Below are 62992 nucleotides of genomic sequence, written 5' to 3'. Positions count from 1 at the left end.
TGGGAAAGAAACAATCATTGTAAGAACAACAAAATGACAGGAATTCCTGAGTACCTAAGGACACATTCTAAGTGTAAATTATTTTCATTCTCCAATGAAAAGACACAGATTGGTGGACTGGATTTAAAACCAGGATTGAGCTATTTGTTGCTAACAAGAAATGTACATCATTGGAAAAGACAACAAAGACTGAAACAAAAGGACAGAAATTTATTTTCTATGCAAATGCAACCCAAAAGCAATCAGGAGTAGCTATGCTTCCATGCAACAACTCAGTCTTCAAATCAAAGTTAGGATAGACAAAGAAAATCATGTCATATCAATGAAGGGAACAATGCTTCAGAAAGATATAACAATTATAAAGACACATGCACCAAATCTCAGTGCAAAAAGCTCCATAATGAAAACACTACAGGACAAAAAAAAGGATAACACCCACAAAATAATAGTGGGTGACTTGGATTACTAACTTTTAATAATACATAGGTCAACCAGACAAAATATTAATAAGGAAACTTCACAATTAAAAGAGACTTTTGGTCAAATGGACTTATTCATATCTACAGAATATTCTATGTAACTGCATGTGGGTCAAGGACCTTAATACAAGGCCTGAAACTTGGAAACAACTACAGAGTATATAGGAAATAAACTGGAATATATATGCAAGGGCAATCATTTCCTAAATAGGATTCTAATTGCTCATCACCAAAGTGAAAGAATGAACAAATGGGGCTGCATCAGACTGAAAACCTTCTGCCCCACAAAAGAAAGTCACAAGATTTAAGAAACTGCCCATAGAATGGGAGAAAAATCTTGGCTAGTTATTCATGTGATAAGGGACAAATAGCCAAACTCTACAATGAGCTCAACATACTCAACTCTCCATAGAATCAACATCCCAACAAAGAAATGGAGAAATGAATTCAATAGAGGATTTTCAAAGAAAGAGGTACAAATGACTAATAAATACATGAAGAAGTATACAACTTTTTTGACTATAAAAGAAATGTAAATGAAATCTACACTAGGATTTCATGTCACCCTAGTTAGAATGGCTATATTCAAGAGCAAAAGCAACAAATGATGATGAATATGTGGTCAAACAGGAACCCTTGTACAGTGTTGGTGGGAATAAAAATTAGTACAACCATTATGGAAAGAAGTATGGAGATATTCCTCACCTTGTACAAAAATTTATTCCAAGTGGATGACTGACCTTAATGTAAGACCTGAGGCTGTCAATCTGCTAGATGAAGACATAGGTAAACCCAATGAAAAATATAAGCACATGTAATGCTTTTATGAACAGGACCACAATAGTTCAGGGAATGCATTGAAAAATAAGGTTGCATCAAATGAAAAAATATGTGCATAGCAAAGAAAGTATTATCAGAATCAAGAAACAGCATACAGAATGAGAGAAAACATTATTAGCTTCTAATCTGACAGAAGCTGAATATCCTGTATGTATAAGAACCACCAAAAATTAAACAGAAAAGAATAAACATTCTAATTAATAGGGAAGTGGATTGAACAGATAATTCTCTAAGGATGAAGTACAAATGGCTAATAAACACATGAATAAATCTTCAATATCCTTAGCCACAAAGGAAATGCAAATCAACGTGATATTGAAATTCAATATCTACCCAGTTAGAATGGCTATCATCAAGAAAACAATCAATAAAAAATGCTGGATTGTATTCAAGGGAAAAGAGATCCTTATACACTGTTGGTGGGAGTATAAATTAGTGCAGTCATTATGGAAGTCAATGTGGAGGTATCTCAAAAACACTAAAAACCACAGGATCCTGCTACACATATTTTAGGCATATATCTGAATGAATGGAAGTCAGCAAACTATCAAGTTATCTGCACATCCAAGTTTATAACAGCATTATTCATAATAGCCAAAGTATGGAATAAGTCTAGGTGACCATCTACTGATGACTGGCTAAAGAAAATGTGCTATATATACACAATATAGTATTATTGAATCATGATGGTGAATGAAATCATGTCATTTGAAAGAAAATGGATGGAACTAGAGATCACCATGTTAAATGAAATACCTTAAACTGAGAAAGACAAATATTACATGTTCTCTCTTATGTGAACTCCAGACCTTAACAATGAATGACAGGAGTATACAATGAGGATTGTTTGGGGTGGAAACTGTCAGGAAGGGGGCAAAGGAAGAGGGTAATGGGTGAATGAATATGATTTAAGTACTTTATATACACACATACATGTAGAATAATGTAACCTGTAAAAACTATTCAAAAAGAGGTGGGGTTGGAGAGGGCATGATGACAAAGAGTAAAAGGAGGGGGGTATTTGTTCAAATTACCTTATATGCATGTATGGAAATATCACAATGAAACATCTTTATTCAATTAACATATGTTAAAAGAAAAAAATAACTACTAGGAAATTAAAAAGATAAGAAAATTAATGAAACATCATAAACATAAATTTTACAAGAAAACAGTAAATAAGTGCTTTAAACTCTGTGAAATAACTGAACTGTTTAGTAAGAGAAATGTAAGTTAGGCAAATGATATGTTGTACACATTAAATTTTTAGGGTGAATGTGGAATACAGGGCATGATTATAAGGTGAAGATAAAATACTTCAACCATTTAGGAAATCTCATCAGAAATACTTGAAGGCGAAAATTTTTCTGTCATGTCCAATAACTCTAGTTTAAGGATACAACTATTTTTTTTAGCTTCAGCATACCTAGAGGAGAGTATTGAAACAAATTTATTCACATTAACAGAAAAATAAATATCCATATCTTATCACTGGAAATATTCCTTACTTTTTTTTCACAATATATAACTTCAAATCTGAAAGCTTTGGAAATGAAAAATATCTACTAAACACCATGCCATGATTGATTCTGAAATACAAGGATGGAAGCAACAGCAAGACATGGAATTCACTTATTAAATTTCAACTTCAAAAATATAAAAGGAGGCACATTTATGTAATAAATTATACAGGGTTTTCTAGAAGAGAGACAAGAATGCATTAGAGTCCTGTGAAAATAACAGTTTCTACAGTAAAACATAATAAAACACTAGAAACCAAATACTAGCTGTTGCAATCCATTTGTTTCTGCACAGTTTTACTGCCTTCTTCTTTCCTATTTTTCCACCTTTCTCTGTGCATTATAGAAAAACATATGATTACACAGAAGAGTGACTCAGATAATCCAGGAAATCTCCCCCATTCAATTCTCTTTCCTCAAACAAGTAGCATTCATACATTTATTGAATAAGTTAATAGAAAGTTAGTGGCACAGGATCTATCTGGGCATATCTTGAGGGCCACCATGTGATCCACAATAGAAATTCAGGCTGGTTTATCCATGTAAGAGGTACTAATCATTGACCTAAGGAAGGGAACACATTTTAATGTCTCTGGCATTATGTCCAGCTACAACACTAGAATTTTGGTATGTCCTTCTCCAGAGACCTGAAGTAGAAAAGTCCTAGGAAGTGACCACCTCAAGAAGGACTGACTGATGAAGGCCTAACCACTTCCGGGTATCACTGAAATGAAATGTAATTCTCATTTATTAGCAAATGCTATTATTTGATTGTCATTTTCTTATTTGAACTAAATACATCTTCAGTGATAAGTTTCAACTATCTCAATCACAACAAACCACTATCTAACTATGTCAATTGAATACATAATGACAATGAATATGGGGATACACTTTTTTGCTCAGATGGATATGGATTATGAGTAAGAGATGTCAGGAATTATTTCACAGGATATAAATGACCACCATGTTTGCCTCACAGCAGGACTGTGAGGCAATTCTAGGATGCAATTCATATGGTCCCAACAACTCAACAAGGTGGAAGACATGATCTAGATAGGATCACAGTTGCATGTAAATACATTGGTAGCCCAATGTGTATGTTTCTAAGAATGCACCACAATAAAATTTGATAATGACAAAGCCTCTGTGTTTAGAGAATTGAAATCAGGTATCAGGCCTCTCTGAACTAGACAAAAAATAAAAGCAGGTTTCAAAGCACACCTCACCTGGTCATTATGTTATCTCATCATCTTAGAAAAGTGTAGTGACAGAAGAGTGAATTATTTAGGTTCACCAGGAGTCTAGTCATTGTGACTTACTCTAAAAACACAAGTTCAAAGCAAATTTTACATGATATAAGTGAGAGTGCCCTACTGATTAGTTTTCTCAAGGCTCTCTTCATGTCCCTGTTCCTCACACTGTAGATAAAGGGGTTCAGCATTTGGGGGACCACAGAATACATCACTGAAGCCACTTCAGTTTTTCTGGGTGAGTCACTAACTGCAGAGCTAATGTACACCCCAAAACATGTTCCATAAAACAAGGATACAATAGACAAGTGAGACCCACAGGTGGAAAAGGCTTTATACTTCCCTTCTGAAGATGGCCTTCTGAAAACAAACGACAATATATGAGTAAAAGAGAAGATAATTCCAGAGAGCACCACTGCCAAATATGAACATTGAAACAAATATCAGGATATTATTTATGAGGGTGTCAGAACAGGCAAGCTTGATAACCTGAGCTCAGAAGTGGAGGATTTCTAGGTGTGTGCAAAAGGACAGCCTCAACACTATCAGAGTCTGGAACAGACCATCAAATATGCCAATAGATAGAGAGATTAGAACCAGCATGACACAAAGACAGGGTTTCATGATGACTGTGAACCTCAGAGGATGACAAATAGCCACATAGCAGTCATAGGCCATTGCTGTGAAGAGAAAATTTTCAAAGGGGAGAAAAACTGCAACAAAGCAAACCTATGCAAGTCAGCCTGCGTAAATGATGCTTTGATCCTGTGCTTGAATGTTCACCAGCATCTTTGGAATTGTGCTTGTGCTTATACAAATGTCATTAAAGGACAGATTGGAGAGAAAGAAGTACATGGGAGTGTGGAGATGAGCGTCAGGACAGCCAGAATGATGAGCAGATTTCCCAGGATGGTGAGCAGGTATATGGACAAGAACACATTGAAGATGAGGGGTTTCAATTCTGGTTCATCCATCAGTTCCTGAAGAAAGAGTTCTGGAACAGCTGTTTGGTTTCTGGGTTCCGTGTTTTGATGAATAGGTCAGGAAAATGGAATGGAAAGATAATAAAATCTATGCCAGAAGATGCAACAATACATAGAAAGATGTTAGAAATGCAAATTCTTGGTTCCCAGTCCATACTTATACTGATACACTCTGAAGATGAGGACACCTGTGTTGGATTCAACAAGCCCTCTTCCTGCCTGTGGTGTGTGTTGAATTTGGAGAGCTAGTTCACAAAAAGAGAAACTTTCTCATAGTAACAATGAATTCAGGTGAATATTTAGATATTCTCTGCTATTTTCTGCTTTCATCACTCTTCCTTTGCCCTGTACTCCATTTATTAAAATAATTTTTATTGAGCATTTACTCTGTTTATTCACTGTGCTAAGTGGTAAGAATAAGTGCTGAAAAATTTAATCAGAATTATTCCATATCACTAAAAAAAGATGAGAATGATCTTTTAAAAATCTGACTTTGAAGTAACAGTAACCTAACTTTGGCTTGTGTCGTAATCATTTGAAGATGTTTCCAAATTGCAGTTGCATTAACTTTGCCTATCATCCCACTTACTCGTGTGTAATCAAAGGTAATCTGCAGTTATATGATGAATGTGTGATGCACCATGAGTACCTGGCAAAAACTGGGTTTGAGTTCAAATATCTTATAGGACAGAAGAAGTATCCTTAAATGGTCAAAAATAGTTTATAATTTAAAAATCCAGTATTTCTTTCTGAACCACAAACTCTTATCTTTCCCTTACTGAAAAACTATGTCCATTTCTTTCTATGACTTTATTTTCAGCAGATGGACCTGAGCAAAGATTAGAAAATGTTGTCTCTATTTTTGAAACACATAAGATTATTCCATGGAAATGCAAGATTAGGCATTTAAAAAATTAATTTTAAATTTAATCTTAATTTAAAAAATTAATCTTAATCTTAAAATTAATCTTAATTCAAAAATTAATCTTAACTCTGACTGTAGGATTTTCTGTCTAATTTATACAAAGGGGAGAATATGTAGGGCTCAGTGGAAAGAATGTATAATGGAACCCATCAAATACTGTTTCAAAATGGGATGGAGGAGAGAGCAGGATTAAGTTATAATAGAATGGTGAACTTGTTCAAAGTTCAGTGTATACATCTCTGAATCATCACAATGAAACCCATATGTTAATGTATGCGAACAAAAAATTTAGAAAATAAGGTGCTAACACTGCTCATAACCCAATGACATTAGATAATATTATATGAAAGTGTGTTGGCTCTTGGGGATATACCCAAAAGACTGTGACACAGGTTACACACCTGTGTCACCCATGTTTATTGCAGCACTATTCACAATAGCCAAGTTATGGAATCAGCCAAGATGCCCCACCACTGATGAATGGATTAAGAAAATGTGGTATCTATACACAATGGAATTTTATGCAGCCATGAAGTAGAATGAAATGTTATCATTTGCTGGTAAATGGATGGAATTGGAGAACATCATTCTGAGTGAGGGTAGCCTGGCCCAAAAGACCAAAAATCGTATGTTCACCCTCATATGCAGACATTAGATCAAAGGCAAACACAACAAGGGGATTGGACTTTGAGCACATGATAAAAGTGAGAGCACACAAGGGAGGGGTGAGGATAGGTAAGACACCTAAAAAATTAGTTAGCATTTGTTGTCCTTAACACAGAGAAACTAAAGCAGATACCTTAAAAGCAACTGAGGCCAATAGGAAAAGGGGACTAGGAACTAGAGAAAAGGTTAGATCAAAAAGAATTAACCTAGAAGGTAACACACATGTACAGGAAATTAATGTGAGTCAACTCCCTGTATAGCTATCCTTATCTCAACCAGGAACACTTGTTCCTTCCTATTATTGCCTACACTCTCTCTTCAACAAAATTAGAGATAAGGGCAAAATAGTTTATGCTGGGTATTGAGGGGTTGGGGGGAGAGGGAGGGGGAGGACTGGGTGGTAAGTGAGGGGGTGGGGGCAGGGGGGAGAAATGACCCAAGCCTTGTATGCACATATGAATAATAAAACAATAAAAAATGTGTGTTGGGATTACTTATAAATGTACATTTCAAAATCTACACAACCTCTTAATACAGAAATACTACTTATATAGGAAGGAAGAAAGGAGATAAAATGGAATTACATAAAATGCTAACATTTTATATAATACTAATAATACTAACATTAATTAATTCTGAATTATATAGATTGAAATAAGTTTTCTGCCTATAGGATTCTCTATCTCATCTCACAGTGTTATTCCCCTAAGTTGATTTCTGCACATCTTTTTTTAAAAAAATTACCTAATTGATGAAATACATAGACATCTTTGAAAACAAAAATGATTTCCTAATACAAACAGAAAATCACAAGAAAGTACACATTAAAGTTACTTTAAAGCAATTAGGGCCCTGCTAGGACCATACATGGAGACCAAGGGTCTCTGTCTTTATGGGAAGACAGAGGGGCAATGACCACATTTAACATTTGAGGTAATGTGGACTCATGCACCATGAATGTCACCCTAATTCCAATTCATGCTTTGAGAAGAGAAAATCATCAACTGTTAGAGAATCCTGTTGGTACAACGGGAAGTACGTGATGAATGTGTCCATTATGCTGTATACTCTGACTATATAAAAATTTCTTTCTGTTATGCTCTGAAAAAGATTTAAATTAATGTTGACAATGCTTCTTAATGAGAAATGAATATAACAATATTCATTTGTTAGCCCAGTGTTCACAATCTGAAACCCTCATACTGACATATTCTATTAGGTTCACTTTTTACTGTCCTGAAGCATTACAAGTAGAACTATTAATTCCTTAGAGAGAAATAATGTGTCATGTTAATTAAGGAAAGAGGAAGGAAATAGAACATCCCTAACATGATACAAAGGTCGTGGAAGTATTTAAGTGTTGAATTTACCTTTTGGATTGATGATCAATCAGAACAACAGGGAAAGAAATAACAATGATATGAATGTTCACTTGATATGGGTACATAATGAAATACATAGGCGCTTAAGTGACTTAAAAGTAAATGAATTAAAATATTTGAATCACACCTGACCTCACTTTCACAATATTAATGGAGAAAATTCATTTACCTGGTTGGCTTCAAGGGAAATGATGTCCAATATCTCAGTTGGCATTGAAGATGGAAGATGTGTCTTCAGGAATTGCAGGAAGGCAAACTGAGACATTGGACTCCTGGTCATGAAGGACCATCTCAGAGAGGAGGTTCAGGTGTTTCTCTCTGACGGGAGCAAGGCTATTGAATGAAATGGTCCCAGTCTGACACCTACAGCCTCAATACTTTAGGTCTCTATATCCAAAGCTCCTCATTACTATCATTCTGGTCCCAGCAGAGCATATCCCTAAAGATCAACTTTGAGGAAGTGAAGAGTTCAGAGGGCTTGCTTCTAGACTCCTGAGGCTGTGTTTGCATCATTAAGTCACCTCCAGTTTTCTGCTCAAGTTCATTTTATAGGCCTTTCTCACAGAACTAAAACACATGGAACTTCTCTAATAAATGCCTTTTCAGTTGCAAAAAGAAACATCCCCATTTAATCAACATCCATTATTAGAAAGACTGATTCAATTTTACTTGTGAAATGTGTCCTATATGTTGGTAGAAATGAACTTTATGCATGTTAGATAAGATATCCTGTTAGCTTTCTCTTACTTTCTATAGAAAATATCTGAGATAAATCAAAAAGAGGCAAGGTTTATTTTTTTCAGTTTCAGAAGTTTCATTTTATGCCCCATGACCTAACTTCTTTCCAAAGTGCATGACTACCTACAGCTTACAGAACATATGAATAGCAATACAGAGTGGTAAATCAAAAACAAACTACATCATCAAAGGCCCATCAAAATCCCTATGTTATTCTTCACAAAAGAAGAAACATCAATACCAAAATTCACATGGAAGCATACCACACCAAATAATAAAACTAATCCTGAGCAAAAGGAGCAATGCTGGAATTACCAAAATACCAGACTTCAAATTATACTGCAGACCCATAGTAACAAAGACAGCATGGTACTAGCAAAAAATAGGTATGAAAATGAATAAAACAGAATAGAGTATCCAAAACAAAAAAATTGCACAGGTACAGCCATCTGATGTATTAAATGTATCATTACATGAATTCACCTCCTCTACCATTCTCCTACATTCCCCTTGGTGTTTGTCATGATCTTTCTCTTTTGTTTCTAATTTTCTTTATTTGAGTCTTTTCCCTCCTCATTTTAGTCAATTTGCTGAGTGTTTCTTAATCCTTACTTTTATTGTCAAATAATCAGCTTATTTTTTCATTGATTCTACAATTTTTTGGTCTCTATTTCATTGATTCAACCCTGAGTTTTATTATTTCTCTCTTCTGCTACATTTGTGTTTAAGTTGTTCTTGTTTTTTGTGGGAATCGACATGCAGCTTTAGGTCCTTTGAGATCTTTTTGTGTTTTAATATGTGCCTTTATGGTTATAAACTTTCTGCTTTGCACTGCCTTTGCTGTTTCCCCATAGCTACTCCTGTCTGATTGGGGGGACCATTAGCTCACTGAATCATTTTCCACCCTTTCATCCTAGGCCAATTTTTGTTTCTGAATGTAAGGTGGGTTTCTTGTGAATTAAAAGTCTTTGAGTCTTCATTTTTAACCCAGTTTGCCAATCAATGTCTTTGCATGAGGGAGTTGGAGGCCAGTAATATTTAGTGTTAATATTGAAAGGTATGTGGTGATTTCTCTCATGTTTGTTTTTTGTTTAGGGGTTGTGTGTGTACAATTAATTCTATGCTACTCTTGAATTATTTGTGTGCTCTTCTATTGAGATTTAACAATTCCCATCATTTCATTACTACATTTATTTTCTTTTACCATTTTTATATTTACTTACATACGTGTACATTATTTGAGCCACCTGTGCCCTCTCCCCAACTCCCAGCTTTAGGGAAAAACATGTTCCACCTTCTTCTCTGATTTTGTTGGAGAAAAGACATAAGAAATAACAAGGACATAATGTTTTTGCTTGTTTGAGATTTTTTTTAAAAAAAGCTATATGGAGAGATTCCTAGCATTGTTTCCATGCACATGTGAATTACTGTATTTATTTTCATCTTCAGTATAGTATTCCTTTGAAAATCTTATGAAGTGCTGGTTTGGTTGTCATGCATTGTTTTACTTTGTTATCACAGAAGGATTTTATTTCTCCTTCAATTTTCAATGGTAGCTTTGCTGTGTAAGTATCCTAGGATTGAAATAGTTTTTTTGGTGCTCACAATACTTCTCCCCATGATCTTTCTTATTTTAAGGTTTCTTTTGAAAAATCTTTTGTTATCTTGATGAGTTTACCTTTATGTGTTGTTTGATTTTTCCCTTTTAGAGCCATCAGTACTCTTTCCTTGTTCTCTGTACTAATTGTTTTGACAATAATATGCCGTTGAGAGGTTCTATTTTGCTCATGTGTTTTTGGTGTCCTGGAGACCTCCACTACCTGAATGGGCATCTGTTTCTCAAGATTTGGACGTTTTCTGCTTTTATTTTGTTGAAGATATTTCTTGTGCTTTTAACTTGCACCTATTCTCCTTCAATCCCTTTGATTTGAAGGTTTGGTCTTTTGATGGTGTTATAGAATTCTTGTACAATCATTTCATTCTTCTTCAGTCTTTTCTCTAAGTATTCTTTTGCTTTTCTTTAATATATATATTTTTTCTTTAAAGGCTAAAATTCTGTTTTCCCTTTGTACTAGTCTGCTTTAGTGGCTTTCTTATGTAATTTTTATTTACCTTAAGGAACTTTTTGCTTCCAGGGTTTCTTTTTGACTTTGGTTTAAGAATTTCCATATCTTTGTCAAGCTCCTTTTTCTCCTGTCACACTACCTATTTGATTTACATCTTTTTAAAAAAATAATTTCTTTGGTTTCTTTTTGGTGTTTGTTGAAATCCTCTGTGAGTTCATTTAGTTTATGCTATGCCTTCTTGAGTTTTTTAATCAATGTTTTCTTTGGATTCATTGAGTTGTTTTTGTATATCCTCTTTTAACTCCCTTTTTAAGCTCATTAAACATTCTTATCATCAATCACCTGACATCAGTAACTAAATGTTCATCCCCTTCACTGATTATCCAATCCTTTAGTGTGTTGTTGTTAAACTTTTGGGGAGTCATATTCCCCTGCCTTATTCCCCCCATGTTTTAGTTTTGAGATTTGCTCATGTGTTGTTTTTTGTTAAGTTAGGGGTGTTAATCCCTTATCATTTTTTCCTTGACTTAATTTCCATGCTCTGGGAACTTATTTGTTATATAGGTTTTTGTAACATTCTGTTCACTGGTCTGGAGGGATAACATACCAATTATACATCATGGATTCAATGCTAAACCAGTTATTTGTAATATATATAAAATCCTTGGCAATATTTTGTATGAAGAGCAAGTATTGGGGATATCAAGGTTGTTCATGTAGACATTGATACTATAAATGATAAGGAATAGAAAATGAGATGGGTTGGTGGTGCATGGGGGAGAAGAGGTATGAGGTGTGGGGCCTATGAAGTAGTAAGGCCCTAATGTTTGTAACAATGTAGTTCATGCATTGTGGGTAAGGGTGCTATGCCAGGGATTGCAGAGGGAAATGAAGGATGGGAATAGCATGTAAAGTTGTTATATTACACTACTCAGTGCATGGTTAGTGGGGAGAAGAAAGGGACAGTGAGGGGAAAAATGGGGGATAGAAGAAAAGAAGGAGATGGATATAGGAAAATAAAGAAGAGAAGGAAAAATAAGTCAAATAAGAGAGGGCTAAGCCAATTAAAATTTCAACCGAATGGATAAAAGAGATAAATTAAAAATTATACACACACACACACACACGCACACACACACACACATGCATATGTATTCCAAATTTCTTCTTTGTTATGGAGAAGAGTGTTTTACCTCTGTGTTCAGTCACTGCACTGGGCACTTCCCTCATATTTCTAATCTGGATTCCATCCCTTCTTAGGGTTGGTAGCCTGGACTGCATGGCAAGTGATGTTGCCCCTCTCTACTGGATAGGTTTGAGGGACTTCTACTCAGGGTGTTTAAGCCTATGCTCCTCTTGGCGGTTGAGAAGTCAGTGTCAGCTTGTTTGAGTAAGTGGGTTTTCCTAACTGGCCCTACAAGGAGCTGTGTTGTAAGCATTGGCAAGCCCTTCTCCACACAGGCAAAGACGGGGAGCTGGAATTCAGCTTTTTGGCTGAAGACTTCTCTCTGGGAAGTTTGCTAGTTTCAGCTCACTACCAGTTTCTTGAAGGTGACCAAATGTGTTATTTTCCCCAGGCTCTGGCTAGATCATCCCTCTGATACACAGGATGGATCAACCCAGCACCTTATAGAGAAAGTCACAGCTAGGTCATCCACTCCACCAGGAAGAGCTGGAATTTTCCCTCCATTAATTAGCCAGTAGCTTTGTTCATGAGAGGGGCAATCTGCTTATAAGGTGCCCTAGACTTTGTGATTTCCTGCACAGAAGATGGTGCAGCACACTGACCTTAGAGGGTAGTAGTTTCTGTAGGTGGTATTTGGGGTCAGAAGCCTGGGTTTCAGGCAGGCAGCTGATAGAGGTTCCATATCCACAAATTTAGGTGGGTCCAGGAGAACCTGCTTTCAGAACCTTTTCTGCATTTCTCTGAATTGAGTGTTTGCTATTTGGAGAAAGGAACAAAAGAATAAAAAAGGAGGAAACCATTATTCAGTGGACCTTCATGGCAGTCAGCACCCATAGTGCCTAGGCATCTGGGGCTTTTATGTGCTATAAAAAGATAATTTAAAGGTTAGTTGTTGTAGATTAGTTTGCCTATGAATTGGCATTATTTTACTTGGTGAAGAAGCCTGGTTACCTGACCCTTGAGGACCACCTGAGCAAAAAAGTTAGCAAGACCCTATCTCAATGAAACAAATCAGACATTGTGGTTCTTGCTTATATTCCTAGGTACTTGGAAGGTGAAAGAAGGAATATTATAGTCCAGGCACAAACTTGGCAAAGAGAAAGTCCTTATCTCAAAAGTAAATAAAAGCAAAAAGGGCTGGGGCCTTTACTCAAGTGGTAGAGGAGTTGACGAGTCAGTGAAAAGACCTGATTCAAACACTGGCACAGTTAGAAGGAGGAGGAAGAGGATTACATGGAGAAGAAAGCATATGTGCAAAAGTGGTTTAGACTTAAGCCTCTAGAACTGTGGGAAGATTATGTTTCTAAGCCATATAGTTGGTGGTACTAAGTTACAGGAGCCATAGCAACTATTATACTCAACAAATCCCCTGCCCAACATCACCACAAGGATACAGATGTCAGAATATTTTCCAAATGCCATCACGTTTCAGAAGGATCATGTTTCTGCTCTTAAGGAAATGAGCCCTGTCCTTTTGGAGAGCCAGAAACCAGCACGTACAATGCTGGCTGTGTTTCAGAGCAAAGAAACATTAGACTGTTACAAGAGAATGACACACAGATTACAGAGTCATGGGATGCCTCTGTGTATAATTTTATCCTTAACCATTACTGTTCAGAATTTTGGGAAAAAAAATAAATTTCTTTTTCTAAGACGGTATTCATTTATATGAGCCATAGTAACTATTATTCTCACCTAATTCCCTGCCCAACCCCACCACAAAAATATATGTAAGTGTCAGAATATTTTGTAATTGTCATGATGTCTGAGAAAGGGCAGGTTTCTGCTCTTAAGGAAATGAACTCTGTACTTGTGGAGAGTATGAAGCCAGCAGTTAAAGTGCTGGATATTTGTATAGTTCCGAAGTTCCATGAGTATGTTACAAGAGAATTAGAGGTATTGGACACTTGTTTCTCATCATTTTAATGCATGTCCTCTATTCACTGCTTCCCAGAATGAAAGTCTAGTAAGAGTCAGTAATGATTCTCTAAACAAATTTTAATTGCCCAGTTTCTATAGAAGCTGAGCATGAAATGGTTGTTCTAATTTTAGCGAATTTGTGTGGTGCACACTCTGAATAATCTAAAATGAGAAGATATACAGGTGAGGCTGGAATTTTAACAAAGCTATTGTCTCATGTAAACAATATTATGGTCATGAGACTTTCATTTTAAATTAAGTGCTAATGTGAAGCAAAGAAGAGTGTATTCATAGCCTACAATGGTATTACTGAGACCTGTTACTGGTAATCCATATACTCAGACAATTACAGCATCCACCATATTCAAGGTCATCATCTGTAAAATTTTCATAACTAGATGACATGAGTAGTTTGAGATGATTATGTGATATTTGAAATTGATGAGTGAAATCACCTTTAATCTACATAATGGCTGGTGGAGTGGCTTAAGTGGTAAGAGCACCTGCCTAACAAACATGAGTCCTTCAGTTCAAACCCTAGTGCCACCAAAAATACATCCAAGTAACAAAAAGAAATTCTAACATTATTCTCAATCAGGAAGACTGTAATCTTTATTACAAGGAATCCTGAGATAAGGAATACTCCAAAATGGAGAGTTGAGATTTTTCCATATCTCCATGGGTTCCCTTTTGGTGGAACTCATTGTCTTCAGTTCTACAGGTGATTGAAGCAATCACATGATGCTGGAAACAGCAGCCAGAGGGTCCATTGTCATTTCGCTCTTTCCACAGATTGTCCTGACAATATCTCTGTGGGTGGACTGACTTATGGACCTCAAAATATGTCCAGGTCCTGTTTCATTCTCCTATGGTTTACACTTTAGGGAAAATGTCTGAATGATGCTTGTTGGGAGGATAGGGGGATTGAAAGAACAGCAGCTTTGCCTGGTTCATCTGGATGGACTGTAAATGTAATACATTTGTTACGAGACAGTACAAAGGAGAGAGAACACAAAGAGATAAAATGTAACCATTAATCACGTACAGATATGTTAGCCATTGAGGCACAAGGTGGACTGATCCTGGCAATGTTTGATTCCTAGTACTTGATAATTGTTGCCCTCTAAAACTGTCATTTTTGTAGGATACTACTCTGTTTTTATCTTCAATGTAGATATATCTATATGACTAACATAACTATGTTTCTTTTATCCTGCTTAAAGACCAAATTTAAGAATGCCGGTCTTGTTATTCTTATGATTTTGTTCTTGGTGATACGGGATCTGACCTCAGAGCCTCACATTTGCTAGGCAGGTGCTCTGCCACGTAAGCCACTACAACAGCCCCTTATTCTTACCATTGTAGTGAGGCTCAGTCATGGAGTTGGGTGTATCAGTTATTTTTCCAGTACTGTGTATATTTATAGGGTTTATGCTGATATAAAATTGCATATATGAGAATTTCTGAAACTGATGAAATTTTGGTAGATATTTTTCTGGTAATGTGACTAAAGCTATTTTGGTGTTCTAGTCCATGTCTTCTGAAGGACAGAGAAGATATCTTTACTCTCTGGGTGGAATTATTGTCTTTAATTTAGTAGCTTATTATGTTTGAATATTTCCAAAGAATTTCCATAAGTGGTTGTAAAACTTTACCTTCCCATTAAATATTCTTTGTCCCCCAAATCATTTCTAAAATATGTTTATTTACTGTGAGAAACAAATATTCATAAAATAGCATTTCATGAATTTTCATTACACTTTTTGTGAGATTGTGAGTCATTTTGCATGATTGATTCCATTTATTTTTCTTTTGTGATCTGTAAATTGATGAGGTTTTCATTAAGTTTCTTATTTGTTTTCAAAAATGATTCATAATAGTTTTAAATGAAACTGTAAGATTGGATCTATTATATTTAAAATTTATTTTAGGAGTATGTCATCTTTTTTGTGTGTGTTATCATATTTACTAATTTACTCAAGTGTTTACCTTTAACATGGTTCAATGTGTCGACATTTTCTCTCTTTTGTCTATATTCCTTTGATCTTGTTACTGAAATTTTGACTTGCCTTGATAAGAAAGTTACACTGTTTTGTTTAACAATTGAGTTTGAAACCAAATGAAATTTCCTTTTGCTTTTGATGTGAGACAAGAATTAAATTCATTTTTATTTTTAATGCCAATTCAGAAAAAGAACTGTTCACTTATAATTTTATGTTTTTCTGGACTAATATTCTGATTGATAGCATGGTTGTATTTTCCCTTATACTGATTTCATATGTTGTCATGACTAAGGACTTCAATTGATTAAAACTATTTTTGTTAATAATCAAGCTCTGAATATTCTTTTAGTAGAAACCAGAAATGTACCTGGTATACAAGTTAAACTTCAATTTTCTGTAATAATATTCATATCCAAGAACATAATTTCAATATTCAAACTGAGGGAAAGAGACCTTAAAGATGTAAACATAGAAAGATATAAATCTTAATGGTGACATTAATTGTGCAAATTAAAAATGGGCGGATTCTGTAAGGTAAGCAAAGCATTTTATCTTCAATGTTTAAACCAAATTCATCCAGGGAAATTAAAACAGTAATAACTACATTAACATGTTAAATTATAGACAATATAGAAAGATGAAATTCAAGCTATCACAAATTCAAAATGTGTGTGCAGTGTAAAGACAATTGAAGTTGTCTTGACTACACATTCTCTTGTTTTCCTGTATTTGTTATGAGCATGGCTTATAAACAAATGATGTATTTCTGTAAAGTCCTGGTATACACAAAGCAAAAATCTACCACAGACAAACCAAAAATAAATAATAAAAATCAAAATACTATACCAATTTACTTGAGTATTATAAAAAATTATGATAGAGGAAGAAAGAAAGGAACTTCAGAGAACCTAGGAAACAAGTTGCATAATGTCTGCAGTAAGTCTCTATTTACCAAAAATCACTGTATGCCTAAATAGACTAAATTACACAATTAAAAACACAGAAATAAAGTGACTAAATAGTTAGAAAAACAGGACCAAATGATACCTTGCATAAAATAAACTCAATTCATTTCTATGGACACACATAGACTGAAAGCAGAGAGATGCAGTAAGAAGTCAAAAGAAAGTCAGACTCACTATACAATACCAGATAAAACAGATGAAATCACAACAGTAAAATAAAGAAGGATGGTCATCATACAATGATAAAACAGTTAATATAACAAGAGGAAATGACAATTCTAAATGTATATGCACTTAATATTAAGCACAAATATATAAAACAAGAGTTAATAGACCTAAGCCAGAGGGATGTTGCATGCCTATATTTTGAACACATGGGAAGCTGATACAGGAGCACTGTGAGTTCAAGGTCAGTCTGGACTATATAGTGAGTTTGAAGTGAGATTGGACTATGGATTAGTAAGAACTCTAAGCTATACTAGTGAAATCGGTTTAGAAATTCAATCCAATCTCCATCAAAATTCTAATTTAATTCTACACAGAAATAGGAAAATCAATTCTAAAATTCATATGGAAGCCCCAAAGATCCTGAAGCTCACAATATCTGACTTCAAACAATATTACAGAGAAATAGTAGAAAAAAAGTATGGTAAGGGGGCAAAAGTAGAGAAATGGAATACAACAGAAGAAACAGAAATAAGCTAATATTGTTAAAAACATCTCAGAATTGACAAAAGGAACAAAAGCATATATTGAGAAAAAGACAGACTTTTAATCAAATTATGCTGGGCACACTGAATATCCTCATATAAAGGATTCCAAACAGACTTCTGTCTTTCACCCTGTACAAAAATTAGCTTCAAGGAGTACCACAGAATTTATGCAAGACCTGAAACTTCAAAACTACTACAGGAAAATACTGGAAGATAAAGGCATAGTCAATGACATTCTGAATAAGACTCCAGGAGTTCAGGAAATAAGAATGAAGATTGACAAATGATACTGCAACAAATACAAAGCTTCTGAATGTCAAAGGAAACATACTTTAATGAAGAGACAGCCTGTAGAACAGGAGAAGATATTTGCCAGCTATTCTTCTGAGAAGGGATTAATAACCAGGACATATAAAGAGTCCAAAAAAAGTAAAGACCAAAGGAAATAATAATCCAATTAACAGATGGTCAAACAAATTGAAGAAACAATTCCTTTTAACATATCAAAAGTTTTAATTGTTCTTAATCAATAAAATTCAGTAGTGTTGTTATAATATAATAGCAAATTAACTGAAGTTAAATTAAAAAGCAATGCTATTTACAATAGGTATAAAAGAAAATACCTAAGCATAAATTTAACCAGAAATGAAATGTCTGCAGTTAAAATAACTATATATTAATAAAAGAAATTAAAAATTGCACAAAACAGAGGGAAGACATCTCTTCTTTATGGATTGGAAGAATCAATGGTGTTAAAATCTTCATACTACTCCAAGTAATTTACAGAGTCAGTGCAATTCTTATCAAAATACAAATGGAATTCTTCAGAGAACTAGATAAAAACAATTCTAGGGGATCACCGGTTTCAGTTTCTGGGTCCCCCTGCATTCTCCAATATGCAGTCTTTCTCTTCTCTTTTCTCCAACTAAATTCTCTACAGATAAAATCTTTCTGACCTCTAAAAAAAAACAGTTCTAAAATACATACAGAACTTCAATAAAACACCAAACAGCCAAAACCATTTTGAATCAAAAGAACATGGTGGAAGGAATTATATTAATAACCTTTAAAATCCACTAAAAAAGTGCCTAACATCACTAATCATCATGGAAATGCAAATCAAAACCACAATACGCTGTAACCTCCTTCCAGTAAGAATATATTATTAAATCACCAACGAAAATAAGTGCTTATGAGATGCACATTGTCAATGGGAAGGCAAATTAATTGTGCTACTATGGAAATCCCTCAAAGGACAAAGTATAGAACTATCACCTACTTAAGCAATCCCATTACTGTCCATATACACAAAGGAAATTAAGTCAGTATGTCAAAGAGGCATCCACGCTTTCAGATTCATTGCAGCAGTATTTGAAATACTCAAGGAATGGAAAGAACCAAATTGTTCACTACAAAATGTGGTACATATATAAAATAAATACTATTCAGCCATAAAAAGAGTGGAATCATCATTTTGACAACATGGATGGAAGTAGAAGTCATTATACTGCATGAAATAAATCAGACACATAATGTCAAGTTCCATATGGTCTCATTTATATTAGAATCTTTAAAAGGTTATCTAATATTTGTTGAAAGAGGAATGATTATTACCTGATTTTGGGGACGTTGAAGGATATGAGAAAAGGTTGATCAATGTGTGCTGGCTAACAAATTAGAAGCTAGAAATTCTGTGGTACGAGTATCCTGTGATGATGTAAGGTATTATGTGGATTACATTCCAAAAATGTAGATGAAAGATTATGAAAATATTCACCACCAAGAAATGACAAATGAGGACATCAATACATTTAACCTGGTTTAATATTCCTAAATGTGTACATGTATCAAAATTAATGTGTACAAGTTTTATATATTTGATAGCAGTAAAACCAAAAAATTCACAAAGGTACCATGATTTTACTTCAAAGTCAGTTAATGTGACAAAATGTATATTTGGAACTATTGTGGTAGGATTTCAAATAGTGTTTATGAAACTCTAAGCAAGGAGTAACATCCCTGGCTGTATTTTGGGCAGTCTTCAGTTATCAAATAAAATATATTTGGCTCTTTCTTGTAAAATACAGAAAAAGTCATAGTGCAGAAATCATCCAAATTGATTGAGGAGAAATATTGTAGGTGTGTGCATTTTATAATGCTAAAGTTTGCATATTTTTCCTGAAAAGGCCCATGTATTAAACAGTTTTGTGTTTTTACATTGTTTTATTTTTGAATTAGCATAGATAAATAATATGAGGTTTCATTGTGATAATTCCATGCATGCATATAGTGTACTTTGAACAAGTTCACCCCCTCCTTTATATTCTCATTCTCCTGCTCCCTCCTCTTGCCCTAATCAGTGTTTGATGGTTTTAAAACACTAATCAGTGTTTTATATATATATATATATATATACATATGTATATACAACCTAAATCCTTCTCAACATTCAGTAACCTTTCCTTTCACTCTCCCCTCTCACATTTACTCTTCTCCAGTCAAACCCCTTCTTCACGTCCATTTCCCATAATTACTATTATTATCATCATCACAATTTTAGGTCTATGCTGTATAGGGACTGATAAGGTGATATTTGGTTTCTTAAACCTTGGTTTATCTCACTCAATATTATGATTTCTGGTTCCATCCATTTTCTGCAAATGAGATAATTTCATTTTTCTGAATATAATTCAGCCATCGTAGTATATTTTACTACACATACACAGGATATTTTCTATATCCATTAATAGTTGTTTTGTGTCTAGGCTGATCCCACAATGTCTCCCTTGTGTACTTATATACACTGCTTCAGATACATGACCAAGAGTGGTAGGGCAGTGTCATAAAATAGGTTTATTTTGAGTGCTTTAACAAAGCTCCATATTGATTTTCATGGTGGTTATAATGGTTTACATTCACTCCAATAGTGTATGAGGGTTCCTGTCCTTTTCCCTGCATATTTCCCAGTATTTGTTGGCACTTGTATTATTAATAATTGCCAGATTTCCTGGGGTGAGATAAAATCATTGTGTACTTTTGATTTATATTTTCTTAATAGTTAAAGATGTTTAATATTACTTATGTATTTGTTGGCACTTGTATTATTTGTATTTGTTGGCACTTGTATTATTAATAATTGCCAAATTGCCTGGGGTGAGATAAAATCATTGTGTACTTTTGATTTATATTTTCTTAATAGTTAAAGATGTTTAATATTACTTATGTATTTATCAGCAATTTTAATTTCTGAGAACTCTGTTCAATTCATTTGTCCATTGGTTTGCTTTTGTTGATGCACTTTTTGAGATTCTTTATATATTCTGAATAATAATACTTTATTCACAGACTATCTGGCTAAGATTTTCTCCCCATTCTGTGCATTATTTCTTGGTTCCAATAACTGTTTGTTTTGATGGGCAGAAATTTTTTAGTTTGAGACAATTCCATTTATCAATTCTCATTCTTACTTCCCATGCAATTGGAGTCCTATTCCGAAAATAATTACTTACGCCTCCATCTTCCACAATTTTTCTATTTTTTCCAGTAGTAGTTTCAAAATTTCATGTCTTCCATTAATATCTTTGATCCATTTAGAATTGATTTCTGTTCAGGGTGAAAGGTAAGGATCTAGTTTCAGTGTTCTGTACGTAGACAACCAGTTTTCCTATTACCATTTGTGAACAGACTATCTTTTCCCCAGTGTAAGATTTTTCTCCTTTGTCAAACATCAGATGAGTGTACTTGTGTGGGATTTTTTTCTGGGTCTTCTATTCTGTTTCACTGACCTTCATGTCTGTGTTTGTGATTGTACCAATCTGTACTTGTTATTATTATTCGGTAGTGTACTTTGAAGTCTGGTATTGTGATACCTCCAGAGTTGCTCTTTTTTTCTCAAGGATATAAATTGTGGTATTTAGTATCTTTTATGGTTCCATGTGAATCGTAGTACTGATTTTTCAATTTTTGTGAGGATTGACATTGGAATTTTGTGGACATTTCTTTTAATCTGTAGATTTCTTCTGGTTCACCATGCTGTGTTGTTGTTCAAATGTGGTGTAATCTGTGAGAGGTTAAGTACATTGGAAGGAAGGAAGTCAATGGGATATGGTCTTGAAAGAGATACGGGAACATCTAGCCCTCCTCTTTCCCTCTTTTCTCTTTCTGGTGGTCAAGAGATGAACAGGTCTCCTCTGACACACACTATTTCCAGGAAATGCTGTGTTGTCACAGGCCCAAAGCAACAAATCAAATGACTCTGAAATGAAACTGCTGAAACTATGAGACAAAATAAATCTTTCCTTGTTTTGATTTGTCTCAGATATTTTGTACAGAAATTAACAAAATATCTTACCTAATATTTACTAATATGTAAGTTATACACATATACACACATATATACATATATATACCACATAATTCACAATTAAAAATTATACATAGTTCCAGATAACATTAGTTTATTTGGATGTTTCTGTTTGCAACTTAAAAGGCACTAATTAGAAAAGTGTCATGTGTTGTGGTTATATAAACAAGGTCTGTGAAATGGAGGTGACCAGAAAAAAATGGAGAGAACTGAGTGATGTAGACATGGCCTCAGAGGTCTAGAAGTCAGCCTTCCCAAACTATTTACTTCTACGGAGTTAGCGTTTAGGGATGTGTACATTGGGATTCAGAATGATAGCAATGAAGACCTCTGTATATAGAGCCCCAAGGGACACTGAGACTACAGGAGTCACCTGGGCAATCTTATTCAATAACCCTGTACCAGTCAGAGAAAAACACTTGAACCTTCTCTCTCGAGATGGTCCTTCCTGATCAGTCAATGACTCAGTTAATCTGTCTGCAATTCCTGAAGACACATCTTCCATCTTCAACGTCAATATGACATATTGGATATCCTTTTTTTTTTTAATGTTGTGGTGGGTGGGGGAACATTGTGGCACTTACAGAAGTTATCACAACATATCAAAATATCATACTTGAATTCATGCCCCCCATTTATTTGAGATCTGTGTTTTTAATATATGAATTCATGGCTATAAAACTTTTCCCAAGAACTGCCTTTGCAATATCCTATAGGTTCTAATAGGTTGTGCTTCCATTCTCATTTAATTGCAGGAACTTCATCCATTCATCAGTAGTGGGGCATCTTGGTTGTTTCCATAACTTGGCTACTGTGAGTAGCACTGTAATAAACATGGGTGTGCAGGTGACTTTGGAGTAACCTGTGTTGCAGTCCTTTGGGTATATCACCAGGAATGGGATTACTGGATCATATGGCTAATCTATGTTCAGATTTTTAACAGGCCTCCAAATTTTTTTCCAGAGTGGTTTCACCAGCTTGCATTCCCACCAGCAGTGTACAATGGTTCCTTTTTTCCCACATCCCCACCAACACTTGCTGTTGTTGGTGTTTTTGATGATGGCTATTCTACCAGGGGTGAGGTGTAATCTTAGCGTGGTTTTGATTTTCATTTCCTTTATGGCTAAAGATGGTAAGAATTTTTTCATGTAGTTTTTGGCCATTTGAATTTCTTCTTTTGAGAAAGTTCTGTTTAGTTCAGTTGCCCATTTCTTTATTGGTTCATTGATTTTGGGAGAGTACAGTTTCTTAAGTTCCCTGTATATTCTGCATGGCTATACCTTTATTTGTTATTTCATTTTTCCCTCTGACTGCCTTCAATATTCTTTCCTTGCTCTCTATGCTGATTGTTTGAACTATAATATGCTGTGGAGAGGTTCTATTTTGGTTATGTCTGTTTGGTGTCCTGGAGGCTTCCTCTACTGGATGAACATTATTTTCTTGAGATTTGGGAAATTTTCTGCTATTATTTTGTTGAACATATTACATATACCTTTGGCTTGCACCTCTTGTCCTTCTTCAATGCACATTGTTTTCAGGTTTGGTCCTTTGACAGAACCACAGAGATTTTCATAGTCCTTTCTCAGCTCTTTAGTGTTTTTCTCTAAGAATTTTTCTACTTTTACTTTAATAACTATTTTTATCTTCAAACCCTGTAATTCTGTCTTCAACTTGTTCCAGTCTACTGGATTGACAATGAATTACATTGCTAAGACTAGAATAAAATGCACAACTTCTGAAGAGGGCAAATCAGTGATACCAAACTACGGAATCAGTATAATCCTGGTTTCTTCTGTACATGCGTGGATAATTAAACCTCACCATCACCTTCAAAATTAGTGTGTGAGTGAAGCCAGAATATTGGTAACTCACCAATTTTGATGCTGAATATTTCTGCCCCTCTTAGTGTTTGAGGAGCATCTCTGACCCTGTGTTTTCTTCATAAACTGTCTTCTTTTCAATAGGTGAAATGGGCATAGCTTCTGGGTGAAGTTGAGGTGAATGGCACTATTTATTTAGGATTTTCATAATTTTACTTGTATGATACTCACTTGAAGAAACATTAGAGCAATTCTTATATTAATAGGGAAGAGGGATCTGCTTTTATTTATTTTGCGTAAGAATGGTCCTGAAAGGGTAGAGAAAGGAAACTGGTTGAGGCCAATTCTTTGTCTTTCCATATCAGTCTTCCAGAATGAACATTCACTGATTGCTAAGGTAGTAAGTCTATTGTAACTATTATAAAAGTTACGATAAAACTCACGCCAGAATAACTGAATTGTTTCTTATTTGAAAAACTTCATTTCCTATCAGTGTGCAGGTTAGGACTCACATTTTCATCTTATTCACAAAATTTGTGACTTTGACTTTCACATGAAATAGACCTACTTTAATGATTATAGTCCTCATTACAAACAAAAAAATATAGCTTAGTAAACTGAATTTGATGATTATACTATTGAAGTAGAAAAAGTTACATGTATATTCCTCTACTCTGTGTTGACCTGTTCTCTAGATATTTCAGAAAAGGCTTTAACAATGCTCATATAATGGTAAAAAGTAAACTTCCTGGTATAAATCACATGTGCGATGAGGCAGGGTCAGCTATGTTATTCTACTGGATGCTGGTGAAACAAACCATCTTATGCCTTGTAGTAAAGGTGAGGCTTGCATTCCTTAAGGAATTACATTCATACCTTACTGTAGGGAAGACCAGTCATTTTATTTTTACACCTGAACATTCTAAAGTAATCTCCCCAATCAATCATATTGCATCCACTGAGCTTAACAATACCTTTCCAGTATAAAGTCTGTGGATTATTATGTGCTACCCCGTTGTGCATCAATTAAGGTACACAATGTGACAAACAACAATTAACTGACTCAGTCTAATGGACGTAAAACAAAACTTTATTGAATGCTTAGTGGAGATATTCAGTTAATTAAGGTAACAGTGAAACAGGATTTACAAAAAAGAGGAATTGAAACAAGACCAGCCTCTGAGGTTCATGGGCCTTAGAGTTGAACTCACACTAACTCCTATTACCTCTAGCTCTTCTAACTTCCCAGGCTTTCCGTACAGATGTATCCAGGATGCATAAATGTTTACACCAAGTGAACGAAAACACAAGTTCAGTAAGGATCTCACTTGTCTGGTCTGACTCACTTGTCCCTGCTGATGGGGAAGATGGTGGCACTCTTATCAGGGAGGGAAGGGAAAAGTACTTCACAGATAAAAATAAAAGCAATTACTACCCACCTCTTGGCCCTATGAGCATGTGTGCACACTGGTGCATATGCCCTTCTTACACAAATATATACAGAGAGAAGAATATAATATATAACAAAAAATGTTCCAGATAAATATATGTTCCTATATGTGTCCCAGTATCATCATGAAGTTTTAAGGTTTAAGGATTTTAGAAGTTGTAAAAACATTTTATGGAGATCATTGTTTGAAAGTTTAATTCTTTCAATTTTCTTTTCCTATATGGTTCTTTATCAATTTTCATTTTATTGTTTTGGTCCGTATGATATGAGTGGCAACAGCAAACAAAAATTAAAATTCGTCTTTAAAGTACACCAAATTAAGTATGAATCATGTGTAAATAATTAAATATGCAAATATTTACCAAAATTGGTCTTTTTTACACTTCTAACATTATTAAGCTTAAAACTACATATGGTTTGGGGAATACCCATATATACAAGTATTTATCTAAGATGATACATTTGTTTCATGTTCTAACTTTCCCAGTGTGACTGTGTAAGAGACATTTGTGCATTTACACATGAACTGTCTCAGAGATGTCAAGGGGTGGGTTTTGGTTTTTTTCTATCCAGTACATTTTCCCTCTCTTAGTAACAAGTCTGTCTTCTGACCAAATAATATACAAATAAGGGTATTAAATGAAGATATGAGGAAAGGTTTTCAGTCATTTATAGAAAAAGACATGTAAAAATACATCAATATCTTATAAAGATGTGTACTGGTGACATCTTTAAGAATGAAAAGTTTGTATCCCATTGGGCCAAGTTCCTTCTACCTATACTGTTCCCTTCTCCAAAGGCAATCCTATAGGTATCTTAGTGTGTCCTGACAACCTAGGAGGTTTTAATAGTAACAGGAAAGTCTCTCAACAAACCTCCAAAGGTGGTGTGATCCCAGTGAACCTGGGGCTCCACAGGGCTCTTGTGGAAACTTTCTTCAGAGCGGCACCACATTTTCCCAAGGCACTGGGAGCAGCTACAGGAGATCTGATCCATCTATCATCAGACCTGCCCTGCCTTGATGTTTTGTGGCATCTGAGTGTTGTGGTCCTCTAGGCAGACTAAAACAGTGGGCTTGACACCATTGTTTGAAATCTTCGGGCCACTGTGTCTCTAAGTTTCTTCAAGAAAACAAAAGCAGAAAGAATCCTTTAGTGAGGAAAGCACCTTTGCTGTTGGTGGAGGCTGATGCTCAGCTCCCATCAGGAATTCCTGCAACACTAGAACACTCAGGACAATTTCCAGGTTCTATTACTTGTGAAAGTTGCCAATTAACTAAAGAAGACATAGTCTCATTTGTTGTGGTATGTATGAACCTGGCTTTGTGCACTCTTTGCAGCTCTGTGTGTAACTGCACTCTTCTGGTCACTTAGAAAAACATACTTTATGCTATAACAAAAAGAAAGAATAAAATGGGAAAGAATAAGATGTGAAGTTTCTTGAAAGGATATAAAGGTCCTTCAAGAAATGAAACCTGTTAAAACTTGTCAGAAACGGTCAAAGATGAAGAGAAACTTCTACTCCTTTATTTCTCCTTCCTACTTTGAACTCAACACCTTGGAGGTAGTAACCTTCATTCATGATTTGTAGTACACACCATGGACAATTTTTCTCAGGGGAAGGAAAAATGTGATTCAACTAGCTGTGGAAATTTGAGTGTTTGAAGAGGCATGAGAATCACAAAATGGAAAATAGAATCTCAATACAACCCACTGAGCTGCACATAAACCCTCCCTCATGGACAAAGGCCTGTCACTTCCTTGTGCTGTCTCTCTCTAAAGGGATCCAGCAGGCCATCAAATAAAAGTAGTGGGGGAGTGGCTCTGATGGCCTATGATTTACCCAGGTACTATGGGCCTCCTCTGCTTTGCAGAATTCCTAGACAGGTCCAGGCTCCTCTCCTATCCTATGGCATGGGAAGGATACATTCTCCTTACTTTGTCATCTCTTGCGCATTCAAATCATGCACATATTCCTTGAAGAAAATTCTCAGTGATTACAGTGAAGTGTTCTACTACTATCCCACCTCTTCTCAGAAGCCCAAATCTCAAGTGTTGGGGTGTTTCCCTATTTTGGAGTGCTCACCTCTTCTGAAGTCTACCCACAGCAGTTTCCATTCCCAATGAGTGAAGATGTGATGCTGGTGTTAAGAGTTCTGAGGTATGTTCTAGAACATTTTGCTCTTCTACTTGGCATGGACTGCTGTCTTTTCCTTCCTGTGCAGAATGCAGTGAGTATTAATAAAAAGGGCTCTCTGATCCTACTGGGGATGTGTAGGTAGTACTGATGGTGGTAAGTCTGTATGAACAAGTATGATCATGGCAGTTTTGAGAAGTTCAAGATCTTTCCGTGGAGTCTGGTCTGATTCTGTCATTTAGAGGTAAAAAAAAAAGTTTATATTCATATGGATGTGCACATGTCACAAAGCTTTTCCTTCGTAAGTCCATCTTTCTTCAAAAAGGTCCTCATCTTCCTCCTCTTGTCCACTAGGCAGGCGAAGTCCTCATGGAAAGCGTGACAGCTGAAGCCCTCCTTGATACCGTGCTCCACATGATACTGAAGGGTCTCCAAGTTGTGGAAGACCCGACAGCAGGCCATGCACCCGTAGCCACAGTACAGTGCCATGAGCCACTCAGGTGTTCTGACCTTGGAACTTTCCTTAGACACCAGCAGTTCAGTGGGGCTGTGAGCCTCCTCCTTTTCCTCTTGGGCTTCATTGTCCAAGCTGAATTTGCTGTTATCCAGGAGTTCAATTGTAGGCACATAAGAGTGGTAGACTTCTGTGTGGGCCTTCTCAGGAAACATTGTCTCTTCTATTCTAATTTTCTTTGGGGGGGCATCAATCCTTCTGTATCTGGTAAGAGAGCCACACCCCTTTTCATTTGGACATGCATATAGTAAACTTTCTTGACTCTATCCCATTCCATAGGTGCTGAGGATGTACAGGGATGGTTATTGAAATGGGCTGCAATATAATCTAGTGGAAACGGCAAAGAAGATTCTGGGTCAGTCAAATTTTCTTTTAAAGGCATCCCGTGGAATTCACGAAATGGAGCACCTGGACGTAATTTGTGAGTTTCTAGAAATGAAAAATTAGAAGATCATCATTTTGTGTGGGCATGTAGAATGGAATTTCATATAGCTGTGATGTTCCAGCTTCTGTATGTGACATGAATTAGGTTAGGTACAGCAATAAGGATATGAATTTATGGTGTGCCTTGGGGAGTTGTAGGTGTGTTCTTCTACATATTTGATTAATGTTTCTGGTGCTGGCGAAAGCAGACAGTGATGACTATACATGTGTGTACCTTAAGGTTAACATAGCACATATAGCCTTAAGGATGTTTGTTAAACAATGTGATAGTAAGACTTAAGTGTTAGAGGACTTACATGTCAGAACAAGTGTGTATGCATTTATGAAAGTTTGAAGTCATGACTGATGAAGGGACAAGTGTTTGAGAAGATCTGTGTGTAAAAGTGCTTCCTCTTTAGGGCACCTGAATTTTTGGCAGTTCGGGCTAGTGCTGGGGAGTTAAAATACAGTATCTAGCTGAGGGGATATTTTTGTGGGATTAGGTGAGAACCAGTGAATCACTGAATGGCTATGTGCAAGAATAAGGACTGTAGGCAGGTGGAAGTTTATGCCTAGGGAATGTCAATAGTGGACAGTAAAGACAGAAGGAGAGAGAAGACATGTTTGTGTGAGAGAATAAGCAAAAGGAAGGAGTAATGGGCCCTATGAAGGGGCACAGTATGTGATTGTAAGAGCTTGAGTTTTTGCCACTCTGATCACCCCTGCCCCCACTCCATCTCAATACTGTTCACTCACACACCCTCAGCTGTCTCCATATTCTCAGGGAACTGTGAGAAGAGAAACTGTATGTTGTTCTTGAAGGGCATTACCACTATCCTTTTGTAGAGACCTCAGTTTAATTTAATCCCTCAGCTCCAACACCCTTTCCAATAGATGAGGGAAGGTGATGTGAATAGTGGATGCACAATCAGCTCAGCTGACCCTCCTCCCCAAACTGAAAACCCATCTTTGCATCTGTCTTACCATCCTTTTCAACAGGAGTGATCTTGTTTCCAGAAGAAATGCCACAGAAATAGATTGAGGCAGAGGAATTTTCGCTTACCTCTGGATTCCATGATGGGTCCGTGACAGATTTCCTAAGACAATCCTCTCGAGATTTGGAGACACCACAGACATAGACTGAGGCAGAGGAACTCTCTCCTGCATCTAGATTCCATGATGGGAACATGATAGGTTTCTTAGCACCATCCTCTCGAGAGGTGGAGACACCGCAGAAATAGACTGAGGAGGAGGAGTCCTCTCCTGCATCTGCATCCCATGATGGGACCACAACAGGTTTCCTAGCAGCATCCTCTCCACACTTGAGGACACCACAGAAACAGACTGAGGCAGAGGAACTCTCTCCTTTACCTAGATTCCATGATGGGAACATGATTGGTTTCTTAGCACCATCCTCTCGAGAGGTGGAGACACCGCAGAAATAGACTGAGGAGGAGGAGTCCTCTCCTGCATCTGCATCCCATGCTGGGGACCATGACAGGTTTTTCAGGAGGATCCTCTCAAGAGGTGGAGACACCACAGAAATAGACTGAAGAGGAGGAATCCTCTCCTGAATCTGGATCCCATGCTGGGACCATGACACATTTCTTAGGACCATCCTCTTGAGACTTGTGAAATTCTGGAGAATGAAACCACACAACAATAACAAAAGAATGGAGATATGGTATAATCTTGAGTCTGTGACACTCAAAACAGACATGGTGAGTGGATATTTTGAGACAGTGTTATCACCTGTGGGCTTTCCTCTCACACAAATTAAGGTGATTTATCCATTCAAAACTCCAATATAAATGTAAACACTTGTTAAGTTCCAGGATGTGGTGGTTCACAGCTGTAAACCCAGTTATGTAAGAGGCAGAGGCAGGAGGATCATGAGTTCAATGTAATCCAGTCAATGTTACTGAGACTATATCTCAACACCAAAATGTTTGGGGTATATTTCGAGTGATAGAGTGCGTTCTTAGCATGCATGACACCAGCGTTCAATCCCGAGTATAACAAGCACAAAAAAAGCTGTTCGATCTGTGTGTGCGGTGAATGTCAGTGGGATACGATAGCTTACATATGATGATTTTGGAGATATATACTGAATATTAGAACATGAACTCTACTTCAGTTATGCTATGTAATCACTAAAGATTATATAATATTATTATCAACTTAAGTTCCACACGAGAAACTGTGCAAGTAAGGCATATGGAGTACAAGCTTTAAGAACAATTAGTCTGTGTGGACATATTTATTTTTATACACACAGAGAGGCAGGTGTAGATGTAAATATGAAGAGATGATAGCTAACTAACTAGATAGACAGATATATAGATAAAAATAAGGAACTGGGCATGATACTGTTAGATGTTCCTATGAAGTTGTCACAGACTGACCCAGATTCCTCTTCTGGAAATATGCCTCCACATTTTTCTTGGATTTCTGAAACCTTCCTATCCATATCCTTTAGGAGCCTCTGCCTAAATGCATCTGGTGCACTTCTGAGACAGAGATTCTGGACAGTCCTAGAGAGAAGGGGTTTTTTGTGTCAGTTGATGACTAAATGAGCTTGGTTCCAATTTTATTCTGTCATTCTGTCTCACTTTTGCACCTGATCATTCCTCAGCATCACCACTCCCTTACCCCATACCTTTGTAAATGAGCTTGTCCATGGGAATATATTCTGAGTCCCCTTCTGTCTGTCTGTGGCCTTAGGCCAACTCTGAGGGTCCACATGGTGAAAAGCATCCCTCTAAGATCACTGGAAAAGAGAAAGAAAATCAGATATGTGATTTTTTTCCATCCAAAAAGTGCCATTACAATAATACAGATGGCATCTGTCCTCATGAAAATTATAATCTTAACTGGTGCCTACTATTACCATTTTAAATGTTGAGTAGCATTTTTTGTGTCAGTACATGTTATGAGTGACACTATTTGTACAATGAGTCATTTGTAATGGAGCTATCACCTTTTGATCTGGGTATTTTACTATATTATAAGTAGCATGCTTCCTGGTACTAAAACTGATCATTTCATTAAGTTTTCTGTGGTAGAAATGAGTGAAAGTGATCTGTCAGGAAAGTCTATATATTCCTATATCTCCTCATGCTCTTTTTTAGCTGATGGGATGTCAATAAACCAGGATCTCTTTGAGAGCTCTGTATTACAATGACAAGATTTCCTTCAGTCCCAGCCCACAAATTATCTCAAGGAGGACATTTGCCCCATTGGCTTGATGTATCCTCTGAATTGTTACTAAAGCAACGAGTATATTAATCAGTATTCGTTACTACAGTCTGGTACACTCTAATGAAGCTGGGGTTTACCAACTTCAAAATCTAATGATTTTGAGAGGCAAATAATCTTATCTGGTATACAGTAAGTGGACAATTACATCAGCTGTTGAAATTTATCTTCCCCTAGCCTCCTGAAGTGTTTTCTATATGAATAAGAATAAGTGCATGCTTTGTATGTCTCATCGTTTACATTCAAAAGCATCTTTGAGTATGTTCTAATTTTATTGAAGGTTGATTGAAGACAATATCATAGACCCACTCTCCAAAAGGACCATCAGAAAATGCACAAGCTCCAGTCGTTGATAGAAATATTAAGATTATCTTCAGAAATGTAAGCCACTCTCTGTAACATTGGGGCTGGCTGCATTCTGTCCCCCTCCCACCTCTTGAGCAATGGGCCAACCTCACAGGAGTTACTTTTTGCTGTTAATCTCCATTGAAACCATAAGTGCTAATGTCCCATTTTTCCAGAAGAAGCCAAATCTTATCTCCTTCATTCAGCCACCATGATTAGATGGTTGGTTTCATTTCACAATGGAGCCCCATATTTACATCTTGACAGTCTTAAACAAGAACTTAGGTTTTACTCCTGAGTAAATACATTCTTTCTTTATACTTACACTCATGTCTACACAGCTTTAAATTTTTTGAGCCTTTGTATCAATGTTTCTATGAACCACACTTTCCTTTCTTCTTCTCAGGACCTAGCACTAGTTACTAGGTAAAGCTCTACCCCTTGAGCCTTGCCCCCAGTGAACCACAGTTACTTCTTCATTAAAAGAAAAAGTCCTATTAGAAAGTTTACAACAACATTATGTCCTTCTTTGTGGCCTTAAGGCATAAATCATATGAAAGGAGATGCTTTATAAGGAAAATTTTAAAGAAAAATTACTCTACACTAACTGTTCACTATGTCTCTGACAGAGTAATCTAGAATAACTATGCATAGATAACCTGGGTGCTAAGTCACAGTGCTAAGATATAGGCCCTCTGAAACTTTTTTTTCTCTCAGACTATCTGGGTCCTCAGAAAGACCAGTATATACAAAGTTGTCTCTATCCCTTCCTTATTTAATCATTTCTTCTCTCCTTTAAAGCTTTCTCTCCTCCCCTCCTCCACCACAAACTAGAAATCTTCCTTATGCCTAAAGAACTTTCAAGCACATACCTCTTGACTTCTTTGCTCTTCATAGAGTTTGAGGAGAGGATACTTTCTCCAGGTACTTCTTTTTTTTGGATTCATGTTTGAACTCTTTGGAGAGTTCCTTGAATCAGGTTATTGAAACTTTACTTTAAGAAAGGTAGTAAAAAACGACAAATAATTAAATTTGAACACAGAGAACAAATCACATGAGAAATTATCTCTTCACCACTGTCCTGACCAGTGCTCAGGACAAAATAACAGTTATCTCTAAGGCCTCAGCAGTGTTCTATGACCTATTGATGACATCACTACAGTCCAAGGACCAGATCACTACTCACAGCACTGCAGGGGGGGTAAAACCTGCAGGGGTTGCGAAGCAAAGTGTTATCTCCACTTAATGAATGGGGAAGTGATGAGGAACAGTGACAAGAGAAATCTTTTACCCAAATGAAATTAACTTGAAGTTTTATATCTTGCTTGATAATAAAACTAGAAAATACATTACATGCACTAAACAGAAGAAACCCCTTTATGTATCAAGGGATAGTGCATTACTAAATGTCCCCAACAGTGACGATGTGGAACTGCTCAGGAGCAGTAGGCTTACAACCATGCTTGTTCCACAGATGATAACAGATGTTACATCTTATTAAAACTGTTTTAATTATGAAGAAACATATGTGAGCTGCATGTTGAAATATAGGAGCAGATTTGAGAATGAATTATAAATTTATACAACTAGTCTTTATTAGATTCCCCCTCCTACTGGGCACAAACACATATATCTTCAAAACCAGACCTGACTTTTGTCACTCTCCTTCATCACTTCCTCATGGTTGTGAGAAGAGAGTACCCTGAGCTTCATAATGGGCCTTTGTCAGGAATTCTGCTTTTGTCCAGCCTGAAGGTCTCACTTTGAGGGATTATGCTCCAAGTCCAGTCTGCCTTCAGGAAATATCTATGTCCTAGATAGCTTGAAGTCTCAGATGACTTCATTATGCCTCCCATCCAGTACAGCATGCACTTCATCTTTTAGGGTTAATATGTGTTTACACTCAACTTTAGTAGAGATAAAACCTTATATCTTATAATATAAGATATATTATAATACCTTATAATGTTATCATTATACCCAAGTCATGACCTTGCACTTGAAAAGTCTCCTACACCCTCCACTGGCCCTGATTCTGAATATTCCCATTCATAATGACAACGGCACAATAGGCACATTAATCAATGAATTCCCAGCTTTGTATGCTACTAGAAAAACTACAATTAAAACAAAACTGATATTCTATCAATTGATAAAGATAAAGTGATCAAATTATTGTAATGGATTAAACGGATACGGGTGAACTGAGGACTAATCATGGTGTAAAAAGCAGTACTGACTTCTATAGCCATGCTGAAGAACAATGAACCAACGTTTTATAAAATAAGCAAATAGCTTATGGCTATAATTTCAGTTTCTTAAGGACATTTAGTACAATGATATTCATTATTTTAGAAGAAGATACAATGCATCTCAGAATAGAACATACTTGCATTGAATACTTTTCCTAACACTTACATAGGTCATTTCATTTCTTTTCACAACAGAGTAAATACTAGTCACAATGTGTGAAGAGAAAAGGTGATGGAAAAGCTCAGACTACCTAATCCTATGACTAGAGAGTGTGGAAAGGATCTCCTTACTAAAGTAACATGAAGTTGAACTGGACTTGTCTTGGCCTAGGAAAAGCTGCATCCTCTTTTGAGCACTTCTTTCAATATAACAGTGTATAAACTCACTAGAGTCATCCCTAGCAAATAATATATTAATAGCATGGAAAATATTAGCTCAATGAGCCACCTGTGGGATTTTTAGTAATACTTAGCTTTTTAACGCTCTTGACCAGCTGAATTTGCAGAGGTTGAAGACTGAACAGTTTTTGCTTGAAGCCAGCTCTCAAGAGGAAGCTTGAATAACCAACTTCATACCCTATTGTAACATCCAATCTGTACGAATGCTCTCTGTTCAATCAAAACTGTCAAAAGAATGTGCAAGACAGAACATGAAGAAAAAAAAAACAGAAGGAGAAAAGAAGACTGACTTTCCCTTTTCCCTATTTGTCTACCTGGCCTTTGCCTATGACAACTGGTAAGGGATAGAATAAAGGTCAGAGAACAAGCTAAGCAAGAGAAATATTTAAGAACTAATACCCAAAATCCTCTCTCCAGTCCACACCTAAAATCCCACCATGTCTATTCATTGAATGTATTCAGTAGGACAAAGACCAGTGAAGTTAGTTCCTGTTATGACCTGCCTGTGGTGGGAACTACAAATATGATAAAAACCAAACTGAATACATTCAAAACAGATCATTTAGTTTGAGTAAGTATTTCATGTAGATGTTTCCACATTTGACTTAATTTTAATGGTGAAAGTCATTACATTTGATTTCCTTCCATTGTTGTCTTTCATAAGTACAAAATTACACATCTCAAATGCCTTTTGCAGTCTTATCAGGAAAACACTTCTGGAAACTATTCTTGAATATTGGCATTGATGGGACGTGGGAGTTATAAGTGACTGGGAGAGTGAACGGAGGCTGGTGCAGTTGTGCAAACCACATGAATAAGAGCAAAGTGCCCCTACCGAATGCCAAGAAGTCTCCAGAACAGACACTGAGGGAAATGGATGTGCACCTACTTCAATGTACAGAAGGCTATATGATACAGGGAAAGCCAAAATCTTCCTAAATAGGAAAAATCTGAAAGCATTTTCTATAGGTGAGAACTGGAAGGACAGTGCACTCTCTATACTCTTAATGAAGTGCAGTAAGGACACACAAAGAAATGTGTAGGAAAGCAAGAAGTCAAATTATGCTTATTTACAGACGATCTGAGCTAATGCTTAAAAGACCTCGAATACTCCACTAAAAATCTCTTGGATCTGATAAGAAATGTTGTCAAAGTAGCAGGATACAAAAGAAACTGAGGAAACCCTACAAAAGGCAAAGAACTATGACCTTTACTGTTGGGCAAAATAACTATTGTTAAAATGGATATACTAATAAAAGCAGTCTACAGAGACAATGATATTGCCATGAAATTTTACTGTCATGTTTCACAGAAATGGAAAAATCAATTGTAAAGTTCATCTGTGAAGCACAAACGATAGTGGGTAGTCAAAAGTATCATAAATGATTAAAGCACTGTTGGTGGTATCGAAATACCTGACTTTAAATTGAACTACAGAGCTACAGTAAGAAAAAGGGATAGATATGGAATCTGGCCTTAACAAATATAGAACATGACAATAAATTTGTGTGACTGGAGACAGAGGAGAGGAAGAGGCAGAGATTAGGAGGATCACGTTTCAAAGCAAGCCCAGGCAAGCTGTTTGTGAGAACCTATCCAAAAAAAAAAACAATCACAAAAAAGGGCTGGTAAAGTGGATCAACGTGTAGTCCCTGATTTCAAACACCAGTAGAGCCAAAAAAAAAAAGGAGAAATTTTGTTCTTTGCTTTCTGTCTGGAACCCAAAAGAGTTCTACCAAACTCATGAATGAATACTGGGTATCTATAGTCACTCAGAAAATGGAGAGTTTGAAAAGCCAATGCATACCACCATACATCAACTGTCATTGCTAGAGCAGTGAATTTAAAGCAACTGAAAAACACTCACTTCACTTACGTGGACTTAAAGTGGTACACACACTAAAGTTTGGCAGGTGATGACAATTGTAAACTTGGGCCTATCTAATCACCAAGGGATTCTACTCGTATGTATGCATCCAAGAGAAAATGAAAGCATTACTTCCCACAAAGACAGCACCTGTACATCTAAGAAATGCGAACAAACTAAATGTCAACTTACAAGTGAATGGCCAAACTACGTGTACTATACTCACAACATGGAATTTCACTCAGTAATAAAAAAGCGTAAACAACTATACTCAATGTTACTTCCTACTTTTGCCTTTCCACCAGGAATGACATGGAATTTCACTCAGCAGTAAAAAAGAGTAAACAACTATACACAATGTTATTTCCTACTTCTGCCTTTCCATCAGGAATGTGACAGCAAGACACAAACTGTTTGGGAAAGCAGTGTTAAAAACCTTTGCCCCAAACCACATTTCACCAGGAATGTCAGCAGGAAGTTCAAGAAAATTATGATTTAAACAGTGTGCTTTACTTTCAAAATGCAGTTTTAAACAGCTACTTCAGGGAAAAGGAAAACAAGACCCACCTGTACAACTGAAAGTTGTGACTTTTTCTGTAGTTACCACCTTGCAGCCTTTTCTTCTTGGAGCATCTGTCATCACTTCCATTGAGGTCACTTTCATTGCAAGAAGAAAACTACCCTGAAATGGGAAGGATGACATTCATGATGTGGCAGAGAGACTTCCTAGCAGGGCTGGAGGGCAATATATGTCCATGTATGAGAAGAAAGATCCGTCTTTAAGGTCACGAGCACTTCAGGGAAGCCCTGGCTGGATTCCTGTGATGTATAAATACGAGGGTCTGTTTCCTCCTTAATGCGATTAGGAAGCAAGCAAGCAAAAGCAAACAGAGCAGCGGGAGGCTCACACCCATCCACAGCTCCTGGCCACTTTGAGGAGGACCCTGCAGCCTCCTCCAATTGTGGCAGCATCAGGCTGGACCAGCATAGTTCTGACTGGGCAGGTCCTGTCTGACCTCACAGGAGGCTAAGTACAAAATACACAGAGACCTGCATTGCCGGGCAAGGTCCTGGTCAGCAAGGGTGCATTATGTGAACTATGTGATGCCTCACTTATGGGAGGAGGTGCTTAGTTCCAGAAATGACCTAGCTCCAGGGGCTTGAGGCTGGGGAGGATCCACAACTGTCAGGCTACTTGTGGAAGAAAGTACGGCTGCAGAACAGGCCCAGGGACACCCTCACTCTTGTGCACAGTCACAGTCACTCATGCTCACACTCAAGTTATACACACACAATTACTCACACTCATAGCCACAGACTCACTCTTTCTGTCACACTTGCCTATATTTACATGTGCACATACACAATTTTGCACTGACCCTTACTATGTCACTCTTTCACACACGGACACATTTGCACTCAGCCACTCTCACATTCCCAGTCTTAAATTCCCCCTCACACATTTTCATACACAATCACACACAGTTACTCTGATACTCACAGTCACACAAGCTCCCCTTCAGTCACACACACACGCATTGGCAGCTGCACATGTACAATCACACATACTCTCACACTCCCTCTCACACACTGTCACATACAATCAAACACATGCATTTACACTCACTCACGCTCACCTAGTCACACACATTGACAATCGCACATTTACACACTAATGCAAACTCTCACACTCATGCAGCATCCAACACATGCTTACACACTCACACTTTTAATCCACACACATAGCCACACTTCCACTCATGCTCACTCACCTCCACACACACTCACATTTACACTCACACAGTAATTCACAAACGTTAAAGCTCACTCTCACACACTGTTACTTAACACACTCCGACATTTACACTCAGTCACTCTTACATACTATCACACAGAAACACACACATTTAGTCATACACTGTCTCTCTCCACTTACACTCACTCTTGCATACTGTCAAATGCAAACACACATTACACCCACATTCTCTCTCCCACACTTTTACACACACTCAAACACACACGGGCACCCATGTTCTCTCACACACACATCCTCAGGCATGCTCTCCCATAGTCAACCACAGAGACCCTTCTTCTGTGGGCTAGCAGGAACTGACCTTACAGGAAGTCAGCCAACCGAAGGGCACAGGGGCCACACCTGGGAGATATTTAAACACTCTGTCCTCCTTTCCTCCTCAGCTAGTAAGCAAAGAACCCCAGGGAGCTGCCCTTGATCTGATTCTGGACCTCCAGTCAGTATGACTCCAGAGGACAGAATGCCTCCCTGCCCTACAAGCCCCCTATGCCTCCCCAAGGAAGACTCATAGTACACTAATTAATAAAATTAGAGATGAAAGAGGGTACTAACCATCAAAACAACGAAAATTAAGGGATAGTAGGGACTACTTTGTAGACCGATAAAAAGCAAGAAGTCAAATTATGCTTATTTAGAGATGATTTCATCTAACACTTAAGAGATCATGAATACTCAACCAAAAATTTCTTGGATCTGATAAGCAGTGTTGACAAAGTAGCAGGATATAAAAGAAACAGCTAATGAAATAAACTGAGGAAACCCTAGAGTATGCAAAGAACTTTGAAGTTCATGGATTGGAAGAAAAAGTGTTTTGAAAATTGCTATACTAGTAAAAGCATTTTACAGATACAATGACATCATCATGAAATGCCATTGTCATGTTTCACAGAAATGGAAAAATGCAGTCCATATGTGACGTGCAAAAGATAGTGGATAGCCAAGGGAATCATGAGTGAATAAAGCACTGTTGGTGGTATCCAAATACCTGAATTTAAATTGTACTACAGAGCCACAGTAACAAAAAGGGATAGATATAGAATCTGGACCTTAACAAGATTAAGGACATGAAGGCTCAACTTGGGGACTGTTTGGGGACTGGAGCCAGGAAAAGGCAGAGATCAGTAGGATCACAGTTGACAGCAAGCCCAGGAAAGCAGCCTATGAGATGCTATCTTGAAAAAAAAAACCAACATGTCCTAAAAAGAGCTGGTCAGTGGTTCAAGGTGTGGGCTCTGATCAAACACCAGTATCAACAAAAATATAACGAGAAATTTTGCTCTTGTGTATCTGTCTGGGCCCCAAAAGTGTTCTACCGAATTCATGAACAAAAGCCCCATATCTATAGTATTACAGGAAATGAAAATTTGAAAATCCAATGCATACCACCAGACATCTACTGGAATTGCTACGACTGTGAATGTAAAGCTTAGGTAGACGTAAACCTGTGCACACACTTAACTGTGGCAGGTGATGCCAACTGTAAGCATGCACCTGTTACATGACCCACAGATACTACTTGTAGGTGTGTACCCAAGAGCAAATGAAAGCAGTATTTTCCAGCAAGTCAGCACCTGTATTGCTAATAAATGTGAACAAACTAAATGTCCATTTACAAGAGAATGGCTAAACTAAGCATAGTATGCCCAGACCATGAAATATCACCCAGTAATATAAAGAATAAACAACCAATACACAATGTTCCTTCCTTCTGCATGTCCAGGAGGTATGTGACAGCAAGGAACAACCTGTTGGGAAATCAGTGTTAAAAACCTTTGCCCAAAACCACATTTCACCTGGAATGACAATAGAAAGTGCAGTAAATGATTTAAACTGTGTGCTTTATTTTCAACATGCAGTTTTCAATGGCTGCTTCAGCAAAAAGAAAACATAGCCCACATGCACAACTGAAAGGCACAACATGTTCTCCACTTACCACCCTGTTGTCTTTTCTCCTCATAGCTTCTGCAGAAACTTCCATTTACATCACTGTCATTTCAGGAACATAACCACCCTGCAATGGAAAAAGGACAGCACACTGGTAAATAGGGATGACATTCAAGACACTGAGGACAGTCCTTTTTGGAGAGCTGGAGCACAAGGCATGTCCATCTCTTAGAGATGAAAGAGCATTGTTCAAGGTCAATAGTGCTCCAGGGAGGCCATGGTTGTAGTTCCATGAGGTACAATCATGGAGGTGGGCAGACATGTGTCCTCCCTACTGCAGTTAGGAAGCAAACAGACAAAAGCACACAGAGCAGTTCGAGGTCCTGGAGGAAGAAGGGAGAGCACTGGCAGCCCTTCCCCACATCCACAGTTTTCACTCACATTCACTCTACCACACTATCACACACTCAAACAGATACACATTTACATACATACACATACTCAGTAACTCTATAGAAATCAGACTTACATTCAAAGTAACACTAACACAATTACACTCACGCACTCAATCTCTTACACTTGCACTCACACTCCCTCTCATACACTCTTAATCACTGTCACATGCACACCAACACATTCTCACACACATTCTCAGGCATGCCCTCACATCATCACCAACCCAGCCGCTCCCACTGTGTGGTGGCAGCCATTGGCCTCACAGGAAGTCAGCTGATGCAAGCTCACAGGAGGCACACCTGGCAGTAATTTAAGCCTCACTGCTCCTCAACTAACAAGCACACTACACCAGAGAGCTGCCCTTGCTGTGATCGTGGACTGCCATGCAGTAGGCCGACAGGACAGAAAGCCTCCCTGCCCTACAAGTCTCCCATCTTTCCCTAGGAAGAGTCAGAGTATACTAATTAATAAAATTAGACATAAGATAAAAATATCAAGCCAACAAAACTTAAAGGAACAGTAGGGACTACTTTGTAAATTAGTATTCTTAACATAATGAAATTTAGATCAAATGGATAAATTTCTAAATGCGTGTGATAGGTCAAAATTAAACCAGGATAAAACACCTACAAATCAGGTACAACAAGCAATGACATTAAAGCACTAATAATCTCCCAAGGAAGAATAGCTGAGTACCAGACAGATTTGGTGCTTCATTTTAACAGGCCTTACAAGAAGAACTGACATCAATCTTCCTCATGCTATTCAATAAAATAGAGAAGGAATGCTACTGAACCCATTCTATGAAACAACTATCATCTTACTACCAAAACCGGCAATGGACATGCATAAATAAAAATGACAGCATGATATTCTTGAAAAATTCTGAAACAGAAATTGTAACTGATTGCTGGCAAAAATAAATTCAACCACACAATTAAAATGCCATACACCAAGATCAAGTTGGTGTCTTTCCATGAACAAAGGATGATTAATCTTGTGCAAATCAGTCAATGTGATACATTGCACACAGAGAGAAAAACAGAAAAAAATCACACGTATACATCAACAGATGTAGCCAAAGCCCTGTTGAAAGTCAACATCCCTTCATTGTAAAAGCTCTGAAACACTTAGAAATACAAGGAACATATTCTCACATAATGAAGGCTTTAAGATAAAGGGAAAGTCAATATCATACTAAATGGGCAAAAACTGAATATGAAACCAAAATCTCTTGAATCTGTTAAGTAGTGTTGACAAAGTAGCAGGATACAAAAGAAACATCCAGTAAGAGAAAGTGAGGAAACTCTAGAAAGGGCAAAGGACTATGACCTTTACTGATGGGCAAAATAACTAACAGTAAAATATCCATAATAGTAAAAGCAACATACAGAGTCAATGACATCACCACAAAAAGTCATTGTTGTATCTCACTGAAATTGAAAAATCAATCCTAAAATTCAAATGTGAAGCACAAAAGATAGTGTGTAGCCAACGGAATGGTGAGTGAATAAAGTACTGCTGGTGGTATCTAAATACAGGACTTAGAATATACTAGGAAAGCCACAGTAACAAAAATGGATAAATATAGAATCTGGACCTTCACAAAAGTAAGGACATGAGGGTTCAACTGGAGGAAGAAGGGAGTGTACTGGCAACCCTTTCTTACACTCACAGCTCCTAGCCACCTAAGGAAGGCCCAGCAGCCTCCTCCATCAATGGTGGCATCAGGCTGGGCCAGGACAGTGCTGACAGTGCGGCTCCCTCTTGATTTCTGATGTCACAGAAGGCTAAGACCAGGGCACACAGAAACTCACCTTCCTGAGCAGGTTCCTGGCCAGGAGGGTGGCATGGGTGGACCTTGTGATGCCCCAGTTGTGGGATGATGTGCTCAGCTCCAGATATGGCCTAGCCTCAGTTGCTTGAGGCCGGGGTGATTCACAACTCTCAGGCAACTTGTGGAAGTGAATATGGCTGCAGGAGTGGCCAAGGAACACCCTCACTCTTGCACACTGTCACACACTGTCAATCACACTTACACTCAATTGTACACCCACTCTCACATTTACCCTCACACTCATGTTCAGTCACTCACTCTCCCCCGTACACTAATTCTCCCACTCCCTTTCACACATTGTCATAAACATTTAAACACACACGTCTGCACTCATACTCACTCACTTACTCTTGCAATCACACTCACTATTGCAGCCAGACACACTCATACATTTACCCTCACTCACTTTCACAGTCACCCACATTTGCACTCACACATACTCACTCTAACACTCACACTCTGGCACATTGTCTCACACACACATTACATGCACACACTGATGCTCATGCTCATATTCAGTCACTCACTCTAGAACAACACCTGTCTCACAGTCTGTCTTGCACACTATCATAACACTCAAGCAAACACATATTTACACTCACACTCACTCTTGATCTGCCCCCTGTGGGCACACACACTCGTGAATACACATTTACACACACACTCAAGCACACTCTGGCTCATGGTCACACTCAGTCATTTAAACGACACTCGGACAAACTCTTCCACTCATAGATATTCTCACACATTTGCACATTACCAATCACACCCAACCTCAGTCATTCACTTGGAAACAGAAGCCGACCCTCACACACTCTTCCACACTCTAACAACACACCCTTACACTCACACACCAATACGCACCCTCACTCACTCACACTTGTCTGCTAACACACACATTTATGCTCATACTTTCTCACTCTTGCATACTTACACATGCAAGAGTGCACACACTTACACTCACATTCACTCTTCCACATGATGACACAATCAAGTGCACACAAATTTACAAACACACCCATACTCAGTCACTCCCTTGCAATCATGCTCACTCTTGCAGTCACACACACTTTTACCCTCACACTCAGTCACTCCTTTGCACTCACGCTCACTCTCATACACTGTTACACACAATTACACTCAAACTCATAGTCACTCCCTCTTGCAACCACACTCTCACTCTCACTGTCAAACTTGTACATGCACATTCTCCCACACACACATATTCTCAGGCATGATTTCCCAATAGTGACCCACACTTTACCTCAATCTGTGGTCTGGCTGGCACTGACCTCACAGCAAGCCAGCCAACTCTAGGGCACAGGAGCCACAGCTGACAGCCATTTAAACCCCTGTCCTCCCTAGCTAGTGAGCAAAGGACCCAAGGGAGGTGCCCTTGGCCTGATTCTGGACCTCAGCCAGTATGTCTGAAGACAGAATGCCTCCCTGCCTTAAGCCCCCAAACCCTCCCCTAGGCAGAGTCAGGACACACAACTTCATAAAACAAGAAATGCAAGAGGGTGCTACTATCAAAGCCAGGAAAATTTCAAGGATCATTAGGGACTACTTTGTAAACTGACATTCTAATAGAAACAAAATATAGAAGAAATGGGTGAGTTTCTAAATGCATGTGACATGCAAAAAGTGAAACACGAGGAAACACACCTGCTAACCAGCTCTACCATGAGCAATCACATCAAAGCAATAATAATCTCCCCAGAAAGAAAAGCTGAGTGTCAGACAGGTTCACTATTCAATTTTAAGAGACCTTTAAAGAAGAAATAATACCAAGGGTCCTCAACTTATTCCACAAAACACAAAGACAAGGAATGCTACTAAACCCGTTTTATGTACAAGTGTAATCTTAATGCCAAAACCAGCCAAGGACAGGGAAAAAAGAAGCAAATAACAGTATGATATACTTGATTAACACCCAAACAAAAATTACAGCTGCAAAATAAATTCAACTACACAATAGAAACATCATACACCATAAACAAGTTGGTTTCTTTCCAGGAAGGAAGGATGATTTAATATATGTCAATCAGTTTATGTGATATATTGTGAATAAAAATCACATGAGCATCTCAACAGATGCAAAAAATACCTTGTAAAACATCAACATCCTTTTATGATAAAATCCCTGAAACACCTAGACATATAAGGCACATATTTCAGCATATAAAGCAACTGCAACACACTCACTCTGCTTAGGTGGATGTAAACAGGCACACCCACTTAGTCTGTCACGTGATGACAATTGTAAACATAAGTCTATAACATAAAAAACAGAGTTTACTGGGAAAAATGTACCCGAGAAAATGAAAGCATTATTTCCCACAAAGATAGCAGCTGTATTTCCAAAAAATGTGAACAAATCAAATGTCAACTTACAAGTGAATGGCAAAACTTAGGGTAGTCCAACCACACTGCGGAATATCACTCAGTAACAAAAAAGAATAAATGACCAATACAATGTCTCTTCCTACTTCTGCATGCCCATCAAGAACATGACAGCAGGAAACAACCTGTTGGGAAATTTAGTGTTACAAACCTTTGCCTATAACCACATTTGACCTGCAGTGACACTACAACTTCCAGGAAACGTATGCTTTAAACATTTTACTTTATTTTCAAGATGCAGTTTAAAGAGCTGATTCAGGGAAATGGAAAGCAGGCCCCACCTGGACAACTGAAATGCATGCCTTTTTTCTATTCACCACCCTGTGGCCTTTTCTCCTCACAGCATCTGCACGAACTTCCATTGAGGTCACTTTTGCTGCAACACGACAACAAACCTGAAGTGGCAACAGGACAGCACATGGGTAAAGAATGGTGACATTCAAAATGTTGAGTTGAGTCCTCCTAGCAGAGCAGGAGGATGACACGTGTCAATAGGTAAGAGAAGAAAGAGCCGGGTTCAAAGTTAACAGTGCTCCATGGAGGCACATGCTCAGTCTTGCACAATCACAAACACATTGTCAAATTTATGCTCACACATACTCAGTCATGCTCACCCTGGCACACTCACACATTCACACTAACATTCATAGTCATTCTTGCACTGAAAAGCTCACTCTCAACCACTATCACACATGTACACACACATTCTCTCACACACTCAGTCTCAAGCATACTCTCACACACTCACCCAAGTTCTGCACTCTGGGGTCTGGCATTCATTGACCTCACAGAAAGTCAGGCAACCCAGGGCACAAGAGTCAAACCTGGCTTCTATTTGAACCTTCTGTTCTCCTCAGCTTGTGAGCAGAGCTAGGAAGCTACCCTTGACCTGATTCCAGACCTCCAGTAAGTATTTCTCCAGAGAGCACAACGCCTCCCTGACTTATGTCCACTAGCACACACCTTGGTAAAAAAAGCTGTGTACCACAACTGATCATTATTCACCTTCCAAGAGCTCCCAACACAGGATGGTGTCCCAACCAGCTTTCCACATAGTTCATGCCACCACCTCACCCCAACTCACTCCCACATGCACCCCACGCAGTATGCCAAACCAATACCCTTCCCAAGTCTGTTCCCTCCACTACATGGCTCCCCCCACTGGTTCCTACTGTAGTTGCTGCCCCAGACTCCCTTCCCCATGCTGAAATACTGAAATACTGTTCCCTCCACAACATGGCTCTCCCACACACAACCCCAAGCAGGATGCACCACAGTCTCATCCCCATGCCCAAAGTCCACTGCCTCCAACCCCAGCTAGCATGATCCCAGCCTACCACCACCATTTTACTCCCTCTAGCACACAAGACGCCACTCCTCCACCCTTACCCTGGCCACTCAGCTCACTTTCCCTGTATCAGCTCCCTACACTATGAGGCTTCCTCACAAAAAATTGCACTGCTCTCACTGTCCCCCACCCTTCTGAACTCCGGCCCATCCCCACAGGAGTGCAACCAGAATTCAGGAGATTGTCCCACAGTCCAATCCCTATGCCCTAGGCCTGCTCCCTCCACTCCTAGATCCCAGTGCCACAGGACACCAACAATCAAGAGGCACCCTCCAAAACACAGGGAGACACTGCTCCAGAGTGCTCCTATACAGGACATCAATCCTCCCCCTTCCCCTGTGCTCTAAACCAGCTCCCTCATGTGCACATGTGGCTGCTCTCCCAACAGGTCCACACCCCCACCCATACATGCTCCTGCAGGTCTCCATCTCACCTCTCTTCTCCTGTGCCTGAAGCTGGCTTGGTCCACTGCAAGCCTCCCTCCACAGTGTGGCCCCCACAACTGCGAGGCTCCCTGTGAGGCCTGACTCCCTACAAGGCATAGGATGCGCTGCCCCCACATACTCCTTTCCTAGGATGCCTTCCCACGTGCTCCCCATGTAAATAACCACTGCATCCCAACTAGTGCCTGCACAGCACACCTCTCTACCCCTAACGCCACCCCTGCAGTACTGCTCCTCTCCCACTACCTCTTTGCCCTCAGATGGCTCCCTCCACTGCAAGGTTCCCTCATGCACATGTGAGGCTGCCCCCACGCACACCTGCAGGACACTGGCCCATCCAACGCACACTTGTGCAAGACCCTGTCCACCCCCCAAACCCATTTCCTTCTAGGATGCCGCCCCCACCCCAATCAATGCCCATGCAGGTCTCCACCTCACCTCTCTTCCCAAGTGAGGAAAGCTGGTTCTACCACTGTTTGGTTTCCACCTAGGCTAGACTCTCACAAAGGCGAGGCTCCCTCCAGCCCACAGTATACCACCAGGTGGACGTGCTCCCGGCCACAGGATGCTGCCTCTCTTCCCCACGTGCAACCCCATGTAAATAACAGCTGCAACCCAACTAGGGCCCAAGAAGGACACCTCTCCTCAGCCAAAGTCCCTGTGGAGGATTGCACCCCTCCCCCTTCCTTTGTTTTCCAAACTGACTTCCTCCAACCTTGAGACTCCCTCATGTGCACATGAGAATGCTCCACTCACCCTCTCAGAACACTGACCCCACACAGGAGCTCAACCAAGAAGCCAGTCCATACCCAAGTGTGTCCCAGCAACATGCTGCCCCTACACCATCCATTATGCAAAAAGCAGACTCCTTCCTCTAGCATGGCTCCCTCATGTGAACATGATGCTTCCCCTGCCCCTAGCAGGACACCCTCGTGTCCCCAGGCACACCAGCACAGAATATCATCCCACTCCACTCCTGCTTGGCACTGCCCAGCACAGGATCCCTCCTTCCTAAAGGACACTGTTCAAACATCCTTCCACAATACAGGAAGCTGCTGCACAGTCCCATCCACATGCCCTCAGCCCACTTCCTCCATCCCCAGCTGCCAGGGCCCAGGGAAGCCAGTCACCACTCAGCTCCCTCCAGCACACAGAATGCCACTGCCCCTGGGTGCTCATGTACAGGACCGCCCCTCCCCTATCCTTGTTGCCCCAAACCATCTTCCACTATGTAGCTGCTCTTACAAGTGCATGTGATGCTGACCCTCTTCTCCCCCCACAACACCAGCCCATCTCCAAGCACAGCTAAGCTGGATGCCGCCTGTCCCCCTTCCCCTGTACCAAACCAACCCCTCTAAAGCATGATACCCCCATGTGCACATGAAACTACTCTTCCACCCTTGCAGAACACCAGCTCATATTCATGTGTGCCCCAGCAGGATGCCACCCCTATCTTGTCCCCTGTTCCCAAAACAACTTCCCCCACTTGAGTAGCTCCCTCACTCAAACATGATACCACAATACCTGGGCTCCCTCCCTCACAGGACAACTACCCATCCCCATGTGTGCTCACTCAGAACATTCCCCAACTCCCACCTTTGCTGGGCACATTCAGCACAGGACACCTCCCTCCTAAAGGTTACTGCTGAAATCCCCACTACTACAGGACACCACCCCTTCCCCTCACATGCTTCCCCTGCAGGACACTGTCCCACAGTCCAGTCCCTATGCCCTAAGCCTGCTACCTCCACTCCCAGCTCCCAGTTCCAGGACACCAACCTCCACATGGCACCCTCCAGTTCAAACAGCAAGACTGCCTCAGAGTGCTCCTATACAGGACCTCAACCCACTGACCCTTCCTGTGCCCAAAAACTGCTCCCTCATGTGCACATGAGGCTGCTTCCCAATCTTGCAGGACACGGGTCCAAACCCACACACACTCACTCAAGACCCTGCCCTGCCCTACAGGTGCTCCCAGCTCAAGATGCTGCTCCACCTCACCCATGTCCCTGCAGGTCTCCACCTCACCTCTTTTCCCCTGTGCCCACAGCTTGGCTGAGACCACTGCTTGGCTCCTTCTATGTCAAGGCTCCCTCCAAGGCATGGCTTTCTCCAGGGCACAGGAAGCTGCCAAACCCACAACCTCCCTGCAATGGACACTGCCCCATACCACCAATGGCTCCCCACATAAGATGCTGCTCCACCCATATGCTTCCTGTGTAGGTCACCACCCCACAGTCCCATCCCCATATCCTTAGCACTCTCCCTCTACTCCCTGATCCCAGGGTCTGTGGACAGGAGCCACCACTCTACCCCTTTAGTGCACAGGAACCACTGCCTCTGCCCACCCACCCCCACCAGGTCTCAGCCCCATTCCCACATGTGGACCCTGCTCATGACTCCATCCCATGCCCACACATTCCTCAGATGGTCTCCACCTCACCTCTCTGCCAGTGTCCATAGTTGGCTCTACTACTGCAAGGCTACCACCAGGGTATGGTTCCCTCCAGCACAGTGGATCACTCCTCCTTGACATGCTCCCTCAGTAGGATGCTGCCCCAGGCCCAACATGCTCCCCACTTCAGGGACCACCCATCAAAAGAGCGCCTATGCAGGAATGCTCCATATGCACCTTCTCAGGACTCCAACCAATCCCACACACACTCTCAGAAGACCCTCCCGAGCTCCATATGATCCCATCTCAGGAAGCTGCCCTCCCCATCAATGCCCTCCCCATGTGCTCCCCATCCTAAATAACCACCCCATCCTAATAGCCCCTCAAGGGAAACCTCTCCACCCCAAGGGCACCTACACAGGGTTGCACACCTCCCGCTATGTAAATAACTGCCCCATGCCAAGGAGCCCCACACAGAATACCTCTTCACCCACAGGGCAGCAGTACACGATTGTGCCCTTCTGCTTCCCCTGTGCCCAAATCTGGCTCCCTTTAATGCATGGCTCCTTCACCCACACATGAGGTTCCCTCCCCTACCTTCACAGCACACCAGGCCATCCCAAGGAGGAGGCTGCCCCTACATCTTCCCCTGTGCTCAAAATCTTCTCCCTCTACCTAGTGGCTCCCTAGGCGCACATGAGGCTGACCTCCCTGAAACACCAGCCCATCCCCATGAGCGCCCATGCAGGATGTCACCCACTCTCAAACTGACACCCTGCTCATGAAGTCGCCCCATACCCACCCATTCCCCATAGGTCTCCACCTCACCTCTCTTGCTTTATTCAAAGCTGGCTCCCACTACTGCAAGGCTCTCACTACTGCATGACTCCCTCCAGCACACAGGATAGCACCTCCCCGACATGCTCCCTGCATAGGACTCTGCCCCACTCCCCCATGTGCACCCATTGTAAGACACCACCCCTCTAATGAGGACAAGTGTCCTAACTAGGTTGGCCCTATGTTGCAGTTTGCACAGGCCAGTTTGCTGTGTCCCTGAGTTTCTGTTGTTATTATAGATTGCTCCTATTTCTCCACTGTGAGTGAAGAACTTCTGCCTTAGCGTTACTGGATGCATGCTGAATTCATGACACCTGATGTCACGAACAAGACCTCATCAGGCTCACCTGATGAGACTGGCAATCACATAGACTCACAGTTCAGGAAAGGGAGATGCTGTACACTACATAGTGTCACACACTATGAGAACCCAGGCAGGATTGTGCCCCTCTCCTTGCCCCTGTGCCCTAAACTGATCCCTCCACTGCAAGTGTCCCTCATTGGCACATGAGGCTGCCCCAGGCACCCTAGCAGGACACAGGCACATCCCACACAAACTTGCACAAAACACTGCCCCACTGCCACAGTTGATCTTTGTTCAGGATGCACTCCTCTCCCCATCAAAGCCGTCTAAGTTCTCCATTGCACCTGTCTTCCCCTGTGAGCAAAGCTGTCTGGGAGCACTGCATGACTCTCTACACCTTGCCTTCCAGAAGTGTGAGGCTCCCTGTAAGGCACAGGATACCTCTGCCCCGACATTCTCCCACCTTAGGAAGCCCCCCTCCATGTGCTCCCCATGCAAATAACTATCCCATCCCAATAGTCCCTCACTGGAACCTTCTTCCAGCCCAAGGCACCTGCAAAGGATGCACACCCCCCCTTCCCATCACCCAAACAGCTCCCTCCACCATGGGGATCCCTCATGCACACATGAAGCTACCCCTTGCACCATCACAGGACACAGGACCATGCCAAGAACACCCTGCCCACCCCCAAAACCATTCCCTTGTTAGGAGTCTGCCCTCCTTATCAATGCCTGCCCATGCTCTTCTATGTAAATAACCACCCCATCCCAAAAAGCCCTACACAGAACACCTGTCCACCCTCAAGGGGGCCGGCACAGAATTGAGCCCCTCCCCTTTCCCTTGTTCCCCAAACTGGCTCCCTCTATAATATGGCTCCCTCACCCACACATGAGGTACCCCTCCCCCACCTTCTCAGCACACCAAGCCATCCCAAGCAGGAGGCCACCCCTTCAGAAAGAGAGCCCTAGCAGGATTGCACCTGTCCCCCTTGCCCTATGGCCCTTACTGAGGGAAGCTCCACCAGAAGCCTCCCTCATGGACACATGAGTTTGCCCCACACATCCTCAGCGGACACAGGCACATCCCATGCACAGTTGTCCAAGACCCTGCCCCCACCTCTACATGCATTCCCTGCTCAGGAAGCCTTCATCCCCATCAATGCCCAGGAAGGTCTACCCTGCACCTCTCTTCCCCTGTGTGTGAAACTGCCTACCTCTACTGAGTGTGTCCCACCAGGGTGTGGTTCCCTCCAAGGCCTGACTCCCATCAGTACACAAGATGCCACTGCCCTGAGCAGCACTACTGAACTCAGAGGACACCGGACAACACAAACACACTCATGCAAGGACCTCCCACACATGCATTTCCTTCTCAGGATGCCCCACCCCCCATCAATGACCTGCCAGATCGCCACCTCTCCTCTCTTCCCCTGTGCCCACAGCTGCCTCCCACCACTGGGTGACTCCCTCAACATTGAGTCTCTGGCCTGGGTTTGGCCCACTCCAACGTTTGGCTCACTCCAGCACACAGGATGTTGCAGGCTGCTGACACAGGATGCAACCCCACCACCCCAAGTGCTCCCACCAAAAGATGCAGCCCAACCCTCACAGACTCCTAAGCATTATGCCACCCCTCCCCTTTCAGCTGTGACAAACTTACTCCCTGTAAAGCGTGGTTCCCTCATGCACATATGAGGTTGCACCTGCCCATCCTCTCAGAACACCAGCCCACCCCAAGCAAGAAGTTGCCTCTTCCTCTTGCCCTGTGCACAAAGCCTGTTCCCATTCTCTGATGGCTCCCTCCTGTGAATATGAGGCTGCTCTCCTGCCAAACACCTGCCCATTCCTATGTGTGTCCACCACCACCCCCGAAGGGCACTGGCCAGCACGGGGCACCTCCTTCCTAACGATAGTGCCCTAATCCCCTTCTTCAGCATAGGATGACGCTTACCATGCATGCCACTGCCTTACAATCCCATCCCCATGTCCTAATCCTGCCTGCAGTCCCCACTTCCAGGGCCTGGGGACACCAACCACCACTCTGCCCCCTTCTGTACACAGGATTCCACTGCCCTGAGCACCCCTGCACAGGATGCTACTTCTCTCACTTCTACTGTGCCCAAAACAAAATACCTCTTCCTACTGGCCCCTGTATGTGCACATGATACAGACACAAGCCAATCCTCACGTGCATCCATGCAGGATACCAACACACACTCACATGTGGACCTTGTTCATGATGCAGCCCCAGGCCCACCCGTTCCCTTGTATGTCTCCAACTCACCTCTCTTCCAGTGTCCATACCAGGCTCTCACTATGGCAAGGCTCCCACCAGGGCAAGGATTCCTCCTGTACACAGGATAGTGCCTCTTTCCATGTGCCCCATCCCAACATACTCCCATGTAAAAGACCACCCCATCAAAAGTTCTCCTGTGCTGATTTCTCTCCCTCCCCTTCCCCTGTACCCCAATCTGCTCCCTCCCCCAATGAGGCTCCCTCAAGCTCACATGAGATTCCCCCCTTACACTCCCTGGACACTGGCCCATCCCCATGAGCACCCACACAAGACCAAGCACCACCCACATGTGCTCCCTGCTAAGGACACTGCCCCAGTTCCACCCATTCCCCAGTAGGTCTCCACCTCACCTCTTCCACTGTCCAAAGATGGTTCCCACTACTGAGATGCTACCACCAGGTGGAAGCACACAGGATACCACTTCCTCCACATGCTCCCTGCTTAAGATGCCACCCCCGAAACCCATGTGTTCCACAAGTAAGAGACTGCCCCATCAGAAAAACAGCCCAGGCAGGATTGTGAACCTACCCCTTCCCCTATGCCCTAAACTGCTCCCTCCACCTCAAGGCTCCCTCACATGCACATGAGGCTGTCCCATGCACTCTCCAGGACACCAGCCCACCCCTTGCACACTTGCCATCAATGCCCATGCAGGTTTCCAGCTCACCTCTCTTCTTCTGTGCCCAAACCTGACTAGGACCACTACATGGCTCCTTCCACAGTGTGGCTCCCACCACTGCAAGGCTTGGCTCCCTTCAAAGCACAGGAGGCCACTTCCCCCATATGCTCCTCTAGTATGATGCAACTCTCAGACCCCCATATGCTCCACATTTAAGATGCAGCGCCATTCCAAAGAGTGCCTAACTTTTTATTAGGCTACCTTTACTCTAAACCAAAATCTGACAAAAATATTATAGGAACAGAAAACTACAAGACATTCTCTGTCATGAACACAGATTATGAGCAAACAACAGAATATTAGCAAAAAATAGCCAATAATAAATCCAAGTGGGATTGAGATCTGGAATGAAAGGCTAATAAAGCACTCAGAAACTACTCGATGTAATGAATCATATCAACAGTCATTAGAACAAAACTTTAGGTTGGAGGTGTGGCTCAAGTGATAGAGGTCTTGCTTACCAAGGACAATGTCCTCAGTTGAAAATGTCAGTAGTGCCAAAAAGAAAAAAAATCACATGATCAGGTCAGTAGATGAAGAACAAAATCATGTGAAAAATTCCAACAGTTATTCATGATTTTAAAAATGTACTAGTAATAAAGGTGAACAGCCACAACTTGATTAACATCTATATGACATTGAAAGATAACAATGTCCTGAATAAAGAGAAACTCAAAGCTTTCTAGTTCAGCTCATGAACAAGGCAAAAAATTCACTTCTCATCATTTTTTCAGTATCACATAGGAAGCCAAAGCTAAGAGACTAAGACACAAAATGGAAATAAATGTACACAGATTTTGGAGAGGTAAGGCTGTATTTATCTGCAAATGTAAGGACATCTAGACTATCAAGCACTCCATCATGAAGGGAGTGAGTCTCAGAAATAAAGGCAAAAAGGAGAGAGGAGAAAAGTATTTGTGGAAATAATGCCTGAAATTTTACCAAATTTCATGGAAAACATTAGTCACTAGATTCAATGACAGCTCCTGGAGTAAATGCTTCCATTCCCGATATATCACATTCAAGTGGGGATAGTGAGGAAAGAATCCAAAAGCAGCAGAGGAAAACATTTCTTTACGTACAAGGAAAACAATAAGATCAAAAGCCATAATCCAGTCAGAAAGATGGAAGCAGAATAGTGAGGTTGTGTAAACAGAGAGAGAATAAGGAAAAAAAAAAGTTATCAATCAAGAATTCTTTGTATAGTAAATCCTTTAAAAGAGAAGGGAAAATACATTCACAGAGAAACAAAGGCTGAAAAATTTGCTGTTTGCATAGAGCATGCTACTAAACATATGAGAATGCTTTTGCACTTTTGCATTGCAAGACCTTGCACATTCTCAGATTTAAAAACAGAGGATTAGTCAAATGTTGTGTGTGTGTGTGTGTGCGTGTGTGTGTGTGCCTGTGTGCCTGTGTGTGTGTAGTTTCAAAGTTTTTTCTGCATTTTTAATTGATTTTAGCAGCAACATTCTAGAAACATTCAAAAGCATGCTCTGAAAGTTTATTTGCAGTTTTACATTTAGCCACGTGAGTTAAGAATAAAGCATTAAGGTTTTTTTAGATCCTACAGTGGAAGATAATAAAATGAAATAAAAAATGCTTTTTTTTATTTTAAAGAAAATTCACCAAGATAAATAAATGTAAAGGAAATTAATTTTTGATGTCTAAGTTGATGCAAGGAATTAATATATTATTTGGGAGATTGGGAATTCACACAGAGATCTTTAGAATACAAAACCATTTGAAACAAAAAAAATTGCAAAGACAAGTCAGTGTTACAAAAGCTACAAAAGAGCTGGATTCCAAGCAGAGATCTCCTAGGAAGCAGCTCATGTCTGGGTTCAAGGAGGAGGGAACAGAAAATGAACTGATGCTCATCTTTGACAGGTTGATCAGGTCACAGAGAAGAAGAGAGGATGTGCTGGGCTTGAGGCTGGGGGAGGGGCTGTGGTGCAGCCTCTTCCTCACATCACCATATCCCCCTCTCAGGAGCCCTTTGTGATGAGGAAGCCACAGCTCTGTGATGCAGGCCTGTCACCTAGTGCCTACTCCCAAAGTGAACTCCCAGAGCTCAGTTGCTTGAGAGCAACAGTGCGATTTTAGATGATGGAGAATTCTCTCTTTGTTCTGAATAGCGTTAGCGACATGTGCCTGAACCCCAGCACCACCATCTTGGCAATGGGTATGATCCTTGCCTTAGAGTGTGGACTGGAACTCTTCTTCCTATCAATGCCCTGCTTTAAGAGTTATCCATTCTCACCACCTGCTGGGAAAAAGATCCTGAGGAAGGTAAGAAACCTGCATACCAGACCAACAAAGAAGGAATCTCTTTTTTGTACTGCTTTCACTTTTCCAAATCAAGAAGTACTTGATTTGAGCACATTTCTGCTGCAGTGGCAGGTCAAGGAAGGGCTGGTGTGGGCACTTGGTTGTGTACATGAGCTCACAGACCATATGTGTAGTATGCTTCAGGTGCTAGGGTGAAGTTACCATAGATCAGGAGCCAAGGAAAGGACTCCTCAGAGTTGGGAATCTTGGGGGAAGACCATACCCTGAGAACTGGTTCACCAGTCTCCTTGTCATGGCAGGGCTCTAGGGGTCTCTTCTCTGTGTTGGGCTGATTCTGAGGGCTGTTCTGAGCCCCTCAGAGACTTCTGGCAGAGGATGAGAGATCTCTGGCCTCAGGGATTCAACCCCAACTGGAGACTTAGAGGCACCTGCGGGACAAAGTCTGTGGTCTGGAGCAGAGGGACAGTGACTGAGGAATCCATGGTGGAGCTCACAGAGAAATCTGACTTGTGTTTTCTAAAGAAGACAGACAGAAAACATTTTTATCCACATTATGATTAAAAGGAAGGGAAAAGGTCATATTATCTAAGACAAGGAATGTCTGAAGTTGTCTAGGGAGAAGAGCCAGAGAGAGATGCCCCAGCCTTTTACTTTCTTGTCTTTTAGCATCAGGCAATATGGGCTAGAGAAAAACAGTACGAAGACTGCCATCCTGAAAGGTAGGGACGGCACATCCTCCCCACTGGTGACGTGATCTCCCTGGTCCTAACCAACCAGAAGCAGGTCTCCTAGGATGGCAGTTACAAAGCTCCGAGAGGGAGTTGCCTGGGAAGGAAGTAAGAACCCGAAAGACTTCCTAGGTTCTGTGAATGGCAAAACAGTAATGTGCTAGGGGATGGTTTTGGCCCAGTAGTGGGTGTCATGGGAGGTTGTGTAGCAATTCTGCCTTGATTTTAAGGTGGGCCCTCCAGGTTCACCAGTGGACAAACTCTTTCCAAAGAGTTTTCTCTTTGAGATGACCCAGCCATTCTTACCTCACAGGGAGGTTATGAAGACAATGGCATATGGTGGAAGTAGAGCACCACATACATGACAAATGGTGGTCCCTCCGTGTGCCTTGCTAACATAGTCAGTTCTCTGTGGCCTTGGACCCTGTTCTTTGGGATCCAGAGTCTAACACCAGATCCTCTAAGGGAAATTCCACTCATCCTCATGGAATATCCCAACTTACTCTTTTTTCACCATAACCTAATCTCCATTTCTAGTAGCTAGAGATTGCCTCAGAAAACTAGAGGAAACTCAGAACCTGGCTCTCATTTTGGAAAGGTAAGGAATTCATCATTTCTTCGTTCCTATCTTCCTACTGAAACCTACGATGTGATCCCAGGCCTAAAGGTTATCTTGCAACAGATTCAAGGTTGCAGTGAGATGTGATTACAGTGCTGGGGTATGGGAGAGAAAGGGCTTTCAGAAGTGAATGTGTTGGGCAGTAGAGGGGCTTGGGGATTTAGGTGTGCACCCATGCCTAGCCTGTCTACATCTTGTGCCTCCTGTCTCCTGTAGCTACCTAGAGAAACTCCATGTCAAAGAAGGGTTTGCATGAACTGTTACACGGTGATACCACAAGTGAAATTTTGAGGACAGGTCCTGCCACAGACCACAAGACACCTAGGCAGAGTGTGGAAAATCCTTCTCCAAACACCTCCTCATCATTGCTTCCCAGGCTCCTCTGACTCAGGGCCACCTGCATCAGGCCTCATCCCTATCAGTAGAACTTCAAAAAGACCAGTATAACTTGAAAAGAATCCTATGGGGGCTGTTCCCCAGATTTCCCCTCCAGATACCTCATATCTGGCATCTCTTGGCAGGAATATCTCAGGCCTTGACTCCTGCAACTGTCCCATTTCATTCCTCTTCTGGTGGTGGCCAACTGCCAAGGCATTATTTTTCCTACCTAGACATGTGAAAAACACCGCCAGGAATGTCTGTCTCCCTGAACTCAGAAAACCTCCACAGGAGACCCCTCACTCTGGCACACAGAGGTTGAGGGAGCATCCTTCATAAAACAAAATGTACAGGAACGTTTGGAGACACTGACTACCAAAAGAGTGGAAATGAATCTGTGGGAGTATAAAGATAAAAAGGGGTCACTTTTCCTGCCAATGAGCCCAGATTACCTCCTGAATATTCCAAGCAACATATTGAGTTCAAAAGGCAGCAAGCGAGACAGTTGGCCAAACCCCTTCTGGACCATGAAAGTGAAATGATAAGATGCTTCCTAGTTCTCAACAGCTCTCATTCCATAGATATGGGGAACACAGTGCAGGAGAAGTATGTCAAAATTTTCTGGGGCCTGCCCTCTCTGCACCTTGAGCCCTTGGTGGCTACTGTCTTTGTCCCTGAGAAGCCTTTCACTGCCCAACCTGAAGCTGTTGCTTTCAACACAGTGTCTAACTCCTTTCCAGTTCAATATCAGGCTGAAGGGTCTCCACAGCTTTCCCAAGCTTTGCAACTACCCCAAGAAATAGCTCAAACCCAACTTTGGACACAAACCTTGTCAAAATCAGTGGGCCAGGTGGCACTCTGAGGCCACACTCCATGTTCTTTCACAAACCAGCAACCTCTGTCAACATACCACATTAGGTCCTGTACAATAAATTGCCCTACATCCCAACACATGACACAGCTGTGCTTCCCAAAAGAAGACCAGAATCTGGAACAGCACTGCAAAAGGCAATTGAAATGGAAGACAGTTTTAGCTTCTAAATTCCAAAAATCTCAGGAAGCCATTAACCAACCCACTTGCAACCTTCCCCACAGCATCCAGCACACCCATACAATTAAGACAACCTCTAAACTTCCTGGGCATACTAAGAACCTTGAGTTCCAGGAACACAAGCAGGAGCAACTGAGTCTCGACAGGATCATTAGAGATGAAGAGCAGTACTTCCCTCCCATCAGAATCCAAGCATCCCAGGAGCTGATACAGCCTAAGAACAAATTCCCAGGGAAATATCAGTGCCAGGTAAAGGGCAAGCATGGGCCCTTCCAACCCAATAAGTCCTCTGCAATTGCTTGTGAAAGGACCAGAGGAATACAGAAGTTAGGGTCCAGGTACTCTGGAAGACCTTCTAAGAAGGGTGGAATAGCATTCAGACCAGATGTCCTGAGCAATGTCCACAAGCAAGAAATAAAGAGGGTCCCAGAAGATCTACCCTGGAGTTCACTAAGCCCATTATGGAAGGGTCTGATTGAAAATTCTGAAAGGTACTTGGTGAGTCCTGGGAAGTATCACTCAGGAACTCACCTCTCTATAAATCTAGATAAGGAACATCTGAAAAAAATCCTGCAAGTCCACCTGTGTAGGAAGTTACAGCTAATGGAGGCCATAAATCCATAGTGTGTGTTGAAATCCTGGCTTGCTGCCAGCCACGCTTTGCCCAAGTCCAACACTCAAGCAAAACATAAATCAGGGAGCTCTTAAGGGTCAACAATCTAGACTGAGCACCTCCCAGCAGCTTTCCTTCCTTGACCCAAAAGTTTCCTTATACTAGAAACAAATATTGTAAGGTACTGGGTGAGGCACAAATGGAATTCACATATGCAGGCCCTTGAGTCAACGCACATCAACTTAGGTGAGGCCCCAGCCTTACCCTTTCCACTCATTCCTGCCTGAGTTGACTATGGTGCAAAGTTTGCAAAGTTCCTAGAACTTCCAAAGAAAGTTTTAAGAGGAAAGGCTACCCTGCAGAGTGTGTTCCCTCCCCATGCACTGGCAGAGTTGCAGAGGGCCAAGGCTGCAACCTCATCGGGTGACAGACATGTACTGGCAGAATCCAGTTCTTATGGATAGGAGGATAGTATGCCCTTCCAGTTCAGCACCTACAATTTACACAGCAGTATGCAGCAGAGCTGGAATGTTCTGGGGACCAGGAGAGGCAGACTTGAGACATGTCCTAGCTCAGCAATGTCTAGGGATGATCCACTGGAGGTGAGAACTAATGAGACATCAGGAGGCCCCTCTCTGAGGTGAACATTGCTGGGATCCAAATAGGGTTCTGATCTTCAATGGCCAATGAGGCTAAAGAGTTAGTGGAGGTGGAGAAGAAGATGCCCCTTCATGGGAAGTGACCATGAGTACCAGCATGCTGGCAAACTCCCCAATCAGAAATTTGGATGTGAACACTTCAGAGTTGCTAGGGACCAGTAACAGCTCCTCTCTTTGTAGATTTTCCTTTGGCAGTACCTGACACCTGAAGGCTTGAAATCACAGGTGATTAGTGAGTTTGAATTTAAAGAGAGGATAGAGTCAGGGAAGCAGCCTCAGGGCATGATCCCTGGCATCCATTCAGATTTCCATGTTAGTATGTTCTCCACCACTGAGAGCCCACATTCTCAGTCCTCTTTGTCTAGTACCCAATGCATCTCCAGCAGGAATATGGACACATTCTGGGGCCCTTGTGACTTCTTCATGAAGGGAGTACACAGGCTGCTCCAGCAGGAACCAAGGCTCACCAGAGTTAGAGTTACAGGAGAGAATAACACCAAGATGTTAGGTAACCCTGATAAGAGAGAAGGTTGTGGGAGGCTGACAGAACAGCACGAAGAGAGTTTTGCAGCAGTGAGGACTTCCCAAGCACAGGGAATGAGCCCCCTTGAGAAGGTCAGGGAAATAGTCACCACTGGGAGCATGTCCTCCCCATGCTCACCAGAGTAGGGATAGGCTCCTCCAGAAAGACATGTCAAAAGAAGGATGAGGAAAGTTCTACACTATCTTATCCTCATAAGAACAGGTAACAGACAGAATGACTCCCATCACTCAGTACCCAGAACCATGTGTCAATAACAAGAAAACTCTTCATGGTTGTTGGGGAGGCTGAATCTCAGGCACTCACTAATGTTGTTGGATAGATCAGAGTGGACAAACGGGGGATTCAGCATGGAAGTGGCCCATCAGAGATCCACTGATATAAAGAAGAACCCCAGGCCCTGCTGGGCAGACATTACTGCCCAAACAGTCCCTGAGATCCACAGACAAGTGGACTAGTGAGGCATACCTGCTGTGGTCTCCGGGATAACCACAAGGGCCGAAGCCACCTTATGAAGAGTAGGTGGATCAGAGACCACAACAGAATAGAATGTGCTGCCTAGAATGCTTGTGTCCCTACACAGTACCTTTAAGCATAGGCCATGTGGGCCAGGTGCCTAGGACCACCTTCTCCACTGCCCAATATTGTGTCTTCAAAAAGCTGTCCTATGTGGTTAAAAGATCATATTTTTCAGAATTTTCCTGCTGAGAAAAACTTTCTTATATTATATAACTTCCTAACAAATTATGTTACATCACATTAGAGGGATGAGCTTCTAACTCTGTGACATGCTGGTATAGGGAAGGGTCAGCATCTGTTCTCCTCCAAGACTCTAGAAGGAAAGGGGCACACAGGTAAGAGAGAGTGGCATTCACAATTCTCCTTCACTCTACTTTTCCTTATTGGATCTCAATTGTCCATAATTAAGGTCATGATCGAAGGAAACTATTGGAAGCCTTTAGGATTTGTCAGGATGAATCCCCCAGAAGCAGCCCACCCCAGGGTCTGGTCCAACTTGTCTTTCTTGCAACATTCCCTTACCTTGAACATGTGCAGCTGTGTGGACCATAGAGTGTCATATGTCTCAAAGAGGGTGTGGGAATGATAAAGGTGTAGTGTGGTGGCCCTGAACTCACAGGGATTGAAATCTTGCCTTCTGGATTTCCAGCTGAGGAGTAGAGGGATCCCTCCTCAAGAGCTCCTGCTTGTTCTGATGGAGCCTGGTATGGTGATGGACCATGGCAATCCTTTTTATTTCAACCTAGATGTCATGATAGTACCACTGCCACCAAGAATGTGTTCCTCTCTCCAGAGTAGGGACCAGGATGGAATTGCAGCTATGCCTGTGGGGGGTACAGGTCAAAGGACAGCTGTGGATGTTCATATTACCCTCACCCTGTCACCTTCCTTCCACTCTGACCAAATCTGTGTATACAATAACCATCACAGGTGGGGACAAGATAGGCTAAGAGAGAAATGTAGAAGAAGAATTTGTAATGATTTTAGTCAAGGAAGGAGGCAGAGTGTAATGGAGGTGCCACAAGAGTGGCTGCAGACAGAAAACCCCTATCCTCCCAGCCTGGAGTAGTAAGGCCACAGGGACTGAGACACTCCCCTTTGCTCTACCCCAGGGGCAACTGTTCTGGCTCCCAGAGCAGAGACTTCATGAAGCCCCTTTAGCTACAGTACAAATTAGAGAAGAAGCAGAGCCTAAGAACAGTGTGGAGTAATTTCTTAACAGTGTATGAAATAAACCTGCACTTATTGCCTCTTGAATTCCAGAAAGGAGGAATTGACAACTGATGGAGAGGCCATGTCAAGGGAACTCTGGCTGTGATGCATAACCTGGTGACCATTACACATATTTAAGGCCCCAGCCTTCTTCCTAGGTTGGGTACCAAAGTGATTCAATGGGCTGGCCTGGGATCATACAACATGTCTGTCTTTATTAGTATTTTGATATTTTTATATAGAAAGAACTAATGGATATTTGAAACAAGACAATGGTAGAATTAAAGAGGAAGAAATAAACTAGCAAAGAACTTCTGGACTCACATTCACCTCCCCAGGAGCCATGTAAGTAAATAGAACTTTTTTCTGCCCACCGCACCTATTGTTAGACATTGGCATTGCTTTGTTTTCAAGTGAAACAAGATGATAATGTGCAAAATTTTTTAAATAAAAAAATGAGATTCGTTAGACCGGGGGCTGTGGTTGAAGTATTAGAGTACATGCCTAACAAGTAGGGGGACAGAGTTCTAACACCTGTACTGCCGAAACATCAAAAAGCACAGCCCTCAGAATATTGGCATGATTTCCATTGTATCCAGTAATATTATTTTCTTCTTTAATATATAGAAATGCCGTCTAGTGAGATATGTACACATATAATGGCATTATATATAAAATATTGTGTGTATTTTTATGACACATACCAAGTATGTTGTGTATGTGAAAGTGTTAATATTCAGTCTACATAGCTTAAACTGCTAGAATAAATAGTTTCAAATTTTTAAAGAAATGTAGGAAATGCATATTTCAAATTTATTTAAGAACACACATTGCTTTAAAAAGTTTGGTGTTTTAAAAAATAGATCACTTAATCCATATTTTAGATACATGAAAGTACTGGGAGGGATCATTAAACCATGTGATTTGATTATAATAATCAGTAATGAAAGACCCTCACTAATGAGAAATTACTCTTTCCAAAGGGGAAAGTAATCTTCAGAGAGATGACTTATTTTCATTACTCAAGAAAAAATCCAGTTCTTGCCTTCATAAAATTTATTTTAATGACATGTGTCAACCATGCTTCACTAATTCAGAATCTCAGATTATCTATCAATCATGGTGAGAACTTCACAGACCTTTCTATAAAAAGTGGCAAAAAAGCTGACACCTATGCTCATTTGACATTTGTTTCAATGAGAAGTTCCCTTCTCTTTTC

At 40.5% G+C, this 62992-nt stretch overlaps 1 pseudogene; it reads right to left on the bottom strand.

Annotated features, from left to right (window-relative positions):
• Positions 1-2645: 2645 nt before the first annotated feature.
• LOC109679236 (olfactory receptor 7G2-like) lies at positions 2646-27646 on the bottom strand (annotated as a pseudogene).
• Positions 27647-62992: the final 35346 nt, after the last annotated feature.

This window comes from Castor canadensis, chromosome 14 (genome assembly GCF_047511655.1).
Source record: "Castor canadensis chromosome 14, mCasCan1.hap1v2, whole genome shotgun sequence".
Lineage (NCBI taxonomy): Eukaryota > Metazoa > Chordata > Mammalia > Rodentia > Castoridae > Castor > Castor canadensis.
This window is presented reverse-complemented; position numbering and strand designations above follow the sequence as displayed.